Source organism: Microtus oregoni, unplaced genomic scaffold, assembly GCF_018167655.1.
Source record: "Microtus oregoni isolate MIOR12 unplaced genomic scaffold, Mior012 000074F_ref0000038, whole genome shotgun sequence".
NCBI lineage: Eukaryota > Metazoa > Chordata > Mammalia > Rodentia > Cricetidae > Microtus > Microtus oregoni.
This window is the reverse complement of record NW_024544004.1, coordinates 2,284,797-2,345,558: the sequence shown is the minus strand read 5'-3', so window position 1 is coordinate 2,345,558 and position 60,762 is coordinate 2,284,797. Positions and strand designations below refer to the sequence as shown.

The window sequence follows — 60,762 nt, the reverse complement described above, 5'->3', positions numbered from 1 at the left end:
GCACTCAAAAGTTAGAGTCAAAAGATTATAGATACAACCTGGGAGGTGGTGGCACAGACAGTGGCAGAGGCAGGCGGATCTCTGTGAGTTCGAGGCCAGCCTGGTCTACCGAGAGAGTTCCAGGACAGGCTCCAAAGCTAGAGAAACCCTGTCTCAAAAAAAAAAAACAAACAAATAAACAAAAAAGGTTGCAGATTCAGGTGTGTGCGTGTGCTTCTTCCAGTACTGTGAATTGAGCCCAGTATTTCCTGTATGCCAGGCAATCACTCTACCTACTTAGCTGTATCACTAACCCTCAGGTTTTGATTTTTTTTGTTGTTGTTTGTGTGTGTGTGTGTCAAGCAGGTTGTCACTGTGAAGCCCAATCTTGCCTCGGGTACTGAGTGTCTGGATTACAGGTATGTAGCACCATGTCTGGCTAACAGTCACAAGTTTGAGGCCATCCTAGGCACTTTATTAAGACCCAATTTCCCTGGGCATAGTGGTGAACACCTTTAATCCTAGCACCAGGGAGGTAGAGGCAGGGAGATCTCTTTGAGTTAGAGACGAGCCTGGTCTACAGAGTTCCAGGTCAGAGCTATATAGTGAGACCTTGTCTTGAAAAAATCAGATGAAGAAAAAAAAAAACCAAAAATGCCAAATAAAAAGATATAGTTTCAAAAACTATTCTATAGTACTCTTTGACCCCACACCACACTCTTTCATACTCTTAAGTTTGATAAATTGTATATTGAACATAGCTCCCCTTTTATTTCTTTTCTTTCTCTCTCTTTCTGTCTATCTCTTTTTTTCCCGAGGCAGAGTTTCTCTTTGTAACAGTCCTAGCTGTCCTGGAACTAGCTCTTGTAGACCAGGCTGTGCTCGAACTCACAGAGCCTCTGCCTCCCGAGTGCTGGGATTAAAGGTATGAACCACCACCATCTGACTTTTCCTTTGTTTTTTGAGACAGTCTCATTTAGACCGTCTTGACTCCAAATTTGTAATCCTTTTGCCTGTGTCTCTTTAAGTAGTATTAGGGGTATGTGTGCATCACACTTCATTTATATCAGTGGTTCTCAACCTTCCTAAATTCTGTGACCCTTGAATATAGTTCCTCATGTTATAGTGACCACCAATCACAAGATTATTTTTGTTGCTGCTTCATAACTGTAATTTTGCTAAATATCTATGTTTTCTGCTAATCCTAGGTAACCCCTGTGAACTGGCTACTTGACAACCCAAGAGGGGTTGTGACCCACAGGTTGAGAACTACTGATTTATGTGGTTCTGGTGACTGAACCTTAGGGTTTCATGCATGTTAGGCAAGCACTATGCTAACTAAACTTCATCCCAGCCTCTTTTCTTTGCTATTTTAAGTGTTTAATATCTTATAAATGACGCATATTTAGTCTTTAATTTGTACTGATTTTATTATTCATTTGTACTATTTTACTATTTATTTGTAGTATTTATTTGTATTGTGTTTATTACAATGAATTTGTGTGTGTGTATTTATGTCAGTGTTGCATGCATGTTAAGGCCAGAGGTTTGATATCAATTGTCTTCTTTGATAGTTGTCTATCTTATTTTTTAAATTTTTATTTACTGTTAGAGTTCAGGTGTGCACTCACATATATGCTGGGACATATGTGGAGGTCAGATGACAGCGTGGAATCAGTTCTCTTCATCTACCTTTGGTTTGGGGGATCACACTCATTTGCCATGCTTATTTATATACAAAGCATCTTTGTCTGCTGAGCCAGCTCATTGTCCTGTCTTATTTTTGAGACAGAGTCTTTCACTAAACCTGCAATTCATTAATTGTGCTAGATTAGCTGGCGAGCAAATGCCTTTGCAGCCCAGGGATTACAGTTGTGCTTCTGGACCAGCTTTTTATGTAGGTGATAGGGAGATGAACTCAGGTCCTCATGCTTACTTGGCAAACATTTTATTGATGGAGTGTTTATGATGGAGATTCAGTCTCATAATTTTTTAGCTGGTCACTGTTTTTAGTGCATCTCATAGAATTTGATTACTTAGTCTTTGCATTTGTGTACACACACACACACCTCACTTAAGACAGGGTATTACTTTATAATCAAGGCTGACTTTAGACTCTGTGTAGCCCAGGGTGGCCTAAAACTCATAGCTATCTTCCAGTTTCAGCCTCCAAAGTGCTGAGCCACCATGTGAGCCACTATGCTTGCTTCATTGTCAATATTTTTTTTAATTTTAAATAAACAGTTCTTTATGCCTGAAGAAATGAATCACCAATTAAGAGCACTTGTTTCTCTTATAAAGAACTTGGATTTTGTTTGCAGCATCCACATGATTGTTCCCAACTATTGAAATGCCCGTTCCAGTTTATCTGATGACCTTTTCTGACCTTAGTGGGTTCCATGTGCACATATGGTACACAAACATGTATGCAGACCAGCACAATATATATAAAGTAAAAAAAAATTAAAAAAACTCATCATTTTTACACTTAGTATGTATTTGCATGTTCATGCCATGGCATGCATATGGAAGAAAGACTTGTAAGCTTCCCCTCGTTTTTGTTTTTGTTTTTGTTTTTCATGGGTTCTGGGGATCCAACAAGTCCCTGTGCTTGTATGGCAAGAACTTTACCTACTTAGCCATCTCCCCAGTCCCTGGGAACATTAGTATTTTTGTTTTAATGGCCTATGTTTGTATTTAACCTTTTTCTAATATGTTTACTTTTCTGTTTTTCTTTGTGTGAGAAAGATAGGAATTACTTTATCCCATGTAACCAAATTATACGAATGATAAGCAGCAGTGGAGTTCTGTATGCACTTACTGAAGAACTGGTGATAAGGTAACATGCTTTCTGTGACCATCAGAATAATCCACGTGTGATCTCCTCACTTCTGCTTTTCCCTTTCCTCTAAGCACACATATTCCTGTGTTTTCTTGTTGCAAAGGCTTTACTTGAGAATTTTTATTCATTGCATTTGTAAATACTAAATTTTCATTTAGTGTGGAATCTTTTTTGCATAATTCACCCATTTTAAGTGTACAGTTCAGTATTTTTAGTATTTTCATACAGTTGTACACACATTATCATAAATCTAATTCCAGAATAGTTCTTCACCCAAAAAGTTCTTGTTAGGTGTGATGGTGGATGTCTAGAATCCCAGAACTTGGGAGATATAAGAAGGGAGGACTAGGAGTTGAATGTCATCATCCTCACCTACACAGCAGGTGTGAGGCCAGCCTTCCTGACAGGGAGCCCTGTTCCAAAAAAAAAAAAAACCTAAAGAAAAAACATTAGCCATCATTCCGTTTCTTTGAATTTTTTTTTGTTTTGTTTTGTTTTGTTTTTCAATACAGGGTTTCTCTGTAGAAGTAGCCCTGGCTGTCCTGGAACTTGCTTTGTAGACCAGGCTGGCCTTGAACTCACTGAGATCTGCTTGCCTCTATCTCCTGAGTGCTGGGATATTTTAGCTAAATGAAATGTAGTGGGAGCTGAGGGCTGCTTCCTGCCGCCCGGCTCCCGCACGGCTAGCTTTACCCAAAATAATTACACGGAAACTGTATTCATTTAAACACTGCCTGGCCCATTAGTTTCAGCCTCTTATTGGCTAATTCTCACATCTTGACTAACCCATTTCTATTAATGTATGTAGTACCACGAGGTGGTGGCTTACCGGGAAGGATTTTAGCCTACATCCGTCTCGGGTAGGAGAATCATGGAGACTGCTTCACTGCCTTCTTTCTCTCAGCATTCTGTTCTGTCTTCCCCGCCTACCTAATTTTCTGTTCTATCAAAGGGCCAAGGAAGTTTCTTTATTAACCAATGAAAGTAACACATAGACAGATGACCCTCCTCCATCAATGAAATTTATGCTTTGAGGTTCATCTATGTTGTAACATGTATCAATATCTACTCCATATTTTATGCTTAGATATTCCACTGTATATGTATGACATTTTGTTCACTCATGTCTTAATGTACATTTGAGGTTTTTCTACCTTTTGGCTATTATAAATACTCCTATGAACATTGTTGTAAAAAGATGTTGTATGGACATATTTCCAATTATTGTGGTTATGTATGTATACCTGAATGGAATAATAGTTGGGCCATATGGTAACACTATGTTTGACTTTATGAGTAACTGCTAGACTGTTCTAAAGTGGCTGACTGTATCATTTACATTCCCATCAGCAGTAAGTGAACCCAAAGCCATGGATTTCTAAGTTATTAGTTCTTTTGTGCTTGGAACTCTTCATGATTTTATCTTTAAATGAAATAGTATTTAGTAGACTGCATTTCAGAGCTGAATGTTGTATACCTACCCTAGATATCTTGATGAACCCTATTTCAGCTATTTTTCTATTACTGAAAGAAAGGAGATTTTCTTTTTTTTACTCTGAGGTTGGAGGTTAAACCCAGGGTATTGTACATGTTAGGTGAGTGGTCCACTGCGAAAGTATGTCACCTACCTGGTTTCCTCAAATTGTGATTTTTAAAATTTATTCAAGATTTGTGTTTGAATTGTCTCTTTTCTATTTTTGTTTGGAATTATGAGATGGCCTTGCTATGTAGTCCTGGCTGTTCTCAAACCTGGAGCAATTCTCCTACCTCTGCTCCCCGAGTGCTGATATTACACACATACAATACCATGCATGAATCTGTTCTTTATCAGGAGCTATAATCACACAGATACTACTTTTTTTGTATTTCTGTAGCTTTCTAACTTTGTTTCCTTTTTACTCTCCTCCCAATGCCATTTTTATTTTTCCATTGTTTTACTTTAATGTCTTCTTTCGATGTACTTGATTATTACATTTTCACTCGAGTTTATTTTCCTTTGAGTAACTTGGAAGTTCCACTTTTGAAAAACTAAACTTTTGATGCCTCCCTGTACACACCAGAGTTCAGTTAGCTTTTTTATTTCTTATATTTCTGTTTTGTTTTTTTATCGGATTTTGGTTTATTTCTTTTTAGACTGCTTCAAGGTGGAGATTCTCACATAGGTATATGTCACTGACTTTCTAATTCACGGTGATTTTTAAAATAGTCTCTTGTTTTTAATATACAACATTTAATTATCTTTTGAGTGTAGGTTTGTAGTTTTCTTCTGCTTCATGGTTTCTGTAGAGAAATTTTCCTCAGGTGAGAAATTTTCTTTTTCTATTTGTCAACAAATAGATGCTGTCAAGTGTTAATTTTTAAAATAAAACCCATGACTATAAGGTAATATTTTACTTTTATTTCCTGGGTTCTTTTTTTAATTGATATTTATTGAGCTCTACATTTTTCTCTGCTCCCCTCCCTGCCTCTCCCCTCCCCCTTCAATTCTCCCCCAAGGTCCCCATGCTCCCAATTTACTCAGGAGATCTTGTCTTTTTATACTTTCTACTTCCCATGTACATTAGATCTATGTAAGTCTCTCTTACTGTCCGCATTATTCTCTAAGTTCTCTGGGATTGTGGTTTGTAGGATGGCTTTCTTTGTTTTGTGTTAAAAAAACCACCTGTGAGTGAGTAGATGTGATAATTGTCTTTCTGTGTTTGGGTTACCTCATTCAAAATAATGTTTTCTAGCTCCATCCATTTTCCTGCAAAATTCAAGCTGTCGTAATTTTTTTTTTTGCTGTGTAGTACTCCATTGTGTAAATGTACCACATTTTCCTTATCAATTTTTTGATCGATCAGCATTTAGGTTATTTCCAGGTTCTGGCTATGACAAACAACACTGCTATGAACAATGTCCTTGTGGCACGATTGAGCATCCTTTGGATATATGCCCAAAAGTGGTATTACTGGGTCTTGAGGAAGGTTGTTTCCTAATTTTCTGAGAAATCGCCACACTGACATCCAAAGGGGTCGTACCAGCTTGTGTTCCCACCAGCAATGCAGAAGTGTTCTGTTTACCCTGCAACCTCTCCAGCATAAGTTGTCATCAGTGTTTTTGATCCTGGCCATTCTTTCAGATGTAAGATGAAATCTCAGAGTTGTTCTGATTTGCATTTCTCTGATGACTAAGGATGTTGAACATTTCCTTAAGTGTCTTTCAGCCATTTTAGATTCCTCTGTTGAGAGTTCTCTGTTTAGGTCTGTACTCCATTTTTTTTTATTGGATTATGTATTCTTTTGGTGATCAATTTCTTTAGGTTTTACTGGTATTGTGTTGCTCTTTGTGGTGTAGCATGTGATTTTTACCTTTTCTACTCATCTTTTCCTCTAATAGGTGTGGTTGGGGTTGTCTGAGATTCTGTTGAATAATCTAGGTGCCAGTGAATCCAAAGCTCAAATGGTCGTTCATCATGGTACAGTCAGTGTCACAGTTCTAGTTACCCCATTGGTTATTGCTGTTCCTGCAGGTAGCTCAGTGCTCCTTTGCTTTGGTCTGCTTGGTCCCTTGGAGTCTGCTGTCTCAATCCTACTTTGGCCTAGGCTGCGGCATTGATCTGTTTCTGTAAATGCTGGTCTGGATCTCCTCCTGCAGAAGGCCCTGGCTTCGAGTTGGACCTGTTGTGGTGGAGATCACTGACTCTGGATCTGGTCGCTGGCTGGCTCAGTCCTGATCCACCCGTGTCCCAGGACTGGGTTTTCTCCTGGCTTCTGCTCCTAGTGGAGCTTGTTCTCTCTGTGTCTTAGGTAACTGGTTTAGTCCCAATCTTGTTCCGGTGGAGATAGCAGACTCTGAGTCAGGTTGCTGGCTCAGTCCTAATCAGCCAGTGCTCTGGGACTGGGTTGGCTCCCAGGGTTCGATTAGCTCCTGGCTTCTGCTCCTGGTGGAGCTTGTTTCCTCAGGCTCTCTCTGTCCTAGGAGTCTAGTTCTGTTTCACTCCTGTGGAATTTGTTGCCCCAGGTGGAGTTCCTTACCTCAGGGCAACTTTGGCTTAGGTAACTGGCTTTGACCTGTATCTGTAAATCCTGGTCTGGATTCCATTCTGCAGAAGTCCCTAGGTTGGAGTTGGAAGTGGTAAGGTTTCTGGTTCCAGTCTATTGCCTGGAAGGTTCCAGGCTAGGGTGCGCCTGAACCCGCAGGGGACCTGCTTACGTGCTCAGAGGTCTCAGAATTGTGCTCAGACCCGCAGGGGTTCCAGGTTCCTGCCTATTCCCTTTGATGTCACAAACCAGTGCTGGAACCCACAGAGGACCTGGCTCAGGCTATAGAAGGAGCTGCGGGCCTACTTTTCATCCCGCCTGGCTCCCGTATGGCTAGCTTTACACCCGAAATAACACCACACAAATTCTATTCTTTTAAACACTGCTTGGCCCATTATATCTAGCCTCTTCTTGGCTAACTCTCATATCTTGCTTAACCCATATTTAGTAATCTGTGTAGCACCAAGGTCTTACTGGGAAGATTCTTGTGTACGTCCATCTTGGGCTGGAACTTCATCGCGTCTGTCCTGGAGAGGAGAGGCATGGCGTCTGCCTCACTTCCTCTTCCCCCCAGCATTCTGTTCTGTTTACTCCACCCACCTATGTTCTAACCTATCAGGCCAAGTAGTTTCTTTATTGATTAACCAATGAAATCAACAGATTGATATATGACACTCCCACATCATCAGGCCTACACTCTCTGAGGTTCCAGACTCTCGTCTGGCCCTGCTGAGATCTCTGGTCCTGCCTATTCCCTCGGAGGACCCAGGTTCACTCATGCCCAGGGTGACAGAGGTCCTGGTTCCAGCCTAGTTCCTGGGAGGTCCTAGACTCTGGCCCAGATCCACCAGGGTGTTGGCTTAGGTCTACTCCCTTGAAGGTCCTGGATTCACGTCTGGACCCTCAGCAGTCTCTGGCTCACTTGCTCAGGGGTTCCTCCCTTGTACCTGTTCTGGTGGAGATTGTTGACTCTGGATCTGGTTGCTGGGTCAATCCTGATCCATTTGTGTCCCAGGATTGGGTTTGCTCCTGGCTTCTGCTTCTGGTGCAGCTCGTTCTCTCTGTATTTCCTGGATTTTTAATAGGGTATCTTTTCATTTGTTTGTTGGACATTGTAATTTCTATTCATTGAAATGTAAAGCCATTTATTTGTGAGGAAGAGCAAGATGTATAAGGAATAGATGGGGGGAGGTTTCATGAATTTGCTATACTTACAATACCAAATAGGTTACTGCTTATAAAAGATTAGAGAATTGCAGAGGCTGGAGATGGAAATTTTGAGATTGGTGGTTTATAGGAAGTATATAAAACTATGAACCTGAGTGCTGGGGAGAGTATAGATGACGAATAGTCCAAGGATTGATGTCACTGGAAGAAAAATGAGCTCACTGTAAAAGATCAGTTTGCCAAGAGGGGTAAATGAAGTCAAAGTAAAGAAAGAATAGGAAGAGATGCTACTATAGATTTGGCTGATAAGTTTCATTAATGATTTGGCTAGAATAGTTGGGTTCTGTGGCTAGAGGTGGTGGAAAACCAACTTGATAATGTAACTAGCAAGATTGGGAGGAGAAAAACCAGAGATAATGACTATGGCATATATACAGCTTTTTTCCTGATATATTTAATATATATGTCTCAAAAAACCAAATAATAATAATAATAATAAATCCTTCTTTTTGTGGTCCTTTTAACACCAGGATTAGGATCTAGCAATCTCTGTTAACCATCCTTCCAGGTATTCCAGTGCACACCAAAATTTGAGAGTCTCCACTCCAAAGTACATATTTATGTGGTATTTGGATATGGGCATGTTCAACATTTTGCGGTACTTCTAGTCTACTTATACTTATGTATATTCTTGCAGTGCACGAGTGTTCCTCTTGTGCCTCCTCTCCAAAATAAGGACTTCATATTTTTTAATTTAATGGAGGTGAAAAGGCTGGTTATTTCTTTTTTATTTTATGGGGAGTTTTCAATTACTAATTCATCTCATACATTAGTGGTTATTTGAAATTTTTTTAGGGAGATACACTGTTTAGAGACTTTGCCTATTTAAATTACTACTACTATGTAAATAAATAAGATCTGTTGAAGTAATCACTGAACAAACCCAGAATCCCTAAGGAGAAAGAAATTCAAGGAAGAGCCCTGGGGCATCTGGCATGGGGGCATATATGACACTCAAACAATTTAGGAAAGTACAGGAAAATGGAGGCAAGGGCATTGATATAGGAGGACCAGCATGACCTAATTAGGGAAAACAAAGAGTTTGATTTGAACTCAGGCAGGGTAAGTAGAGGAAAACAGACAGGCATTTAAAGTTAAAACAATGTGCATGTTGGATATTATTATTATTATTATTATTTTCGTTTTTTTTTTCAAGACAGGGTTTCTTTGTGTATCTTTGACTCACTAGACCAGACTGGCCTTGAACTCACAGAGATCTACGTGTCTCTGCCTCCTGAGTGCTGGAATTGAAGGCAAGTGCCACCATGCTTGGCTTAATTTAATCTTTTACTAATAGTGAAGCATTAAGATTAATTTGGCTGGACTTTATTTTGCTTTCCTTTCTTGTTATAAATATGCATTATTGTTTTTTCTCATTTAAAACACTTATTTTTTAAGACTTTTGCTTTTTGTTTTTTGAGAGATTCTCTGTGTAGTCCTGGTTTGTCTTGGAACTCACTCTGTAGACCAGGCTGGCCTCAAACTCACAGAGATCCATCTACCTCTGCCTCCTGAGTGCTGGGATTGAAGGCATGAGCCACCATTGCCTGGCAAGACTTATTTTTATTTTATGTGTATGTGTGTCTGGATGCCAGAAGGGGGCGTCTGTTTCCCTGGAACTGGAGTTCTAGCATGGAATTGAGCCAAGGTCTTCAGCAAAAGCAGCTTGTGGCTTTATTTGCTGAGCCATCTTGCCCTTCCCGCCTTAAAATTATTTTCTTGCTGGACTATAGCAAATGCAGACAGGTGGATTCTGGGACCCATGAGCCAGCCTTGTCTAATCCCCAGGCCCCCAAAAGAAACAAAGTAGCAAAAAGAAGCAAAGAAGCAGAAAAGAAAACCCTCATGCATAACTGAGGTTAGAGGTGCCCTTTATCTGTCTATCTATCTCTTCCCTTCTTTATAAATACCAGCTCATACACTGTGGATAGATCATGGTCCTACTACTAGGGTCTCCACAAACAGTCCAAGCTGCACAACTGTCACCCACACGTAGAGTTCTGTCTAGAGTCCCTGGGCTCTCACCAGCTTGGATCGGCTCTATCAGCTCGTTTTATGCTGTGTTTCAAGGACTTTTCTGATCAAAACAATAGACCAAGCACCCTTCATATGCAGTACTGTAGTTCTTAACATCAAATCATTGGTGTTTAGACTGAGGGACTCTGATCTAGGATCACCACCCTAGAAAGCCTTTTCCAACTAAACTTGGACCTTTTGTGATATTCTGTAGTTTTGTGGTTTTGTTTTTCCTTTTCTGTTTGGGAAAAATCAAACTAGTATTTTTTTAAGTCTAGGACAAAATCTTATTTATATTACAAAATTTTTCCTTTTTTTCATTTTTTTTTCTAAGACAGCTCTCACTATGTAGCCCTGACTGTTCTGGAAATTACTATGCTGACCAGGCTGGCCTTGAACTAAATCAGCCTGTGTCTCCAAAGAGCTGAGAATAAAGGTGTACACCACTATGCCCTGCTATAAAATCTTTAACCCAAATGTATGTGCATGTATAGGCCAGAGGACAGCCTGAGTGTCTTTCCTCGGGTGCATCCACTGTGTATATTTGTGTGTACATGTGTTGGGCTTTCAAGGAGAGGCCAAAAGTTGATGTTGGGATGGTTTTCTCAGTCATTTTACCTTATTTTTGTGATAGATTCTCTCATTAAACGTGGAGGTTCTTATTTAGCTACACTGGTTAGCAAGTCCCAGAGATCTTTCTGTCTCTGGTCCCCAGTGCTGAGATTTACACAGCCATACAGGTGCCTGGGATTTGAACCACACATAATCCTGGCTGCTCAATAAGAATTTTAGCTATTTCTCTCCAGCTTCATTTGTTTTTTTAGGTGGTTTCTCATTGGCCTGGACTGTGCTACATAGGTTAGCAATCTGCCTATTTCTACTTCTTGGCACTAGATTACGATGGAGCTAACTTCCCAACCCCTTTCTATGTTTTTATTCTTTTCATTATCAAAAATCCGTGCTCATACTTTTTTTTTGTCTAAATAATCTTTATTCTCCTCTGGCCAATTCAGCCATTGTAAGTCTTGTACGTGTATCTAATTTCCACATTTTTTGTGAATTTTTCAGTTTTCCACTAGTTACAATTTTTAGTTTCATTGGAAAGAGAAAAATAAAGTTGATAGGATTTGTTGATTTGTTGAGACTTCTACAGAAAATGTTCCAATGCACCTGAAAAGACTCTCTACTCTACTGTAGTCAGAAGGAATATTCTAGATGGGTTTATTAGACCCATTTCTTCTAAAACATAGTTCAAATTCAATGCTTCCATGCTGATTTCCTCCCCAAATGGTCTTTCACTGTAGAAGCAGAATACGGAAGTCGCTCCCGTCACTGCTATGCTGGCTACTGCTCCCTCAGAGCTGCTAATATTGGCTGTTATGCTCAGGAGCTTGGACAGTAGTTCGTGTGTATTTTTAATGTCTCATCTTCTAGAGTAGAGGGAGGGGGAAAGGAGTGGGGGGAGGGGGAGAAGGGTGGGAGGAGGGGGCGTAGGGGGGGAGGAGGGGGAGGGAAATGGGAGGCTGGGAGGAGGTGGAAACTTGTTTTTTTTTTCTCCTTTTCTCAATAAAAAAAAGAGGAAAATAAATAAAAACAAGAATCATAAAACCACAAAGGAAGACAGTGAGAAAGGAAGAAAGGAAGTGTAAAATAGGCAGAATCCAATGGAAAATGGGAATAGTGAGTTCTCATCTCTCAGTGACTACTTTAAATATAAATGGGTTAAATTTTTTTGTTATATGACAAATGGTCTTAGTAGATTTAAAATCAAGATGAAATTATATGCTGGCCAACAGATTCATTTTAGTTTTAAAGATGCAAATTCTGACCATGAAGGGATGGAAAAGGATGTTTCTTACAACAATATCCAAAGGAGAACAGTAGTAGCTACACTTACCTTAGACAAAAGGGACCATAAGCAAAAGACTGTCATAACAGTCAGGTGCAGTGGTGTGTGCTCATAGTCCTACCTACGCTGGAAGCTGTCACAGAAGCTTGAGAGCAGTGGGGGAACATACTGATACCCTGTCTCAAAAACAGAAGAACAATGAAAAAGGGACAGTGAATGCCATATGCCGTAACTGAAGGACTCTACTCTAGAAGACGTGCTCATACTTTTATTCAGATGTTTCGGTTTCTCCTTTCTGTAACTTTGATGGGGCCCCTGTAAGAGTCAGACCTTTTGTTATCCTCTGTACTTTGGTGGTCTATGATAAGAGAACCAAGACTGGAATATATTCCCCCAAATTAGGCATCCTATTAATTCTGTACCCCTTTATAATTTTTAAATGAGGGTCCTAAAAATATGGTTGTTTGTGAAGGTGACTACCTTGGGGCAGTTTGAAAGCCATATCTTGAAAACCATGCCTTATACTATAGAGTCTGTCCTTGTTGAACTAAGCTTCAAAGGTTTCCTTCTTGATGTAGTTGATGATTACAAAAAGATACTAGGTATCTGATTAAACATAAAGAAGGGGTAGAAAATACAACTAGATGCCAGGGCCCAGTCCAGGAATGACATAAAGATAGTCTCCTAACAATTCCACGTGCTCATGTAAAATCTCAAAATTTTATGAGAAGCTTTAGCAAGTGACTGAGAGCCAGACAATTCTCTTGTCTCTATTACCAGCCAAAGAAGTGAAATAATGCTGGGCAGTGGTGGAGACATAACAAGGGGTTAGGGTTGTTCTAGATAATGGCAGAAATGGGAGGCAGGGAGACTACAGGCTGTAAGTGAAAAGTTATAAGGCAGTATTTGGGGAAGAAACTTTATGTTTTGGATCTGAAGATCTACTAATTAAGCTTATGTAAAGTGCTTGCTTATTAGGACTTGAGTTCAGATCCTTAACCTCCATATAAAAGCTAGGCATAATGGTACATATTGGGAAACCCAGAAATGTGGGGAAGGGAACCAGGACTGGGACTCCGTTAGCTTGATGGCTAGTCTGTCCAGCTAAACAGGTGTGCTCCAGGGCAGTAAGAGATCTTATTGTAGAAAACGTGAGAGAAAAACACCTGAAATCAGGAAGACAGCCTTGACACCCCCCACCCTAATCATCATGAGTCTACCTCTGCACCCATACACACAAAAAGTGAAATTGATTTTTATTTATTTATTTATTTTTGGATTTTCGAGACAGGGTTTCTCCGTAGCTTTTGGTTCCTGTCCTGGAACTAGCTCTTGTAGACCAGGCTGGCCTCGAACTCACAGAGATCCGCCTGCCTCTGCCTCCCAAGTGCTGGGATTAAAGGCATGCGCCACCACCACCCGGCGTGAAATTGATTTTTAAATCCTGCTGACAATCAAGATTAAATACCCTCCGTGTTAATCTACAATCAGTTTACCTCAGCAGGGTCCTTTTCCTTTATTATGGCTGACTGGGGTGGTGGTGGGAGTAAACTGCCTCAGGACTAAAATGGGGTGCAGATCAGTCTCTTTAGGCAATGTCCTCTTTCACTCAAGAATGGATTTGCACCTAAGTCATACATTAAATATTGTGTAGGCAGACTTTTTTTTTCCTCGCCTGCCAGTTCCCAAAGAACCTACATGGAGACTTTATATAAATTATAAATGCTTGGTCAATAGCTTAGGCTTATTACTAACTAGCTCTTATAATTTAAATTAATCCATTTTTATTAATCTATGTATTGCCACGTGACTCGTGGCTTTACCTGTCCTCCAATATATCTTGCTCCCCCTGTATCTCCTTGTAACCTCACCATGTTTGCCTGACGATGACTCTGACTCCATCTTTCTTCCCAGTGTTCTTATTCTGGTTTTCCCATCTAACCTTATCCTGTTCAGCTATTGGCCAATCAGTTTCTTTATTAAACCAATTACAGTGTAATTTATACAGTATACTGAAGGATTATTCCACAGCAAAACTGGTTGGGCCCCTGACCAGAAAACAAAAGAGTAAGTCAGACAAACCAGAAAAGGTGAGCAGATAAGTAGTGGTAGGAGTAGAGAGTAGAAGCCTCAGAACTTCCACTACTCAGATGCAGTTGCCTTGGAAATATTGCAGAAAGGGAATTGCAGGACAAGTCAGAATAAACAGTACATATGTAGCGGCGTAAACGAATGCAGACAGAGTGTAAAAATATATATATATATAGCTTTAATGTAGAAATAGACTTACAGAACCACCGTTCCTGCGGAGACCAGGAAAGCAGAAGCAAGCGCTAGGAGCTTGCTAGCCAAATTTATAGGCAGACATTAGCCCGAGGCGAACACGCCCCCTAAGGGGCGGGACTTATCCCTACAGTACATACTTTAGATTTAAGCATAAAATGTTAAATATGGGTTGAGTTTTCACGGGTGCTGAGATGTTACCAGGCTAGAGTAGTTTTTTTTTTTCTGTTTTTCTATTTTGTGAGTATACTGTTTTATTTTTCAATGTTGGTATGATAGCAAAGCTAGAGGTGTGTTTTGCCTTCTTTTATTTGGCCAGCCTTTGAAAGCTGATGTGTGTTTTATATTTATAGTACACCTCAAGATGGTCTACCATGTCTTTTACTTTTTTTGAAGCAGGGTCTTGCTATGTAACCCAAGTTGGCCTCAAATTTGGTATATAGCACAGGCTGTCTTCAAACTCATCCTCTTGTCTTAGCTTTCCAAGTTCTAGGATTATGCTACCATGCCTAGCTATGTTTTTACACTGTCCTGGTACTTGCTCTGTAGATCAGGTTGGCCTCAAACTCACAGAGATTGCCTGCCTCTATCTCCTGAGTGCTGGGATTAAAGGCATGTGCCACCACTGCCTGGCTCTGTTTTTACATTTTAATGGATTGTTTGGTTTTATTTTATTTTTGTTGTTTTATTTATTTATTATTTATTTATTTATTTTTGAAATAGTGTTTCTCTGTGTAGCCCTAGCTGTCCTGGAACTCACTTTGTAGACCAGTCAGGCTGGTCTCAAATTTATAGAGATCTGCATGCCTCTACATGCTGAGTGCTGGGATTAAAAGTGTATACTACCACTGCCTGGCTAAAGGGATTATTTTAATAAGACAGAATTAATAGACTTAATTCATATCTTATGTTGTACAACATCTACAACAAATTTCAATGTAGTCCTTTACAGAAAGCACTTGTTGATCTTGTTTGAAGTCTTTTTATCTTGACAGTATTTTACTAAGGAGGGTGCTCTTATTCCTGTTTTGCAGATCAGGAAATAGATGCACAGAAGAATTAAGCAGCTTTCTCTTTGCATTTGCCAGAGCATACTGCACTCTAAAAACAAACAAACAAACAAACTTGCTAATGTTTTATTTCTTTGCAGTGTGAAAAGTGGATCAGGTGACTCATATGCTAAAGGATGGTACGGTCAAGATCCAGATCCCCCAGGTGGAAACAAAGGTGAGGAGTTCCATGTCTTACGCAGTTAACTTGAATTTGGAAATCATCATTTCTGCTCAAGCTTCCATTAAACTTCCAATAATCTCACTGGACCTGGATGTTCACAATAGGCAATTGATCAGTATTTCTAAATCCAGGAAGCTGATGAATTTTTTTTAATTGGGGCTGGTAGCTTGAATATATAATAAAAAGGAATTGAGTGACCACAACCAGAATGAGAAATGACTTTGAGAGGGTTAAATTCCTTTTAGCTAATGAGGTTTACAACTCTTCAATGTATGCTTCATTTAAGTTTTCATAATATGTTTCAAGAAATTTAGTCAGAAAATAAAGTGTTTTCTATCTTGGCAGAATAGTGGATTTAAACAGCTCAATTATATTTCAACTTTCATTTTTTTCTGGTATTTAGTATCAGTACTATAGTACACATAATTAGATTGGAATAGTTCAACCAGTTTATTGTTTATCACCTACAGCCAAGTTCTGGGACTACAAATACAAGTAGGGCCATCTTCATGGCCTCAGCAAGCTCACAGGTTGGCTGTAGGGTAGTAACGCAATAGGCGGTTCTGATCCAGTGGGGAAAGTGCTGTGCTCATGATTGGGCAAAGCATTCTGCACTTGTAGGGAAAGAATAATTCTGCTTTGTAGCCAGTAAGTTTTTGGACTGATGTAAAGGACTACTATTACATACATTAAAAATGAACTATGATTTTTATGTTAATATAGCTTGGCTATTCTTGCTTCAATAATACAGTAAGTCATCAGTCATTTAGTTTTATAAATGCCACAAAATCATGTTGTATTTGGTAGAAATTTCAAAAAGAAAAGAGAATGTTAAAGATAGAAATGACTATAACATGGATGATAGCACAGAGATCATTTTATTTTATTCTTTTAGTGAGGCTCTGGTAATGGGCACAAGGATTCCGTCAAGCATAGTGCCTGATTTTCTAATTCTTTCTCCAGGGTTTTTTTTTATTATTAAGAACTATGAAAGGTTTGACATTTTGGTCCTACTTGCAAGCGACGTACAACTTTGCCACAAGGCACTCCCATGTCAGAAATATTCGCTCTACCTTCTAAAATCTCCTGAGGGCCAGCTCTTCAGAGTGGCTGGTTGGTGGATGATGCAAAACAGTCACAGGTTCTGGGGTTGTGAGACAACTGAGGAACTTGAGTCACTTGTACTTGTAGTTAGTATTATCTTATTAACGTGGGCAACAAACAAATAAACCCTCTAACCCCGAGGGAGACCTTATCTCTGTTTCCAAGACTGTTTCCTGGTGAACCAAAGTTGTCACTACTTGTAAGGCTTGCAGCATTCTAGAGACTGGACAGTTGTCTCTAACAGGCTGTTAGGGTCTCTTTTGTCCCTTTAGGAGAACTAGAAATGTTAACCATTAAAACAACTATTTCTAGAAGAAGTAAGTACTATACAATAAGACACAAAATACGGCGGTAGAGTAGATTTAAATGTGAATTAAGGGCTAAAGTTAAATCTTGAATAATTTCATTCAGTCTGGAAGATGTTTGCCTCTGACTGTCAGGTTCTCTCCTTAGCAGTGAAAAGAGATGAAATATCCCAGTAAGGCCGGGCGGTGGTGGCGCACGCCTTTAATCCCAGCACTCGGGAGGCAGAGGCAGGCAGATCTCTGCGAGTTCGAGACCAGCCTGGTCTACAAGAGCTAGTTCCGGGACAGGCTCCAAAGCTACAGAGAAACCCTGTCTCGAAAAACCAAAAAAAAAAAAAAAAAAAAAAATCCCAGTAAATCCTCAGAGCCGCTAGTTACTTCCTATCCTGTAATGAAGTATAGTCATCTGGATGACAGTTTCTGCTTCTGTCTAGCTTGGTGTCTCTGGAAGGCAGTAGTGCCAGTAAATGTCCTAATAGGTACTGAAGAAAATAGGTATTCCTCCTTTCTTGTGTAACGATCCAGATTTTTCATTGGAAAAAGAAGAATTCATTCATGATTGCTCCAATTACTTAGGAGCTTCTTAGAGCAAGTAAATTTAAAAAAAATGCCAGGGCACACCTTTCTTACTGATTTGAAGACATTAAACCTTAAAGGAGATTATGAGAAATTGGTCAGGTCACATGGCAGAAAGGTTCTCAGGTGTAAAGGTAAGCTTTATTGTGTTCTTTCCTTATCTTTTTTTTGTTTTTTTGTTTGTCTTTTGTTGTTTTGGCTGACTTGTTTTTTGAGACAGGGTCTCACTGGCTGACCTAGTACTTAGTATATAAACCAGACTGGCTTCAAACTCAGAGATCTACCTGCGTGTGCTTCCCAAGTACAGGGATAAAAGGTGTGAGGTACTATGCCCAGCCACCTTCCTTATCTTTAAGGCTGAGTAAACTACAGTGTTTTCCATGAATATGGGAGTCTTTACAAGTCTGCAGACTTGCAGTGTCAAGGTACCAGAAAAGATAGATGCAGAGAAGCTATAATACTGTCCCCTGTATGTAGGGTCCTTAGATCACTCCAAATGACCAGAAGACACCAACCAGGTATGTAATTACAGAAAGCAACTTCATTCTTGAGAGAGAAAAAACCCCCAGCATGCTGGGGCCTGCCCAAAATGGCTTCGACCCTGGGGGAGGGCAAGGCAGCCCCTTTTAAGCCTGTTTAGGGGAATTTCAGCTTTGGCTAAGTGTACTTTGAAGTGATTGGGTATAGACCCTTACTGATACAGGAATCATTTTATGATTGGCTCATGACCTTTGGTCAGCAACTGTGGTTGCAGTGTCAGGGGTCTGTCGGAATGAAAATAGCCAGTTCCTGCTTGTGTACAGGTAGGACCTCATTGACTACCAGACTGGATGTACTTCCTGAGGATCTGGTTGAAGCCAGACATGAGTCAGAATAGGATGGCGGGGTAATATGGGGCATAGGTCTTAGTAAACTGGCCCCTGGAAAAAAACAACTGTTCCTGGTCCCTTCAACAACACACTCTGGCTAGATTTATAAGCTCTTTAAACAACACATCTTTCAATTAATATATAAGGGTCAGAAGATTTTGGAAAGAACAGAAGTTTATGCTAGAAATATTTATGGAGGGATAGGTATAGTAGTCCACTCTTGTATTTCCTGCATACTAGTGGCAGAGACAGAAAGATTGCTTTAAGTATAAGGTTAGCTTTGTTAATAGAAACAATACCGGTCAGGGCTGCTTTTTTTATAGAGTGGGAGTTGATTTTTTTCTTAAAAACAAACAAACAAAAAACTCTAATATATGAAGAAAAAGTAGAGATTGATATCTTATGATTATTTTCTCTTTTCTGCCCCTGCTACCTGTTAAGCTTCTTACTTTGGTATGACCATGAAGGAGAGAACAGTTGGGAAAACTATGGAAACATTTCTCGGTATGAGTTTGGATTGTAGAATGCGGTTTCAGAGGTCATGTTCAGTTTTCTAAACACTCTGATATATTTGTTCTTACTTTGCTCTTGCTTGTTTCTCACTTGGCTATTGAACCTGATGGAAGCTTTTCCTGATTGGCCTTTTGGAGTTGCTATATTTTCTTTAGTTAGAACTTTTCTATCAGTAGTCTCTAAAAAAAGATTGTGCTATATAGCTGATCTGGTCCCCCTCCAATATGATAGATCTGTTTAACCCAGTTGGATGTGCTCTTTGAATACATTAGTTTTGTTGAAGAGAATACAGTTGTCAGGTAGGACAAAACAGTTATTAGACCTCCTCACCCCAATATATAAATTCCAGGTATATATATATATAACAAATTTGTAGATTTACCTCAAGTGAATTAGTAGTGGAATTCTAGGAAAGGTCAGTGTTTTATGTAAGTCACACTATACAAACAGTTAAATGTCTTAAAGTTAACTAAACTTCTCTATGTTTGTTCACATAGGTCATTATCACCACAATCTAGGAATTTTGAATACTATGAGGAAATACATTTCCATGGGCATTATGACCCTGAATATAGAGATGATCCAAAAAGACCCTTTACTTGGAGACTGGACGATGAGAAACGTTTACAGAATAAACTAAGGATTTCCCCTCGTGTGAATCCTTATTATCGGTCTTATGAAAATAGATCACCTTCCCCAAATATAAAGTCTGTAGAAAAATTTGACACATATAATCCTCACCAAGAATATTACCCTGGAAGAGGGGATGATGACAGAAGATCTCAATATATGCCCACATACTCAGAAAGTGCAACAACCTATACAGAGCATGAAAGGGATTGCTATTCCCCCCAAATGCAAGGAAGGTTTATTCCTGAAGAGCACAGAGTTAGAGGAAGTGGGAGAGGAGGGAAGCCATCTCAGATGTCACTGGAAGATTCCTTTGGATTTGAAGAGACATGGCATGAAGATGAATTGAGACACCAGAGGGTCCAAGAAGAAAACTATCCTCAGTCACCCAGAAGAGGCTCAGAAGACTTTGATGCAAGGAACCCTTTTCAGAAGAGGTACAGGAAATCATTAAGCCTGGGCAGTTTGGCATAAGGCCTCAAGTAAAAGAGTCTTACTTTTATGTTGACTGTGATCACCTTTTTTTTTATCTCAAAAGATGAAAATATTTCTTTTTTGCCAGGCGGTGTTGGCACATGTCTTTACTCCCAGGATTTGGGAGGCAGATACAGGCAGATTTCTGTGAGTTCAAGGCCAGCCTGGTCTACAGAACCAGTTCCAGAACCCGCTCCAAAGCAGCGTAGAGAAACCCTGTCAAAAATCAAACAAACATTAATCCCAGCACTCGGGAGGCAGAGGCAGGCGGATCTCTGTGAGTTCGAGACCAGCCTGGTCTACAAGAGCTAGTTCCAGGACAGGCTCCAAAACCACAGAGAAACCCTGTCTCGAAAAACCAAAAAAAAAAAAAATCAAACAAACGAAAAGATTATTTCTTTTGAAGTAATTCATGCTAATAGCTAGAATATGTTTTTCTTTTCTTTTTGGTGTTTGAGACAGTGTTTCTCTGTGTAGCCCCGACTGTCCTGGAACTCACTCTGTAGACCAGACTAGTCTTGAACTCAGAGATATGCCTTTATCTCCAAGGTGGTGGGATTAAAGTTATGTGCCTCCATGCCCAGCTAAAGCGAGAATGTTTTTAAAAGATGTTACTCTTTAACTTCATGTGTTTTTATAAGTTGGCATGAGGTCTTATATCTTGTCATTGCAATGCTGTGTTTTAAGGTCAGATTGCTCAATATTCTACGCATTGAAATTTTTTACTTCAGTATATTGCGAATATAAACTTTTTTATGTCAACACAGGTATCCTGAGGATCATGATTTCAGAAAGTATGACTACACACCAAAAAGACCTACAGATGCAGCAAGGTATGAAACTAGAGAGCCGGCCAGAATCTCAAAGTGGAAGCCTGAGCATTCTTTTGTACCTTTTCAAGAGAAGGATGAAGAGTGGAGCTACGGATCACAAAGCCATAGATACACTGAGAGAGAATACCCAGAGCTGATTTCAGCAACCAGAGTATCTTATGACTACCGTCACAAACATCATAAGCTTTCAGACAGTGAGCAGGACTTTCCTGATGAGAGATTTCAGAAGTACTTGAAGGAAGAAGACAGAAAATACAGTTCTCTGAAAGTTTCTGGAAATAGAGAGTCAGATTGTTTCAGTACTGCAAGAGGAAGAGAGAATGAAAATGATCAGGTCAATGGGCCCTTTCAACTATACAAGAAAGACTGCATTTCCTATACTAATACAAATATAAAGGAAGCTGATTTGGGGCCTTGCAATGACAAATGGAAGGAAAAAATAAATAAAGAAGATTGCAGAAAAGAGAGTGCCTCTTCTAGTAAACAACCTGATGCAAGCCCAAAGCATGAAGAGAAACGATATTCATTTGTCAAGAAGAAATCACTTTCTGTTCAAGTAGATGTGAACAAGAGGAACACATTTAGGTATTAGCATTTTTAAATATTTATTAATAGATTTTTTCCACCTTAATTTTCAGTTTCCAAGATGGGATTTGTATTGTTGGTTAGATTACATTGAGTGTTCAAGAAATTACCAAGATTTTTCCCCAAAGTCCTGTAATGAGGAAAAGTTCTGTAGCTAGTAATAGGTGTGTTTTCTGGTTCCCATAGCTTATCTCCAGATAATTCTTAGGTTTAGGGCATTTCAAGGACTTATTTCTCTTTATGAAGTTAGATGTTTTTATACTGCCAGGTGTTTTTTTTTTTAATCCAGTCATAGGAGAGTTCAGCTTCTATTCTTTTTGTTTGCGTGTTTGTTTTTTGAGACAAGGTCTTACTATGTAGTCCTGGTTCTCCTAGAACACTCTTTGTAGACCAGGCTGACCTCAGACTCAGAGAGATCAGTCTGCTTTTGTCTCCCAAGTACTGGGGATTAAAGGTGTGTGCTACCACCATACCAGGCCAGAATCTATTCTTTATGCAGCTTCTTAGACTGTTCCTTGTTGCTTTTGACGTTCATAGAATCTTTTAGCAAGAAGGAATCTTAGCAGGTCCTTATTTTATAAAGGATAAAAGTTAGATTTTAGAAGTGGAAATGTCTTTTTTTTATGTCTTTTTGGGATCCCAGGAGACAGATAACTTGATGTATGATTCTTACTGTGGTTTCAACATGACTGAATTTAACTGACTAGATTATTATCCAATATGAGGGAATGAGGCTATAATTTTTGTGTGCCTGAGCATGCATGTGTGTGTGTGTGTGCTTGCATGTGCATACGTGAATGTTGGCACATATGTTCCATGGCAGGTGTGGACATAACAGAGAGAGCACAGTTTTAGGGAGTTGTTTCTCTCCTTCCACCATGAGTTCTAGGGATCAAACTCAGGTCATGAGGCTTGCATGGCAGATTCTTTTACTGCTGAGTCATCTTGCTATCAAACAGTTAATTTCTTAATAGATTTAGTTTCAAAACACTATTCTAAGCTTCTCATTGTTTATAGTGAGGGAGAATTTTTATTAAGTCAGGTTTTTAGTTTTAATAATAGCTTTTCATGTATAGAAAGTATAGTAGTGGTTCAGAGTGGCTGATTACAATGTTTTGACAATATTGAAGAATAAAAATAGTGTGATTATTTCTTGTATATTAGGTGACTTAATGCCTTGTATGTTTGAAGGAAAAATTCACTTAGAATTGTGATTTGAAAGAGCTCAGGACCTTTTATCTATATTTATCTTCTACTTGTGGTTTATTAGTTTTATAGCATGTACTTTTATGCCTAAATTATGACAGAATAAATATATTTTTAATGTTTAGCTATCTTAATTTTAGCAAATTCCATCCTTATCTAAACAGTTTCAAATTTAATTAAACATCTCAAATTATTTTAGGTCCACTTCTAGATACTCTGCAGAGAGGCAGCTATCACATGATTTGGTTGCTGTGGGCAGAAAAGCTGACAATTTTCATCCAGTATTTCACCATCTCAACTCACCTCAGAACCCTGAAGACAAACCTGCAGAAGAGTTTGCTCAGGAAATCATCACACTAATCCATGAAGTTAAAGGTTGGTAGATTTTGCCCAAACATTATGTATAGCACAAAAATAATGCACTAACTTTTCACAAGACACAAATACTTTAATAATATTCCATTTTGAGTTAGGAAATCTGTTGGAAAGAGTACCAGACATTCATTCAAGCATAGGTTTTTTTTTTTAGTATTTTCAATAAGTTTCTGCTTCAAATGCTAGTGGACTGCAAATCATTAGTTAGTAAAAGATCAGCCTGCTCCAAACAACAGGCATATTGAGAACCTAACAAAGGAGGAAGAAGCAATAAAAACAGGTATAAATTCCAGATAATCCAGAAGTTAGGTTATTTTATGATATTATCAACCCACCCCCAGGGCCTTCCTAGCACTTTTTACCATAAGCTGGTTCCTGTGTGATCAGTGGAAGATTTCATTTTGTGTGTGTGTGTGACATCAAAGAGTTCATTAGGGCTTTAAAGATTTGCATTAAAGTTTTGTTTCTGATAAATTTCCACTAATTGGAAAAGCAGTGTTATAAAACTACTTTCCCTAGTAGTGCAGCTTAAATTATAGATATTCTAGACAAGAGACTTTTAAGTATGTCAAAATTTTATTTGCTTTCATTTGTACCTTCATGAAACATATTTTTAGAATAATTATTGGTGCTGAAGAGATAGCTCAGCAGTTAAGAGTATTAGCAGCTCTTGAAGAGGCCTCAGGTTCCCAGTACTCGCGTGACTGAAGTATACAGCTTGTTGGGAACAGTTTTTTCTCTCAGCTCAATCTCTTTTTACCCAAAGAAAATATAGTTTTCAGGAAGTATGGTAGTATTTTACAGAAAAAAAATGGAGTGTCCCAGAACAGGACTAGTGAATTAGAGAAGGTTGCTTGCATAGCATTGGGCCGATTAAGTGTATTCTTTTCTATACTATTAAGAACTTGCTGCAGAGCTAATTTTAGAATGTCTTTGTGAATTAAAGTTAATGTAAAAGTGAAGTGGTGTTGGAAGGCACTCTGATATTTAAACAGAACTTCCAGTATTTGTTCAAAGATTATTTTAATTTTATTGCTAATTGATGTAATTTTCACTGCTGTTGAACTATAGAGTGTCTTTCTTACATTCTGGATAGAGTCTCATCTTACTATGGGCCAGAATGATTGTTACTTTGATAATGTCATTCTTGTAGACAAGAAAGTAATCATGGCAGATAGGAAAAAAAATCCTTCAATTTATAAGTCAAGTTTTTAAAAATTCTTTGGTTTTAGAAAACCATGAGCATTCCAACTTAATAAAGCAAATAAAGTTTGGGTCTTGTTTTTATTCCATGAGGAACAATTTGGATACATTTTAATGGCCCCTTCTTGATCTTAAGCTTTCTGTAATCTTTTTAAATGGCAATTAGTTTCATGTTGTCATGGAACTATTTCTTTCCTTTTGCAGCAAGTTGTTTTGCACCATCTAATGTTACTTTAAACGAGCGTTTCTCAAGAATACAAAACAGACATGATGCAGATTTCAATGAAATGAAATTGAATTCAGATCCAGAATTTCACAGGTAATGATTACTTTCTTTCCATTTACCTCATGAGAATAAACCTCAGAATAGATGTCAAGCCATTGGAATCGGTTACTTTAAGTGGTCACAAATGATTGTTGAGGATGAAAGAATGCCTTTTGCTGACACTTGTCCAAGCATATCGTATACCCTGTGTGGATTGCTAAGATGAATCAGTGTTAGAATGTTGTGTGTCACCAAAATACAGTTTGAGGTCACTGTTAATAGTGATTAGAGAACCACCAAAACTTCCCTATAATGTGGTCCATAGGATATGTATAGACTAGTACTTTGCCATATGGTGAAAACCTAGCAGGGCATGGTGGTGGTGCATGACTTTAATCCCAACACTTGGGAGACAGAGGCAGGCAGATATCTGAGTTTAAGGCAGTAAGTTTCAGAACAGCCAGGACTATATTAGAAAGACCCTGTCTTAAACAAACAAAATAAATGAAAACTTACCTGACAGCAGGTTTGTTCTGCTTTTTCCAAGACCCACTGGTTTTATTTCAAATCTATTCTGTAGTAAAACAATCAAGGTATCAGTGCATAACATAATTAGCATAATTATTTAACTATATCTCTTTATTATTTTAGGAGAATAGATATGTCTTTGGCCGATCTTCAGAATAAGCAGACTATGGTATATGAACCAGATGAGGTAAGTGAATACAGTTATTATTGGTATATTAGCAGCAAAAGGTTTGTGACAAGATCCAGAAAGGAGTTAAAGATGTATGAAGAAAGGCTGATATCCATGAATCTAAAATTGAAAAAGTTCTCAAAGTGAATGATTGCAGCCCAGGTAGAGTAAGAATACCAAAACACATTTTTTTTGAGATTATTAAGGATAGCTACTTTGAAAAATTGATTTAAAAATTATATTTAATACTCATCCCCAGTCTCCTCAGTGTAAAGCTTACAGAAAATATGATTGATAGCCATTTTTCTAAATCTGGCACATGGAATATATATTTTTAATTGTATGTGAAAGAAATACAAAGGAACTATGGCATTTGGTGCCGCCCTTCTGTTTGTTGTAGAATTTAAGAACTATTCTGTGGATTATAAACTAGCAAAATAACGAAAATAATTCTAAATTTCTATATTATCATGTATGTGGCTCCTACCCAACACTCTCCTTCTGACCTTCTGTTATACTGATTAGAAAGACTGTTGAGACTAACCAGGTTGTCAAATTCTAAATGAATTGTTAAGCTTTCCTTTGAGAATGTTTCTATAGTGAAGAGATTTTAATGTATTTTTGGTAGACTGTTTAAGTAATTTTTTACTTACAAAGTTTTTGTTAATACAGATAGTTTATTGAATGATATTTTAAGGACATTTCTAATTGTCTTTGTAATCAACTTATAGGAAATTTGAAGACTTAAAAAAATCCATAATTCCTGTAGTTATAATGTGATACATTTTAACAGTCTATCAGATGCAATTCAATATGCTTTTTTCATAATCCATACTATCACTTTTATGTTAAAGTTCTAAATTCCCCCCATGGCCTTTTACAATCATGGTTTTTAAGTTTTAAATTTTTTTCACTAATGTTTTTCATATTGACTTTGATATATCATTTATTGATTTTAGTGACTGTATAGTTTTGTTTTATTTATTTAACCATAATTTAATTCATAGTTCTTTTCTTTAAATTATTTTTACATTTAAGTTGCTCCTTTTTTGTTATTTTAAATATTTTTAAAGAGGCAACCTTTTCTTTGGGATATAATCCCAGAAATAGGATTCCTAGTTCAAAATTAAGAACTTTTCTGACTAATGTCAATTGTGTCTCAAAGCATTTATATCAGTTTATATTACCACTATCAGGATGAGTATAAAATTATTAAGGACTTTTAATTAAGATTCTTATTAGAAATGTAATTGGTTTATATTCTGTCAAAATCCCTCAGACTCTGGTCAAAGTAATAGAGCCAAATGACCTGCGACATGACATTGAAAGAAGGAGAAAAGAGCAATTACAGAATGAAGACGAGAACATTTTTCATATGACTAGTCCTACAGAGAGGTAATCAGTAAATGAAAAATATCCTGTTATCAGGGAGCTTTTGGTTTCAGCAGTTTTTATATTTTTGTATGATTAATGTTAGTCTAGGGATTTAAGTTCTCAGATCTGTTTTATGTTTATTAAAATTATTCTTTGGTTATTCCATGAAGTTTGATTTAAACATCAAAAACAATGGGGAGGGTGAATATTTAAGGTCTTCCTAAGTCTAAAGAAGAGAGTATAATAGTTGTTTGAGTGTTACCAGGAGCCAGGACCAACTTTATATAGACTGTTCAGCTCAAGCGGATTAAAACTAATAGGCTTGGGCCTTTATATTCTGACTTAGTTTGAATAACTACAAAATTTTGAGGTCAATACAGTTCTGTTTGGGAACTCTTCTTGGGTCTATGAAGTAGGCAGGCATAGTAGAACAGGTGGAAAAAGTCGGGAGTGGTGGCGCATACCTTTAGTCCTAGCACTGTGGAGGCAGAGGTGATCATAGTGAGATCCTGTCTCCAAAACTAAACAAAACAAACAATAAAAAGAAACAGCAGAGGAAGACCTCAATTTGAATCTCATTGACTCTGCCCATTTACAAACTGTCAACAAATTTTATGAATCTTTAGGAATCTCTCCATACTATAATGATGAGACCAGCTTATTATGCAGGGAGAGCTATACTATTAAGTCACTGGCATCTTTGAAGTTATGTCATGTACAGCAAAGAGATCATCATCATATCATGTTTTCTTTGCAGGAGTCTTCTATCACACTTCTTTGCAGGAGTCTTTAGTCATCTAAATTGGCCCCAGTCTACCTCTAGTTCTGAGAACTAGTAGAACCTATGGCAACTATGTGACCCCCTTAATGATTATGAGGAATAATTGAATGAGACAATTTCTAGTTTGGTCAAGAGTCCTTAATCAGTTTGAATCTCTCAGAAGCAGGGATTTGAATAGAAAGAAATAATGATAATTCTTTTACATGATCCTTAGTGTCAACTCTTAAAACATTTAAATATTTGACCAGACTTTTAAATCAACTCTAAACCTAAGTAGCCATACTCAAAATACATGAAGTTTGTTTTAACTGGACTTGGTTTTGATAGTAAGTTTGAGACTGATTAAAAGATAGTGAAACTGTGTATTTTGGTATATAAAACAATTGGAATATGGAAAATTTCCTAATATGTTTGCTTAGCACATGGTATTACCTTGTTTTTACTGACAAGCTGTCTGTTGTGTTTTTTCTTGGCTGAGAAAGCATTAGAAACACAGTGTACCAAGAAGTTGATTTTTTAAAAAAACGTTTGCGATGATAACCATATCATAAATGCTCCAAGACTTATCTTTACCCTTTGAGATGATTAGAACTTGAATCTGTTTGGGTTCAGTGCCCAGCTCTAGGAACCCTAGCTATGTGAATGACTTGGGGTAGGTTATCTAGCCTTTGTTTCCTCATCTGTGAAAATAGGAATGGGATTTGTGCTTACCTCATAATGGTGATCAGGATTAGGTAAAACGTAGCTGGTTTTCATTAAGCTTGTTAATGTTAGCTTTGAGGACTGTTGTAGCGTGAAACATGATAATTTTTTTAAAAATTCAGTATTTTTTTGCCATAAAATTCACCCTTTGTAAGTAAGCAATTTGAGTTGTTTTTACTATAGTCACAGAGTTGTATAAGAACCACTTATCTCGGCCAGGTGGTGGTGGCCCACACCTTTAATCCCAGATCTCGGGAGGCAGAGGCAGGTGGATCTTTGTGAGTTCGAGGCCAGCCTGGTCTACAAGAGCTAGTTCCAGGACAGCCAGGGCTACTCAGAGAAACTCTGTCTCAAAAAACCAAAAAAAACAAAAAAAACCACTTATCTCGTAGGGTGGTGGTGGCATACACCTTTAATACACCTTTAATCCAAGCACTTGGGAGGCAGAGGCAGGTGGACCTCTGTGAGTTCCAGGCAAGCCAGCCTGGTCTACAAGAGCTAGTGCCAGGACAGGCTCCAAAGCTACAGAGAAACCCTGTCTCGAAAAACAAAAAACAAACAAACAAACAAAAAAAGAACCACTTATCTCAGAAATATTTTGTCACTCCAGAAGAAAGCAGTGTACCTAACTGTGGAACACCCCCTCCCGATTTTTTCATTTTCCCTTCCCTGGAAAACCACTGTTACACATTCTATGGATTGCCTATTTTTGGCATTTCATATAAATGCAGTAATATGTCTGGCATTTCGTGACTTCTTATTTTATGTAGCATGTATTACAAGTTTATCCATACTATAGCACAAAGATTTCTTTTATTGCTAAATAATGCTACATTGTATGGATGTATCATTTGTTGTTTATCCATTTATCGGTTGATGGTCTTTTGTTTTTACTTTTTGATAATTGTGAATAAATAGTGTTGTGAATATTTTGTGTGCAAGTTTCTGTGTGGTCCTGTCTTCATTTTTATTAAGCATATACCTACATGTAGAATTGAGGAGTTAGATGATTATTACCAAACTGTTTTTCAAAATGACTATATCATTTTACACTCTAATAGCAATGGAGAGGTTCAAGTCGTTCATGTCTTTACCATTACCTGTGAGGTTCTTTTTTTCCTTTTTTCTTTTTCTTTTTAAAATGATACCAGATCTGGTGAGATTGCCCATTGGGTAAACATGCCTGCTGTTAAGCCCAACAATTTGAGTTCAATTTCTGGAACCCATGTGGAAGAAGAGAGCTGAATCCACATGTAGTTCTCTGACCTGATTTTGTAGATTATAGCAGAGGCATACACACACTTACACATGATTATACATGCCTATACAAACACACACAGTGTAAATATACATAAAATTTTAAAGTTTTAAATGATGAACTGTTCATCTTTGACTCAGTTCAGTTTCCTTACTAAAGTAAAATTTATCCTTTTATCTTAGAAATAAAGTTTGCCAATTTCAGTATGTAGTTTGTAGAGAAATTCAGATAAAACATAATGTCATAAATCATAGGTTTTAGGGCTGGAGAAATGGCTCAGAGGTTAAGAGCATTGCCTGCTCTTCCAAAGGTCCTGAGTTCAATTCCCAGCAACCACATGGTGGCTCACAACCATCTGTAATGGGGTCTGGTGCCCTCTTCTGCCTTCAGGCATACACACAGACAGAATATTGTATACATAATAAATAAATATTAAAAAAATCATAGGATTTAGTGATTTCCTCCTATGGTATTCCCATTAAAATGTAAGTTATATGAAGGCTCTCTGTATTTGTTCACCAATATATTCCATTGCCTTGAGCTCAGTCCATATTTGCTAAATGTGTAAAGACTTGACAAAGCAATAGCTGTAAGGCATTTCTATCTGGATTACTATTCCTTAATGTCTTGGGATCTTTTACCAACAAACTTAATTCTTTGACATTCCAAACAATGTATAAGACCTTGCTGTTCTCTCTTGACTTCTCAATAATGAATATCTTACCTTGATGTCTCCAGACCTTATGATGTCTCCAAGTCTTCTGGCACATGATTTCTCCTTCTAACCAGAGTTACTAAATCCTCTGCAATGCAAATTGAGATGTATTATATAGGTATGGGCCATGTGTAAACAAAAAGTTTAAAAATTGTAGCACTGAACTCCAAGAGGCCACGAAGCTACCAAAACCTTATTTTTCAGTAGGGAACTTATGGGGAAAGACGGTGTATACTAAACTAAGTGTGAACTTCATCGAGGGCTTTCCATATACAGGTGATACATAATTCCTTGTTGTAAAGTTACATTTTTATGTTTTGTGGATACCATGAAAACTACACAAAACTCTTGACTTCCTGGCACTTGGAACTTGATGGTAGGAGAAAGAAAATGTCATTGCAATGGTAGGTTAAAAACTAAGGTAGAAGTGGAAATTCACAGGAATTCGTGTAATACAGTTTTGCAATTTTAGTGGACATGTGAATTGATTGAAAGAGTCAGCCAGCTACATCATACCTGGGAGTATAGTACTTCAAAACAGGGAACCAAATGCAAAGATGTTAAGGCAAAAGCATGTTTTTTTTCTTGGCTAAGGACTAGAATTATGTCTAGTCGGGTTGTAGTAGAGTAGAAAGAAGGGAGGGAGAGTGGGGAGATAGCTCAGTGGGCAAAGCACATGCTGAACAAGGCCGACCTAGATTTAGGTCTCCACAATAATCCTCTTGTAATTCTACTGGGAGATGGGAGACAGATACAAAATAAGAACTGGCGGCCTGTGGACTAGCCTGAAAGAGCAACAGTAAATAAGAGACCTGGTCTCCCAAGATGAAAGGTAAAGAATGACTCCTCAGGTCACTAGCTGACTTTCATATACGTGCTGTTACACATGTGTGCCTGCACCTATATAAACTTAGAGATATGTAAAAGTATACAAAAGGTTAAAAGTCACTAGATGAGGCCTAGATGATTTCATAAAGGACTTTGAAGGACATAAAGACTATTTTACAGTGAGTGAAATTAAAAACATTTGGTGTTCTAACTAAAGAAAAGATATGATCTCTAAATTTTAAAAGGATTACTGTGGCTGCAGCTGTAGGAATTATAGACAAAACCATTTCATTTTATGACTGATTTCACTTTCATAGTGCTTTTAAGTTTCATCTATGCTGTGTCATATGTCAATGGTTTTTTTTTTCTTAAAAACTTCATTTTAAGGCTGGTGGATATTCTACGTTGTATTTACCTGATTGTTCGTTTCTTATAGCTATTTGTGGTTTTCCACCTTTTGCCTGTTTGAAGGCATGCTGTTAGGTACACACAAGTAGCAATCTATTTATTGTAACCTTTCTGTTCCAGTGAGTGTAACATAGCATCTCACTGTGTTTTTGATTGACATTTCCCTGATGACTAATGATAAACATTTTTCATATGCTTTTTGGCCATTTATATATCTTATGTAGAGAAATTTTGTCTAAATCCTTTGCCCATTTTATAATCAAAGTCTTTATTGCTGAGGTATAATAGTTAGGAGGGTTGTTTTTGTTTGAAACAGGGTCTCACCATAAAGCCCTGGCTGGTCTAGAACTCACTATTGTAGCTCATGCTGTCCTCAAACTCATAGAGATCTATCTACTCTGCCTCCTGAGTGCTAGGATTAATGGCATGATACTACACCTGGATAAGAGCTCTTTACTATTCTCTAGGCCAGTGAGATGGTTCAGTAGGGAAGGCACTTTTTTTTTACCAAACCTGACAACCTGAGACATACATATTTTTCCCTGACCTCCACATGTGTGTTCTGACTCACATACACACAGTAATAAAATATAGTAGCATGTTAATAGTTCTTTATATATTCTAGATACTACAGTCTGTTACTGGAAATGATTGTGACTAGAAATGATTCAGATTTTAGATTATTTGGAATACTTACATATATATACTCAACTCTTGTGGGTAGGGGGCCCTTAACTAAACATGAAATTTATTTATGTTCTTTCATTCATTTTCAGAAGGAAATTCTATACAGTATTTTAATGTGCCTTTGTTTTGACTATGTTTTGTCTTACATGGTCAGGTGTAGAATTTTTCTTCATGTTGGTGCTCAGAAGGCTTCAGATTTTGTAACATTTCAGATTTTTGTATTAGGGATGTTCAACCAGTATTCCTTCATTGGATATGTTTTGCAATAAGGATTTTTATAGCATAAGGCATTTGTAATTTTGCCAAATAGAAATGAGCACTTCGAATATTTAGTCTATTTTTGACCTTTATCTTTTTTATAGGCAAGTATGTGTGCTTTTTAATGTATTCTCAATGTATAGCTTTGTAGTTACACACTGCTATTTTGACTTAGTACCATATCACATTTTATCAGGATGGCAGGTTTCTGAACATTTCATAGATCCTGAAGTTCTATTTTGTGTCAGGTTCTGGGGTCAGTGATGAGAACACAAATAAACCAGTAGTATTGAAAACTTATTCCATTAAACACAGAGATATAAGCAGTAGCTACAGCAGGAAAGATAGGTGTTAGGACCTCTAATGCTGTATGTGTCACAGTAGGGTTGTCTATTCCTCCTCAGAGGAGTTTAGGAAAATTTTTGGACAAGGCTACAAATGGAGCCAAACTTTGAAGTTAATCTAAATGGAAGGAAGTGATCACAGAAGGAATTGCAGGTACAAAGTTGTGGAAGCAGGAAAGATCATGGTATGTGCTGGGAACTAGCTATACACAGTTAATTATTTAAAGTTCAATATATGTGTTGGGGAGATTGGAGGAAACCAGGTAGTAAGGCCATAAAGAGTCAGGGCAAAACGGACACAGGAAATCATGAAGACTGATTTTTAACCCATACAAAATTCATGGGAGAGGCTAAAGCAGGGCAGTTGGCTCCCTAGGAAATGGGACCTGCCAAAGACATAGGAAAGGTCTTAAAAATGTTGTGGGGAAGGCTGGGCGGTGGTGGCGCACGCCTTTAATCCCAGCACTCGGGAGGCAGAGGCAGGCGGATCTCTGTGAGTTCGAGGCCAGCCTGGTCTACAAGAGCTAGTTTCAGGATAGGAACCAAAAAGCTATGGAGAAACCCTGTCTCGAAACCCCCCCCAAAAAATGTTGTGGGGAGATGTAGGATATGACAAGGAAAGACATTGCCAAGAGCTGTAGAAATGAGGCTTCCAGGATCTTTTTACCAAGCAGACTTGGAAGAGCCTGTTGTGACCTCAAGATCTCTCATGTTGTCAGAAGGTGGGAGCCTGTCCTTTGCAGTATGAGAGCCCATAGCCTTGGCAGTAGGTGACCATGTTCTAGTTTTCTACCTTACCTCTGATAAATGGGCTGGGTCATAAGCCATTGATGCGTCTGCCAAGAATCTCAGTAAGTGGGGGCAGGGGAGTCAGGGATGCTTTTTCCTGAGGGGGAACAATTCTTCCATGTGTCAGCTATAGCCTCCAGGAGTCCTGTTCTTCATTGAGAGTCAGATTGAGACTCCTAGTACAAGGAATGTTGTTTTTGCTCTATTGCTAACTTCCAGCTTAGTAAAACAATGTTTGCTGAAAACATCAGTCTTAATAACTATCATTTATAGTTTTAGTAGTGACAGATCATTGAAATTTTACTATTGTGCTATGTATCTGGAGTATGTATCTTTAACTGGTTAAAGTAACAAGATTCTTTCTTTCCCTTTATTAGGAATCATCAGTGTCCCAGTTTTTCAAAGGTGAAGACAATTCGTGCTGATGGATTTCAAAAACCTTCACATTTTATAAAATCAAATTTTAGAAAATTTATTCAGAAACCTTACATAGTAAGATTGGAGTTTCAAGTTTTTAATTTTTGTACATTATAAATATTTCCATACTTTTCAAAGTGGTTGTAACTTCATTGTGTTATAACAGTGTTGAGGCTTAAAAGATTTTATGATCAAGAAAACTTATCTCTTGTTTTAGTAGAAATTTCTTTTATTATAGTACTAATTTTCTAAAGATCTTTTGGTAACAACTTCATTAAAATATGATTTGCACACTATAAAGTTCATTTCAGGTATATAATTTGGTGATTTTTAGTAATTCTTCAAGATGTGTTGTAGTCCTCACCGTTGTCCAGTTGTTGGGCTTAAGACAGGATTTCACTTTGTTGCTCAGGCTAAGCAGTGCAACTTGTTATACACCCCAGGCTAGTCTCAAATTTACAACCCTCCTGCCTTCACCCACTAAGTGCTTGGTTTCCAGGCTTGTGCCACTATGCCGGAATAGGATATTGTCATTATCCAGTAAGAGCTCTCATGCCTGTTTAATTATTCCATGTTTCTACCCCCACAAAACGACTAATCTCTCTATCTTAAAGATTCGCTTATAGAATAGATGATGAATCTATAATATCTATAATATCCAACAGCTCTTCTGTAGGTGATGACTAAATGATGGAAGTCAGTTAGTTTGTAACCTAGTTTTAGAAGTAATATCCCATTACTTTACTGTATGGTTATTACAAGAAGCAAGCTACTAGATCATGCCCACAAAGACAAGCATCATTGATGGAGATAATTAGGAGCCATGTCAACAGCTGTATAGTACAATCCTCCTCTGGCCAGACTCCACAAAAATGGATTAAGTAGAAGGTAATAAGACTATTATATAGATTTTAGAAATTGGAAACTGGATAATGAATACCATCTTAATTGTTCATGCTAGAGGACTCAAGTTCTCTGTAGTTAGATTGTACTGTAGTTCTTTCTCTTATTTCTGGGTCTTCCCAAGGTATTGCAACCTTTGGTTGATTAGGGTAACTTGCCTACTGGCAGTATGGAGAGTTTGTGTTTTTCTTGGCTAATAGACAACCTTTACCAAGTCCTGCTGGCAATGTTTTTTTCCTTTCCAAGTAGCATACATAAGTAAATGCTAGATTTATAATCCACTTTCTAAAAGTTAACCATTTTGTTATACAAAGTGTTTTTTTTTTTACACTTCTCACAGGCATGAATGAAACTGGCCCCTCACAAACTAGCATGGGTCATATGAGAGAAGAAGTATGTAAGCTCCATGCTCCCTGATTTGGGGTCTTCAAACATATGTCTTAATTGGTGAGACTAGTTTTTAAAGTAACCTTTAAGGTATTATTAACCCATATTAATATTTTTTGTTCAGAACTATACTATGCAGAGAAACGATGGCATTACTCAGAAGATATTTAGAGTTGAAGAAAATCATCAAAACAGAAGAGGCCCTAGAAGGTCTTTCAAGGTATTGGGTATTGCTTTTCATTTATGTCTGACTACGGCTTTGTATATTGGAAATAATGTTGCATTAGTGAATTAGAAACTATTTTGTGGCATTTTAAACAACAATTATAAACTAGTGTTTTGATTTCTATGACTATTGATAGAATTTATACTTAACAATTACCAGTTTAATAATGATGTTTAATCAGGATTTGATTTTGAACTTCATTATTACTAGTGGAACTCTTTTTTTCAAATAGTAATGTAGCTGCTTCTAGAAATTACCAAGGATTTAAGACTTAGGGAAGAGTAGATTCCATGTGTAAGCATGTGGGCTGGGTCACTTCTCAAACTGTTCTAGGAGATTGCTTGGAAATGCAGCTGTCCACAAGGAGTGTATGGGAAGAGTGAGGGAGGGAGGTTTGTAGAATTGTTTGGAACGTTTGTGTATGATGGGTTTGTGTCTGACAAAACTAAAGATGCCTCCTTCCCACCTCCAGCACAAAATGATAAGATCGAAAACAAATATTTTTAGTCTTCTATGTCTACTATACTGGACAATATTTAAGACAGGATTTAGTTTTATCATTCATACAATTAATATTTGCTATTTTATGGCAAAGAAAAGTGATGGTACTGACAAGAATAAATTTTATGTTATTTAAGTGTCTGTGAGTGTATGCACATATGTGCAGTTACCCATAGAGGCCATGTGAAAGCACTAGATGCCCTTGAACTGCCCTTGAAGTTACAGGCAATTGGGAGCTACCCAGTGTGGGTGCCGGGCACTGAACTTGGGTCTTCTGGAAGAATGGCAGTCCCATCTTCCCAGTCCCAGGAATAAAGTTTGAAATTTTTGATTCATAGGTATTTTTACTTAATATCTTTTCTCCCTCATTCATATTTGGCATAGTCATTATACATCAGAAAAATAAGCCTAGCTAATTAGAACTTTGGGAGATTATATTTTTCAGTATGATGAATGCCAAGAATTCATTTCAAGTTTTTTTATCTTTTCTCTTCTTGTATGTATACACATACATGTGTACATGCGTTTGGAGACCAGGAGTAGACATTGGATGACTTTCTTAGGTGTTCTCCACCTTATTTTGCCTTTATTGATAGGTTTTCTTCTTTGACAACTTTATATATGTATATAAAACATTCTGGTTACTTTTGCTTCAGCTATGTCTTGCTTTGCTCCCACTTGTCTGTCCCCTACTTTGTTCTAAATGTCTTTGCCATATTCACGATGTTTTTGTCTTGTGTCCCACAGAGTTTAGGGTTGTATGATGACCTTGGGTTTGAAACTATCCATTAGACCCTGGTGGGTTCATCATTGAAAACATTATTTAACTGGGTACTTTGACTCTCCTTTTCCCAGAATTTGTTAGTTTCAGTAGTGTGTGTTAAGCTTCTGCATTGTGTGATAGGACCTTATGGTCCTCTTTCCCATCTGTAGCTGCCTATTAAATGTGCTAGTTTATGACTGCCTTGGTTGTATCGTGCTTAGAAAATAGCATTCCCCACCCTTCTCATCTTATAGCTCTTGTATTCTTTCTCCCCTATTCTTTTCCATAATGTTCTGTAAGACCTAAGTGGATGGTATAAAAAGTCTTAATTAGGTTTGAGCCCTCAGCCATCCTTTATTCACAATATGTTGTGCTTGCATGAGTCTCTGCATTCACCTCCATTCACTGCAAAGTGAAGCTTCTCTAATTAATCTTAAGATAAGCCTATGGGAATAAGCATAGATATTTAGAAGACAGTTTGACACTATGTTAATTTAGCTAATCAATGGTAGTATGACCTAAGGCCTCATTAGTCATAGTTTTGTCTTATTTTTCTAACCCAATTTACAGTACTCGGCATGGATTTCCTCTTGTGGACTGGGCTTCAGATCCAATGAGGGAGCACTTGGTTATCCTTGTATCAATCACGCCACTATTGTACCAATAGGCACATCTTGCCTGGCAAGTTGGTAGTGTAGTTCAGCGTTCACAGCTGGGTAAGACCACTGTTACCTTATTCTCCCAGCAGCCTGAACAGCACCATCTAGCACTGTAAAAACTATACAGCAGGAAGCATCCAGCTCAATTCAAACTTTCTTTCTCTGTATCTTGTAACCAAGGTACAAGAAGTCTTCAGCAATGAGATTTTATCAACTATTTCTATAGACAACCAAGATGAATGCTAATAGCCTGTTTTGTTTGGGGCCTCTAGAGCACCCTTAGTCAACAACTCTTATGGAAGTATCCCACACCTGGCACTGTTTTTTAAGTTACCCTGACCAAGCTTGCTTTTCTGTTAATATGAAAAAGCATTGACAAAATCATCTTTGGGTAGGTTTATTTGGCTTACGAATTACAGTCATCACCAGGGGAAGCTAAGACAGGAACCTGGAGGTAGGAACTGAAGCAGAGACCATGGAGGAATATTGCCTACTACTGGCTTGCTTTCCATGGATGGCTTAGCTTACTTTTTTATACAGTCCAGGACCACCTGACCAGGGGTGGCACTGCACAGTGAGATCCAAGCATTAATTAAGAAAATTACCCCACAGATGTGCCAAAGTCTCATCTAATGAATATAGTTCTTCAACTGAGGTTCCATCCTTCCAGACAACCTCAATCTGTGTCAGGTTGGCATGAAAAAAACCACCAGTACATCTTTGTCAACTCTACACAAACACATCAATTACTATTAAACTGTGATGTTTCCTTTCTTGCTTATCCTTAAGATCTCATATTAATAGCACAATATGAAACACAGTCAAAGTTTAAAAGTACCTATTTGAACAGCATTGTTCCCAGTATTCCCCCCTCCATTTTCATTTTGCCTATATACTGCTGTCCCACCTCCTTAAAGCAACAGTATCCAATTTCTAGTTTCCTGGATTACATAGGTATTCCAAGTTAAACACATTACATAGGTATTCCAAGTTAAACACACGAGTTGAAGCACTTAATAGAGACCATGCATTGTCTTTCTGGTCTGGGTTTCCTTGAATGCATTTTTGTAGTTTCATCCACTTCCCTGCTCATTCCTTATTTTCCTTTTTCTTCATAGCTGAATACAATGTCACTGTGTGTGCATACAACAGTTTCATTATCCATTCATCAGTTGATGGATATCTAGACTGATTCTGTTTCCTAACTGTTGTGTATAGAGCTACCACGATGATGGACATGCAAATGTCTCTGTAGTAAGATACATTTTTTGAGTGGTATAGCTCATATGGTAGCCTTCTACCATATGAATACTTCTAATTTTTTTGAGGAAACTCTAGACTGATATATAAAGTGGATATACCAGTTTACACTTCCACTAGTGTTGTATAGATGGTTTCCTTGACCCACAACCATGCCAGTGTTTGTCATCCTTTGCATACTGATGACAACCAGTCAGACTGGGGTGAGATAGAATCATAAAATAGCTTTATTATTTTTTTAATTTTATGTGTATGGATGCTTTTCCTCATGTATATCTGTATACCATGTGTATACAGTGCTTTTGGAGGCCAGAACAGGGTGTCAAATTCCCTGGAACTAGAGTTACAGGCAGTTGGGAGCTGTTGCGTGGGTCCTGGGAATCAAACTCTGGTCCTCTGGAAGCTGTAACTGCTAAAGCCATCTTTATTACACTTCAAATAGTTTTAAAATACATTTCCCTGATGACTAAGTATATTGAACACTTTTAAAAGTGTTTTCTAGCCATTTATATTTCTTCTTTTGAGAACTCTCTGTTGAGTCTCTTAGCACATTTGGCTTGTTTGTTTTTTATGGAGTTTAGATGTTTTAGTTTCATGTATATTCTAGTTAATAATTCTTATCAGATATATAGCTGACATATCTTCTCTCATTCTGTGAACTGCTTCTTCATTCAGTCAATGTCTTCTCATGCTGTACAGGAATGTTTTTAGTTTCACAAGAACCCTTTTATCTGTCATTGGCCTTATTGCCTGTGCTATTAGAGTCATATTCAGAAAATCATTACACCTATATATTAGAAAACCTTAGGGTCTATATATTGAAGTATACTCTTTGCTTTTTCATTTATCAGATTCAGGGTACCAGATTTTATATTGAGGATTTGACTTTTGTGCTGGGTGAGACATTGAAAAAATGAACGATCTCAAATAAGGAAATATTTTAAGGCCTTGGGGAAAAAAAACAGAATAAACTGGACAAGGTAGTAGAAGGGAAGAAATAATTAAGAACAGAAACAAACAAAAATGTAAAGAATCAGTAAAATAAAGAATTTGTTCTTAGAGCTGGACAGTGGTGGTTCATGCTTTTAATCCCAGCACTCAGGAGGCAGAAGCAGGCAGATCTCTATGAGTTCAAGGCTAGCCTGGCCTACAGAGCTACTTCCAGGACAACTAGGGCTGTTATACAGAGAAATCCTTTCTCAAACCTCCTCCAAAAAAGAATTTGTTCCTTGAGAAAATAAAGAATATTGATAAAAATTTAGCCAGATCAATTCAAAGGAAGAGAACACTCAGATTAATAAAATTAGTTATGAATAATGAGATATAAAAATAGGTATCAATGAAATGAAAATCATAAGTACATACTTTGAAAACCTATATTCTACTAAAAGGAATGGATGAATTTCTAGATGCATATGACCTACCAAAATTAGACTAAGGTGAAGTAAGTTAAAAAGACAAACCAGTCAGGTCATGGTGGCTCATACCCCCCAACACTTGGGAGGCAGAGGTAGGTGGGTCTCTGAGTTCAACGCCAGGCTGGTCAACAGAGCTAGTTCCAGGACAGCCAGTGGTAAGCGGAGAAACCTGTCTTGGAAAAAAAATGCAATAATAAAAATTCTCACAACTAAAATCCTCCAGTGCTAGATGATTTCACTGAAGAATTTTATTATGTCTTCAAAAAAATTAACACTAGTGCAAATTGTTTTACAAAGTAGAAAAGAAAGGGATGCTTCTAAACTTTTTTACAAAGCCAGTATTGTCCTGATACCAAACTGGACAAAGTGACAACAAAAATAAAAAAATAAAATAAAGCTCACTATATCTGATATACATAAAGTAAAATATATCAAATAGTTGCATATTTTCTGTATTAAAATATATTTATCATAGTCACATTGCTTAATTCCAGAGATACATATGGAAATGAGTAGATGTAGTTCATTACATAAATGAATGCAAAGATAGAAATCACATGATCAATGTAGGAAAGGCCTACATCTCTTTATAATTAAAGTCATGTGGGGGGTTTGTTGCTGCTGAGATAGTTCATAGGAGATTACTCATTACTCTTGCCGAGGACTCAGGTTTGATATTCAGCACCTGGTTTACAGTCATTCAGAACTCCACTTTCAGGGGATTCAGTGCCCTTTTCTGGCCTCTGCCAGCTCTGTATTCATGTAGTGCACATATTCACATGCAGGCAAAACATAAATAAATCTAAAAAAATGTCATGAAGAGGTTAGAGAGAACATGTCTCAACATGATAAAGGCTTTATGTCACAAACTTAGTCAGCATCATCCTAAATGGAGAAAAACACAAAGCTCTAGATCAGGAACAAGGCAAGGATGTCTACTTTCCACTGCCATTTTGTATAATACTTGAAATCTTCACTAGATCAGTAAGACAAAATGAAATGAAAGGGATACAAATAAGAAAAGTCAAAATATTCCTTTTTGCAAATTATATGATTAGAGACTCTAGATACTCCATCAAATCTTTTAGAGCCAAATCTTTGGTGAGGTGACAGAATATAAAATTAATATGCAAAAGTTAGTAGTCTTCTAATATATCAATGACAAACATACTAAAGAAGAAATTAATTAAAATTAATAAAATCTCATTCAGAATACCACACACAGAGAATATCTCAGAATAAATTTAACTAAGGAAACAAGACTTCTACAATGAATATTTTAAGATAATGATGAAAACATTTGAGGAAGACACTAGAAGACGGAAAGAGTTCACATGCTTATGGCTCAGAAGATTCAATATTGTAAAAATCTCTGTTCTTGCTGGGCAGTGGTGGTGCACACCTTTAATCCCAGCACTCAGAAGGCAAGGCAGGTGGATCTCTGCGAGTTCGAGACCAGCCTGGTCTACAGAGTGAGTTCCAGGACAGCCAGAGCTGCTACATAGGAAAACCTTGTCTTGAAAAACAAAACAATTGCTGTCCTTCCAAAGGTAATATATAGAATCTAGGGACATTCTTCATGAATGTAGGAAAAACCCTTAAAATTTATTTAGAAGTACAAAAGACACAGTGATAGGGAAAACAATTCTGAACAAAAAGAATAGTGTAGGAGGTATCAGCATGTGTAATTTCAGGCTAACTACAGAGCCATAGTAATGAAAATCAGCATAATACTTGTGAAAAATAAACACAGATCAGTGGAATAGAGAACCTGAATATAAGTTCATGCTAAAAGATAACAAAAATAGACACTGAAGAAAAACAATTGTCTTTCAATAAATGGTGTTGGGAAGCGTGAGTTTCACCATGTAGAAGAATGAAACTAGATCCACCTTATTTTCTGAGATAGTGTCTCATTGAACCAGGAGCTCAACAATTCAGATAGGCTGGCTTGCCTATAAACTCCAAGGATCTGCCTATCACTACCTCCCTACCCCACTCCCTATCACTGGCGTTTATAGTCAGGTACTGGAGATCTGAACTCAAGTCCCCATGCTTGCTTAACAGGTACTTTACTGACTGAGACATCTTCCTAGGCTCATTACTAACCATTTCTAAAATCTATTTTCTATAGAGCAAAGTTTTTTTTTAAATAATACAAAAAATAAGCTAGTATCTAATTTGAAGAAATACTTTAGAGCCAGTATTGTTGGTGCCTAGAATTAAGGCCTGTTGTAATTATTATTCTCCTGTCTGTTATACTAATAGAATAGATTGGGGAACTGTATTTTTAACATTTAATTCTCTTTGGATCCTTTACAGAACTTTCTGGGTGGCAGATTCCAGCCCCATTTTAAGTCACATCTGGTACGGAAGAGCTTGTATATTCAGGCTAAATACCAGCGTTTACGGTTTGCTGGACCAAGGGGATTTATTACCAATAAATTCAGAAACAGATTTCTGAGGAGAAAAAAGGTTAGTTTGACGATAACCTTTTAAAAATTCTGAGTAACTTTAAATGTTTGTTAGATAATTGGGTTTTTCATCTAGTTTAAGAAACAACCTAGATTTTTTAAATGCTCTCATTGTATGGTAGTTAAATGAAAACTTCAAGATTAATGCTTATGGAACTGTGAAACTATTTCAACTTAAAATGCTTTTAGCCATTCTACCTCAAACAATTTGCATATGCCAGTTTATTGTATGACAAAACTTTTCCTGGGAAGATGTAACATATGTGTCTACCATCCTAGATAGGGAACCTATGACAGACTGAAGTACAGATATCACCAAGGTCCCACAAGGTAACCAGTGAGTTTTACTGGGGTTACTTGCAGGATCAGAAATACTCAAGGACAGCTGCATCACAAAGCCCAGTCCAGCACTGGTGGCAGTTTACAAAGCTGGCAACCTGGAGCACACTGCACAGCTTGCAGGCAGCTCAACAGGTCGGAGAGTACTTTTTTAGGGGCCTCAGTTGGTCTCAAACCTCCAGGTAGCTCTGCTGGTTTTTGCCTCTTCTGGCAGTGGGTCTGGTCTCAATCTTCTTTGCAGCTTTTTTCCTTTGAGAACTCTTCTTAGTATTCTTGGTAGCTTGATTCCCATTTGAGAGTCTTTTCAGCTCAGCTTTCTTCCATCTGAGAAGGACTCTTAGCTTTTATTATTTACTCTGGCTGGAAGGAGCCTCATGAATCTGATCAGTTTCAAGGACTTTCTGAAACTATCTTGAATTGTTTACTTCCTGCTCAAGGAATGTCCCTGCAGGATAGAATATTTCAATCTTGGAGGGAATCATTATACAACACAGCTCTCTGAACGTTGTATTTTAGCATTTCTGTCATTTAGTTAACCTTTAAAATGAACATTTAAGTAAAGACTGGATGACCTATAATATAGCAGTTTACAGTTAGAGGCTAGACCACTATGGGTCAGAGGACAATTTCTCTGTTGCCTTTCACTGCTATTCTGATGCTTTAGATGTCATCCAAGCACACATTGGATTTTTCCAAATTATTATCAAAACTGGGCCTGGTATGTAATTTCAGCACCTAGAGTGCAGAGGTGGGGGGATTACCACAAGTTTAAGGCCAAAAGTTTGGTATTTACTACTTTTCCATTGTCTAATGATACTCTTTCACTTAGGCATATTCTTCTATATTCTTTCTTTCCTTTTAAAATAATATATATATATTTCAAGATAAGGTTTCTCTGTGTAGCCCTGGTTGTGCTGGAACTTGCTTTGTAAACCAGGCTGGCCTTGAACTCACAGAGAGCTACCTGCTTCTGCCTCCCATGTGCTGGAATTAAAGGCATGTCCCACCATGCCTGGCTAAATAGAACACGTTAAATTGATTAATTTTTTGTTTGACAATATTCTACATGTATGTAATATATTTTGTCTACTTTGATTCCTCATTTTCTCATTATCTCCCTCCTCTCCCTGCCATTTTCCCTCCCTTTTCCCACAGGTCCCCTTTCTCACATTCATGCCTTTTGTTTGTTTTTTGCTTTTGGGTTTTTTTTGTTTGTTTGTTTGTGATCATTAATTTAACCAAGATTATCTCTGTGGCCACATCTTTGCAACTGTCCATTAGAGCCTCTAGGGCTCACCATTTAGCCCACAACTGAAGGCAATGATTATCTCTTCCCAGGAATTCATCAGTTACTAAATGTTAAACTGGGAGGGTGTCTTAGTTACTTTTATGATGCTGTGACAGAGCATCATGACCAAGGCGACTGGCAGAAGAAATAGTTATTTTGGGACTTATAGTTTCAGAGGGTTAGAGTCCATAGCCATCATGGCAGGGAACATGACAATGGGCAGGTAAGCATGGCACTGGAGCAATAGCTAAAGTCTCCATAATTCATAAGCACAAGGCAGAGAAAGCTAACTTGGAATGATCTGGGTTCCAACCTCAAAGCCTCTACTTAGTGACATACCTCTTTCAACAAAGCTACACCTCCTAATGCTTCCTATACAGTTCTACCAACTTACAGAGGTAACTTACATGAGCTTTTAGAGGCCGATCTCATTCAAACCACCACAGAGGGTAGGGGCCTGTCAGTCCTCCTCTGATCCATGATTGGCTATTGACATTCCTGTTCTTATGTATGCTAAGTGCAAGCAAGCTGCTGTGAGATCATTTTTTTGACATGGCTTTATCATGTCTTGAAGATAGTGTTTGCAGTCCTCCTCCCTATTATCTTGTTCTTTCCATACTCTAGTTTGTGGTGTTCCCTGTGCCTTAGAGAGGTTGGCATAAATGAAGATCCTGTTTCTGAGTACTCAATCATCACTTATTTGAAGCATCTTTATTGGTATTCACTACAAAGAAAAGCTTCTCTGACCAAAGCTGGGAGTATCATTTGTCTATAAGTTTAAGCATAAATATTTAGACTTCAGTTTGGTACCATGTTAAATTTAGCTAAACAATAGTAAGCCCTACTCCTGGATCCATGACCTTCCCAGCCATAGGTTTTTTGTTTTTTTTTTTTTTTTTTTGACAGGATTTATAGTATTAGACTTGTATTCCCTCCTGTGGAGTTGACTTTAAATCCAGTTCAAGAACACTTGATCCTATAATAGTTGTGCCATTATTGTATCAGTGAGCATATATTGTCTGTGGTTGTCATTGTGGTATGCTGAGTCCACCTCTGGTAAGACCTTTGATGCCTTTACTCCCCTAGCAGCCTGCACAGCAGCATCCAGCAGTGTGAAATCTAGCCAGCAGGGAGGAAGCATTCATCTCAATTACAGCTTGCTTTCTCCTATATCTTGTAACCAAGGTGTGTAGAGTCTTTAGCAATAAGATCTTATCGTCTAGTTTTGGTAGGCAACCAAGAGGAATGGCAATAGGTTGTATTGTTGTGGGAGTCTCTGGGATCTCTCTGGCCAACAATTAGTAAGGAAGTATCCCATACCTGGGATCTTTGTTTTATAAGCAGTGACTTGTAGCAGTATTATACAGCTATGCAGAATATCTCCTTTTTAAAAACATATTTTGACTTACAAAATAATAGATTTTTGTATTATTTTTCATAAGCTAGATTCCTTTATCATAGTATTATATGTGTGTTGATTTGGCCTATTCCAATTTGGCCAATGTCTGTACTTGCAAGCAATCTTCAGATAGGCTTATATAGAGTTTTATTTAAACAAAGCCCTCTGAATATAGCATGAAATTAGGTACCCTGCTGTTAGTATGCTATATAACAGGTGATCTCCATTTTCCTAATCTTTGGAGAAAGGAATGAGACATGGAAGCTATTCTATCTGCCAGGTCTGAACTAAGGAACTTATGACTGACTAGAACTTTAGGCTTTCCCTCTAGCAGGTACTACTGTAAAACTACATCACATGTGAGAAAATTGTTGACTGGTCCCATCAGTCCATTTTACCTCAGTCCTTATGCCCTAAAAAGAATCAAGTCTTAAATTATTGGTTTCTGCTAATGTTGATTCTCATTTTCTTTAAATTAAGAACACTTTTACACAAATGGGTTTACTGAGTGTGAGGTACCTTTTGCATCATTTTGTCTGTGTGTGTGAGTGTGGGTGTGTGTGGTGTTGGAGATAAAACCGTTGGACTTACATATGCTAAGCAAGTATGCTACCTTTGAGTCATACCTGCAGCCTGTAGTTAAATCATTTAATATCCCAAGTTTTGGCATCAGAGGGAACTTTAAAAATTCTACCCTAGAAAGATACCTTAATCTGTGTAGCCTCTTGTGGTGGTTTGAATGAGAATGGCCCCATAGGCTTGTATGTTTGAATGCTTGATCCCCAATTAGTGGAACTGTTTAGGAAGGACTAGGAGGTGTGACTTTGCTGAAGGAGATGTGTGTCACTGCCAGTGGGCTTTGAGGTTTCAAAAACCCCCACACCAAGCCCAGTGTCTCTCTTTCTGCCTGCTGCCTGTTAATCAGGATATAAAGCTCTCAGTTACCGCTCTAGCACTGTGTCTGTCTGCTTCCCGGAATGATGATCATGAACTAATCCTTGAAAATTGTAAGCAGGCTCCCAATTAAAAGCCCCCAAGGCAATTATTTTATAAGACTTGCCATGGTCATGTCTCTTCACAGAAAAAGAGCAGTAGCTAATATGCATTTCATCACATTTTAGGTTTTTGTGGTGTTGGAAAAGCCATTCTTTTAGTAGTTAGACTCCACCTGGATTAATTAATTGAGGCATGATTAATTAAGTAGTCTAGATACCATGAAATTAGATCTGGACCTACTTATTCCCATATACCTGGTCTATCAGAAGTATTTTTAATAAACTATATTATTTTAAAACTTGCAAATAAGTAAAACCATAGCAGTATTAGTCATACCCAAAGTCTATATAAATTAGTGAATTTATATAAAGTTAGAATTGACATTAAAAACAAAAGCTCTGAAGCTTCACATTAAATTTTACATTTTCAGTATTGGATATATTTTGTTCACTAATCTTCCACCAAAACAAAAAAAAAAACTAAGACAGAGTTAGAACTAGGGAAACAAATAGCTTTATATTCTTTTTCATAACTCTTTCATAACTTGTGTCTATTGCCAATATTTACTCCATCCTCGTTCCCTTATCCTAGTCTTTCTTGTTCTCCTTTTCATGCTGTACTGTTCTCACATGTCTGTGTGTTCCTTATATACATCTATCGTTGGCTACATTCTGCATATGAGAGAGAGCTATGGTTTTATTTATTTCTGAGATTGTGTAACCTTGTATTTCTGACAAGGGGCTAGTGTCCAGAATTCACAAAGAATTGCAGAAATAAAATGCCAAGGAGATAAAACTGCGCCAGTCAACAAATGAAATGCAAATGGTCAATAACTTTTATAAAGTGTACAGTGTCTCTAGCCATCAGGAAAACTGCAAACTAAAACTACTTTGAGATAATTTCCTCACCCTTATCAGAATGGTTGTTATCAACAAATCCAAGAGTAGAATTTGGAGAGGGTATAGAAATAAGGAAATCCATATTTACGATTGGTAGGAGTAGAGTAATACAGTCATTGTGTAAATGTAAGAATGGCCAAGATCAAAAACACTGATGACAACTTATGCTGGAGAGGTTGTGGGGTAAAGGGAACACTTCTGCATTCTTAGTGGAAATGCAAGCTGGTACCGCCCATTTGGATGTCAGTGTGGCGATTTCTCAGAAAATTAGGAAACAACCTTCCTCAAGATCCAGCAATACCACTTTTGGATATATACCCAAAGGATGCTAAATCATACTGTAACAAGGACATGTGCTCAATTATGCTCATAGCAACATTGTTTGTTATAGACAAAACCTGGAAACAACCTAAATGCCCCTCGACCGTAGAATGGATAAGGAAAATGTGGTACATTTACACAATGGAGTACTACACAGCAGAAAAAATAATGACAGCTTGAATTTTGCAGGCAAATGGATGGAGCTAGAAAACATCATTTTGAGTGAGGTAACCCCAGACCCACAAAGACAATTATCATATGTACTCACTCATAAGTGGTTTTTAAACATAAAGCAAAGAAAACCAGCCTACAAATTACAATCCCAGAGAACCTAGACAACAATGAGGACCCTAAGAGAGACAAACATGGATCTAATCTACATGGGAAGTAGAAAAAGACAAGATCTCCTGAGTAAATTGGGAGCATGGGGACCTTGAGAGAGGGTTGAAGGGAAGGGGAGACGCAGAGAGGGGAGAAGAGAAAAATGTAGAGCTCAATAAAAATCAATAAAAAAATAATAACTACCATATTACTCAGCTTTTTCACTCCTAGGCATATATACCCAGAGAACTTCATACCCTATCATAAAGATATTTGCACACATACCTATTTTTAATTACTGCTTTATTCACTGTAGCAAAGAATTGGAATCAACCTACTCTTCAGTCAACAGAGGAGTGGATAATGAAAATTTGGTACATATAAAAATGGATTACTACTTATCTCTAAAGAAAAAGGAAGTTAAAAATTTGCAGAATAAGGGGGAGGGAAATGGGAGGTGGTGGTGGAGAGGAGGCAGAAATCTTTAATAAATAAATAAATTTTTAAAAATTGCAGAATAATGGGTGGACTTAGGAATTTTGCAGTTTGTGAATTCTGGATATTAGCCCCTTGTCTCCCATTCTGTGGGCTCTCTTAACTCTGTTTGCCATTTCCCTTTCTGTGCAGAAACTTTTTATTTTCATGTAGTTACACTTGATATTAGTATTAGTTCTGTGCTGTTGGTGTTCTATTAAGTTCTTGTCTACCCCAATATCGTGAAAAGTCACCCCTGTGTTTTTTTCTAAAACTTTCAGTGTTTCGGGCTTTATAGGTCTTTGATGCATTCTAAATTGATTTTTATACAAGGTGAAAGACCAGTCGAATTTCATTTTTCTCTGGCTAGAAATTCAGCTTTGCTGCCACTATTTATTGAGTAGGCTCTTTTTGCATAGCATATTTTTCCACCTTTTCAAAAAATTAAGTGGAAATGGCTTTGCCATTTTATTTCCCGACCCATTATTCTATTCCATTGGTCTTTCTGTCTATTTTTATACAATTATCAAGCTGTGTTTATTATTATAGCTCTATCATACAATTTCCTCCAGCATTGTCCTTACTTTTTAGGATTGCTGTGCTATCTGTGGTCTTTTGTGGTTCCATATGACTTCTTTTATTGTTTTTTCTAAGCCTGCTAAACATGATGGGAATTTTGTGTTTCCCATCTTCAGTGCAGTCTGCTTTCTGTGCTATCAGATGCATACTTCCTGTTCTATTTCTACTATAAAACAGTCTTGGAAAAGTGGTAAGGGTTGATTCTAGACATGTGCTTAGTGCATCCCTTCAATTGCCTAGCATCATAACAATGGCTTCAATAAAACTGCATTTGATTCTCAACTACCCACAAAATAAGATCCCAAGCAGAAATAGAAAAGTAGAAAAGACAAAAATCTCACATATTCATGACAAACCTGTGTTAATTCTATTCTGGCACGCCAGACTCCTTACATCCATTAGCTGTTTACAGCCCTTCAAGTGTATACACACACAAACACACACATGCACACACACACATACACACATGCACGTACACACACACACACACACACAGAGAGAGAGAGAGAGAGAGAGAGAGAGAGAGAGAGAGAGAACCTTCTGTAAGGAGGAGAAGGGTCCAGAATTGGAACACCTTTTGCCCCACAGGGAGTCTGGGTTTTTGTATATACACTTACACACACACACACACACACACACACACACGATTGAGCAAGGGTTGGTCCTCTGCTTCCTTCTTGAATTGGACTGAGCAAGATGCACTTTAAATGACAGCAGGGACCTGATTGGATGAGGTAAGGGTAGGGATTTTAGAAATTTCCACAAAGAAACAAACAAACAAAAAGCCTACCAATGGAAATAATCCTGACAAAAGAGGATTTCTTTTGGTCAAGATCCTGGAAAAGGGCCATCTTGGACCAAAGAGAATATAATCTAAGAACAGTCTGATCTAATCCAGGACCCTGTTCCTTAGTTCCTTAGTTGTCTCCTGTCTTCATTTATAATGTCTGTCTGTCTGTCTTCTTTCTTCCTTCCTTTTTTTGTTTTGTTTTTGTTTTTCTTTTCAAGACAGAATTTTACTGTGTAGCTCTGGATGTCCTGGAACTCACAGATATCCACCTGCCTCTGTCTCCTAAGTGCTGGGATTAAAAACGTGTACTGCCATTGCCTGGCCATAATGGGTCTCTTTATTTTTGAATTTTGTATTTGAACTGGACAATGAGGAATGTATATCCATTACTTCCTGGAACAGGGCTTGTTTTTAATCTACTATCACCAAGAAATATCGCATGTAACAAGCCCCATTCCAGGAGGAAGTTTTTGGAAAACTTGAGGGACAGTGGGCATGGTGGCTCAGGCATGTAATCTCAGGCTAATATAGGAGTGTTACCATGGGTTCAAGGCAAGCTTGGGATATATAGTGAGTTCTAAGAGAATTAGGGATACAGCCTAAGACCCTGTCTCAGAAAACCAAATACTTTTGATGGTCTATTTATATATCAAAATAGAACCAAAACCTAGTTGTTGGTTTTTTTTTTTTTTAAAATAAGCGGTTGAAAGGAGGAAAGGGAAAGGGGAATAATGTAATTATATTTTAGTTTCAAGAAATTAAAAAAAATAAAATGTAAGAGGTAAGAAGATAGACATTAAAAAACCATCAGCACTTGTACATCTGGTCAGGAAGGCACAAAGTTCCTTAGAACTATCCATACTTCAGTATTCCTTCAGTTGCTATACATTAGGTACCATTTAGAAATCCCCGTGGCTAGGAAAGGCATAAAAGATACATGGAAAGGAAGTCTGAGACTGGGATTTATGACCTTGGGAATTGAAAGAAAGCTTGAAAGTCATACAGCACAAAGACAAAGAACTGAGATCAAATGAATCATCAAGAATTTACTGAGTTGCAACATGTCAACATATAAAGAATATGTTACCAGAAGCAATATCACCTTTGAAACTTTGTGATCTGGGAAGTGACTTCTCTAATTCATTTCTCTTTTATATGTTTTTTTAAAAACATTTTTGAGGGCTGGAGAGATGGCTCAGTGGTTAAGAGCATTGCCTGTTCTTCCAAAGGTCCTGTGTTCAATTCCCAGCAACCACATGGTGGCTCACAACCATCTGTAATGAGGTCTGGTGCCCTCTTTCTGGCCTGTAGGCATACACACAGAATATTGTATACGTAATAAATAAATATTTAAAAAAAACATTTTGAGGCAATATTTTACCATATAGCCCAGGTTGGTCTTGATCTCTTGACCCTCTAACCTCAGCTACACAAGTACTGGGATTATGAACAAGTATACCTAGTTTCTTTTTTCTTTTCTTTTTTTCTTTTTTGTTTTGGTTTTTTGAGACAGGGTTTCTCTGTGTAGCCCTAACTGTCCTGGTACTCACTCTGTAGACCAAACTGGCCTCAAACTAACTGAGATCTTCCTGCCCCTGCCTTCTAAGTGCAGGGCTTCAGGGCATGCACCACCGCCCAACTTCTTTTATACATTCTTAAAGAAGATAAGCATTTCTACAATATATGATGGTAGACACCTGTAATTCTAGCACTTGAGAGGAGTGGCCAGCAGTGAAACAGAAAGTTTGTGAGACTGAGGTCAGTCTTGGCTACACAGTAAATTCCAGCCTATCCTGGGCTACATAGTGTCTGTATTAATTAAATCACTGCTTGGTCTATTAGCTCTAACTTCTTACAATACTGTTTGGCCAATAGCTTAAGTGTATTTCTGGCTAACTCCTATATCCTAAACTAACCCATCTCCATTAATCTGAGTATTGCCATGTGGCTGTGATGTACCAGCAAAGTTTCGGCATATCTGTCACTGGAGGTGGCTCCATGGCTTCTCTCTGACTCTGCCTCCTTTCTCCGAGCATTCAGTTTAGTTTTCCCTGCCTAGTTCTACTCTGCCCTATCAACAGGGCAAGGCAGTTTCTTTATTCACCAGTGGTATTACAGCATACATAGGAGAATCCCACATCATTATCTACTTTTGTTTGGTTATTAATAGCGTATCTTATTTATATATCTGCTTCCCTAGAGGGTTTTTTTTCTTCTTTACTTTCTTATTTTAGACAGGTTCTCTTTTTGTACCCCTGGCTGTCCTGAAGTCACTCTATAGATCAGGCTGGCCTTTCTGTGGGTTCTTGACTCACTGAAGCTTTACCCTACCATATATTTTGCTAGTATTTACTTTATGTTTGGCAACTGTTTAGGTTGGCTTCATACATCATTGAACTTTTTCAAGACTGACGTGAGTCTGTCATATTTCTTCAGTATGACTTTGAGGTTTTATATCAAAATTATTCTTAGGAAAATTCTTTACTGTGTCAAGTGGTTTTATAGTTAACATACTTAATCCATTAGATTTTTTATGATATAATATGAAACCAAGATCTGTTTCCTACTAGTAGTTTTATAACATCATTTATTGAATACTTTGTCCTCTCCTTGCCAATTGAAAATGTCCCTCTTCAAGCCAGACATAGTGGCGAACACCTTTAATAGCAGCACTTGGTAGGTAGAGGCAGGTAGATCTCTTGAGTTTGAGAGCAACTTAGTCTACAGAGTGAGTTCCAGGACAGCAGGACTGTTGAGAAACCCTGTCTCAAAAAGAAAAAAAGAAGAAAGAAAGAAGCAAAGGAAGAAAATGCTCCCTTCATTATAAGCTAGATTCCTAGATATCATTGGCCTATATTTAGGAGCATTCCAACCATTGTGTTTTCCTGATCCTGTAATTTGCTTATCTCTTGGTTCCTAGCATAGTTAGTGTTCTATTATAACTTATATACGCAAACACTTTCCAAGTATCTGTTGTTCTCACAAAGAAACCAAACCTGTTACCCAGGTCTAGTCTTAAGATCTCTTTCCAGGCACTTTTCACCATAGTCATCTGCATTTTTAAGTGTGTTTTCATTATTCTTACTATTCTCTGAGCTAGAAATAGCCTTAGTACCGCCACCTACCCTTCTGGAAGCAGGGTCTTGCTATGTAGTTCAGGTTGGCCTCAGACTAATCCTGCTTTACCTCACAAGTGCTGGAATTTCAGGCATATGCCAGCAAACTTGACTTCCATTCTTTACTGTAAAACCCTCCTTTTCTTTGTAGAGCTACTGAAAAACTTTGCCAAGCTTCCCGCCTCACTTCTTTAACTCTTGTTTCATTTAGTCTCTGAGTTATTTCTGTTTGTCTTACTCATTTGTCAACCAGACAATCCACTTCTTAAGGCTAGACCATGTCTCATCAGTCTGTCCTTCTGTTTTACTTTTTGTCATTCTCAGACTTAAAAATGTGTTTTTTTTAATGGAATTGAATTTGGATCATGAATATACACATACATACATGCTCCAAAAGGTTAGTGAACAAAATCTGCCAGATGAGCAAAAATTGTGTTTGATAATCTACAGAGACAACTAAGTATTTAACTATATTGGTATGTGACTGGTTTGTTACAATGAAAGGATACACAGCAAAATTGAGGGGAAACTTCCTACAAATTTGTGAGGGTTATTTCCCAATGGAACTCAGGGCATGAATAATTCCTTTAGCAGTTGGCTATGATAATGTATATGCAGTGTTGCCAGCTGGAGCTCACTAGAGACTTAGTTGGCCCAGTGTTGTTACAAAGAGCTTATCATGTGGGCACCCCTTAGTGGACACACATCCACATTCTAGGCTCTCAAAAGGAAATAGCACAAACCATGTAATTTACACTTTGAGTACTCTCCAGTTAATGGTCAGACTCCCCTGAAATGTCAGCCATAGGCCAGCCTTGAAAGCAGACACTTCCAAGGATAACAGTAACTCCTGTTATGTTAACTCTTTTCTGAGAAGTCATATGTTTGAAGAGCTTACTTTCTCTCAAGGGAAAGATTTCTGTGGCAGGAGTGGTGAGGAGATGTGCACTAAGTCCTTTCCCTGACATTGTCTTCCCAGAGGTTATAAGCTGAAGCTTGAAAAAGACCTAGACACAGAAAGAGCTGAAGCCTCTCTGGTCCATATTCGTCAGTAGTATGTAGTCTTAAGGAGAAAGAAATACACAATATACTGAGGGCTTCAAACTGTGTGTAATTTATTTCTTATTTGAAATGGTAGCAGGAGGATACTTTTGTGTGGAGTAAGAAGGAAAGGTAGTGCTTTAAGACAGCTGCTTGGATAGTAATGGGTAGCAAGGTCCCAGGAAATTAAGATGAGACACAGTAAGACTAGTATAGAAGGAGGAGGCCACTTGTTCGTCCCAGCTGCCCAGAACCAAAGTAACCACACAGAAACTGTATTATTTAAGTCACTGCTTGGCCTATTAGCTCTAGCTAACTCTTAGTTATTGGCTAACTCTTACATATTAATTTAACCCATCTCCATTAATCTGTGTATCTCCACATGGCAGTGGCTTACTGGCAAAGTTTCCACATGTCTGACTCTGACCATGGCTCCATGGCGTCCCTTTGACTCCGCTTTTCTTTTTCCCAGCATTCAGCCTGACTTTCCCTGCCTACTTAAGTTCTGCCTTGCTTTAAGTCCAAAGCAGTTTCTTTATTCATTAATGGTAATCACAGCACACAGAGGGGACTCCCATATAAGACTATCATGGTAGCATTTGCAGTGATCCTGTGTTGTTAAGAAAGCTTAGCTAGGAAGTGGTGGCTCACATCTTTAATCCTATACTGGGGAGGCAGAGACAGGTGGATTTTTGAGTTCAAGTTTAGCCTGTTCTACAGTGAATTAATTCCCTGACGACCAGAACTGTTACACAGAGAAACCCTGTCTTGGAGAAGAAAAGAAAACAAAACCAAACCTAGACAAGCTAGTGGTGATGTACTTCTTTAATCCCAGCACTGGAGAGGCAGAAGCAGGTGGATCTCTGATTTAGAGGCCAGCCTGGCCTACAGAGTGAATTCTAGAACATCTACAGCTACACAGAAAAACCCTGTCTCAGAAAACCAAAAAAGGGGAAAAGCTAGACAAAATCTAGTCCAGTATTACATTTAAAAATAACTTTCAAATCATTGGAGGAGTGGGAGATCAGTTTGAGAGATGATAAGAAACTATGTCAAGATGAAAGTAGTTTCAAAGTATTACATGCTTTTAAAAATAAGATTTTTCAGTTGAAGTTTTCTTTAGAATTATTGTACTTAGAATTTGTTTTCAAAGTTGTTAGTTGGTGACATTTTCTTTGAAGATATATGGTTTTATATTGTATACTTAATAAAGAATTAAATACAATGCCATCTACAACTTTTAGACGAATAATGTTAAAAAATGTATATGCATGTGCTAACATTTCATTAAGCAAGATAGAAGGAATAATAAGATTTTTCTATCAGCATTGTTTTTATTTGGAATTAAACATTTCCATTCTAATATGAATGCTAAAAATAAACACACTTTTGCATTTTTTTCAGTTTTAATGTAAGAGCCTAGTTAAAAGGTAAGGATATATTTGGATAAATTTTTATTTTCAGTGTCTTTGAAATACATATCATTCTGCCATTTTTAGTTTTATTATTTGCTTAGTTTGTATCAAGTTTGTACTTGGCAATTTAATGTTTTTGCATCATACCACAATATAAAACCCACACTTACTACTTTTATCATAATCGTTCTGTTTTTGTGAGTTTTTTTTCTCATATTTATTGAAACCTTATATCTTTATGTTGACAACCATCTGAAAATTTTCTAAAAGCTTTCTTTGCAATTGTCAAGTCATTACAAGAGCCTATGTAGTTTTGGAATAAGAAGTACTATGCAATGGAAAGGATAACATGCTAGTTAGGCACGTCTCTGCCTCTGTTATATCAGGCTGGGGACTAGAAAGGCAACATTTGAATCTTGAGTTTAGGCCAGAGTGCTTTCCCAGAAAAAACTCCCAAGGAGCACTGTGTTTTCTCCACTTGCAAAGACCAGTGCCATCTAATGGGGTTGTTGTCTGATTCAGTTTTGCCTGTTTTGGTTTGTTCCGTGTTTGGATGGCATCTTCTGGGTTCCACATTACTTTGTGTGAATTGTGAGGTGCAAGTTAGCACTATACAGATGAAAGCATTTTGACAACTGCACTATGGGTCAAACTCTAGCTCAAATGTTATAACTGACTCTTCTATTGAAGCTCATATTTCTCTTGTTTTCTCTTGATAGGAATACACTATATTGCCACAGAAAACCAACTGGGAATTGTTGCAATGGAACTGGCCCTACATGAGGACTTAACTGAGGATGTAACTGAGCATCTTGTTTGGTCAGGAATTGGAATTGACACTAAGACACTAATACTGTAACTTTCTTGATAAAATATCTTTATTTTTCAGTAGTGGAATACTGCAACTTTTTTACACTTAACAATCACTGTTAATCACTGTTAATTCAGTTTTAAAGTTGTATTTAACTACAACTCTTTTGCAAAAACGCTCAGCAGGATCATTTGGGGGCATTATTTGTTGATACATCCTTTTCTGAGTAAGGTTTCACCAAGAGAATTTAATCAAATTATATCTAAACATTTATATGTTGAAAGCTTTGTTTATGTTATAAAAACAAACATCAGAATTATATAGTGTCTATACATGAAATAACTTTAAACAGTGGCCTTACAGTAGCAAATTTTATACTGGCTTTTCTTTTTCTGATGACATTTTGACTTATAACTTGAAGTTTTCTGAAGTTTCTGGAGATCAAGGCCTATGTACATCATCCATTTCATAATCAAATATAAAAAGCCTAGAGAAAAGGTGCGCCTTCTCCATCGGGTCATGGCAAGTGCACTGAACTGTTAGTAAATGTGTGTCTTGGGTATTCCCATGACTATTTGCTCTTTTCTAGTTTCAAATGCTATTGTGGAAAATATGTAAGGATTTTGTAATCTCTATTCCATCTTCTTTTCCCTCAGGGCAAGCTTGTGCATATTATATTTTTAAAGGCTTTTAAAATCTGACAGACAAAATTACATATTTGAACATTGTACTTTACTACTGTGGTATTAGACATTTTGCGGACCCATCTTACAGAGGGCATATCTTTGGTTCAGTTGATAGGTGTTATATGCCTACTATATGTAAGATAGGGTCCATGAGATTTTCAATACAGTCTGTAGGTCCTGAAACTTACTTCTTTGTTTTCTTTCCTTCTGTTTAAAAGTACATACACATTCCCAGTCAAATTTTTGTGAAATGTTTATTTGTAAGAAAATAAAATATTGTTGCTCTTTCTGCTTGAAGCTATTACCTGGCAGTTGGTGAGAACATGCTTTTAATTCTTTATGAGACTGACAACTCTGGGTAATCTTTGTTGATGTTGAATACTGGGGAAACACATAATGATGTATATTTTCCTTATTTTCTTTTTTAAATTTTTATTTAAATTCTTTCTCATACAAGGACCACTCTTCTTTAAGTGGGTCAGTGATAAGGGACGTTGGAGCTTTGATTCGGTGGTAACTGGATGATGAATAAACGACCTGATTTTTGTACTGTGTGCCATTCCTAGAAATCAGGTTTTCCAACCCTCCTATACATGAAACTGGGGCTAAGGAGAAAATCATGTATGCAGTAATATGGCAAGTTTGCATTGACTCAGTACATAAAAAAAACTACTTTAATTTTTTTGAGTCAGGGTCTAATGTAGCCCAGGCTAATGCAGAACTCAGTATATAGCTGAGGATGAATGACACTGAGGATCTCTAGAGTGTTGGGATTACAGGCATGTTGCCACCATTTGTGGTTTTTATAAGATGTTTCATGCATGTTATGCAAGAACTCTGCCAGCTGAACTACATCCTCAGTCCATCAAATTCAATTTTTTATTTTATTATTTTATGTGTATAGATGGTTTTTACTGCATGTGTATCATGCCATGCCCACAGAGACCAAAAGACGACGTTGTAGCACCTGGACCTGGAGTTACAGGTGGTTATGAGATGCTGGTACCATTACCATTAGATGCTGGTAATTAATTGAGGCCTCCTGATGCAGCAGCTGGTACTCTTGACTGCTGAGCCATCTGTCCAGGACCTACTTTTAATATAGTTGATTTTATTTGTTCCTATATTTTAGTAGACGGTTCTGAAACTATAGTAATCAATCATTTGATTGACTGATCTGTGTGCATGAGTGCATGCGTGCATGTATGCATGTGTGTGTGTTTCATGTAACAGTGAACAAGAAAAAGAATGAGGCACATGGGCCCTGTATGCCTTAGTGGTTTCTGTAGTCTCGTAAGGAAAATGGCCATGTACATAGAAGTAAAGCCTGATAAACAGCTTGACTATAGATGTTTTATTTATTGTAGCTCCTAAAGATAAGATTATTAATTTAGTATTTCATTTAACAACTGATTCCCAATTTAGGCCTATTTGGATAACCTCTTGGCATTGTCTCAGAATTCAAAGTTTTATATCTGGCAAAATAGTATTCAGAAATTATTATTGGTATAAGAAATATTTGCTTTATAAAGCACACACCAGGTATGGTGGTTCACACTTGTAATCCCAGCACTTGGGAGTCTGAGACAATAGAATTGTCCCAAGTTTGAAATCTGCCTGATTTACATAGTTAGTTCAGGCCAGCCTGAGGTACTGTGTGAGATGCTGTCTTAAAAATTCATAAAATATACAAATAATCCTGGACACATTTAAAATTAAAATAATTTAGAGATATGGTAGAAATAGGGACCATGTCAGTCTTGTTAGCCACAATCCTCAGTATCCAACATCCTAGTTAACAGTAGAAACTCAATAAATGTTAACTGAATGAGAAATCAGTAAGAAGTGAGTAGGATTTACATATCTAAATTTTTATATGGAAATTGAACAAGACCACTTTCACTGGCCTGAAAAAGAATCTGAATTCTTAAATGCTTAACTGCCTAAGACTTGAGGAGTTTCTTTTTATCTTTGTATGTGTGAGCGCAAGTGCTCATATGTCATTAAACACATGGAGGTTAGAGGAGACTCTCAGGTGTTGGCCTTTGCCTTCCACCGTGTTTGAACAGGGTTTCTTGTTTGCTGTGTCATATGTCAGACTAGCTGGCCTGCAAGCTTCCAGGTACTCTCTTTTCTCCATCTCCCATCTTGCTGAAGGAATGTTCAGATTACAAGCATGTGCTATCTTACATGGCTGTGTGTGGGTGCTGGATATCGGAATCGAGATCCTCATGTTTGTGTGGCAAGTGCTTTTACTCACTAAGCCATTGCCACATCCCAGAAAGGTTTTGGCTGAGTCCCCATATTATTGCCTCCTCTCATTTCTCCCATTTGCTAGACTTGTCACTGGTAGTACGGTGAAAATAGTAAGATCACCCCTGCTCTGGAAATTTTCAAACCACTAGAGGGAACAATCCACAAAGATAGAATTTCTAAATAGAGCATTAAATACTGTAACACAGACACAAAAGGTTGAGGAAGAAGTTGATTCCTGGTTGAATAGTTTGTTCAGTTTTTTTTTTCCTATTTACTAGATGAACCTCTGACTATTTGTTTGATGGGTTTTCTGGTTTTAAAAATGGATGTTAGTTAAAAATGAGTAAAATGGGGGCTGGAGAGATGGCTCAGAGGTTCAGAGCACTGGTTCCTCTTCCAGAGGCCCTGAGTTCAATTCCCAGCAACCACATGGTGGCTCACAACCATCTATAATGAGATCTGATGCCTTCTTCTAGTATGCAGGCATGCATGCAGATAGAGCACTGTATATACAATGAATAAATCTTTTTTAAAAAGAAAAAATGAGTAAAATGTACCCGGGTTCTGCTGTATTATTTCTTTTGTTTTGTTTTGGTTTTTGAGGCAGAATCTCATTATATAATATAAGTACTAAAATCACAGGTATGTGCCACTGTACCTGGATTTTTCTGTTATTTTTACAAATAAATGTGAATTTATAATTATCTCAGTATAAATATAGATTTAAAAAAACCTACCCATTGGGGACGGGAGAGATGGCTCAGACGTTAAGAGCACTGGCTGCTCTTCCAGAGGACCTGCCTGAGTTCAATTCCCAGAAACCACATGGTGGCTCACAACCATCCAAAGTGAGATCTGGTGCCCTTGTGGTAGTAGCACACGCTTTAATCCCAGCACTCAGGAGGCAGAGTCAGGTGGATCTCTGTGAGTTCGAGGCCAGCCTAGTCTACAGAGTGAGTTTCAGGCCAGTCTACAAAACTACACAGAGAAACCCTGTCTCGAAAAACCAAAGGGGGAAAAAAGATCTGGTACCCTCTCCTGGCATGTAGGCAGAACACTGTATGCATAAGTAAATCTTAAAAAAAAATAAAAACCTGTCCATTACCATATCACAGAGAGAACTCGTATTTTGGAATATACACTTATTTTTTCTATTGAAAAATATATTTACATTAAAATATTTTATTATTATTTTTTTTCCAATACAGGGTTTCTCTGTGTAGCTCTGGCTATCCTCTAACTAGCTGTAAACCAGGCTGGCTTCCAACTCATAGAGATCTGCCTGCCTCTGCCTCCCAAGTGTTGAGATTAAAGGTTTTTGCCACCACCACCCAGCTCATTTAAATATTTTAAATAGATCCATACCAATTTACCATATTTTAGTTAATGTCTTAGGGCTACTGTTTCTGTGATAAAATGACATGACCCAGTGCAATGTGGGGAAAGGAAAGGGTTAATTTCACTCACAGTTCTATGTAACAGTTCCTCATCAAAAGCAGTGAGGATAGGAACTCAAAGTGAAGGCAGGAGCTGATGCAGAGGCCATGGAGGGATGTTACTTATTAATGGCCTGCTTTTTTCCCAGTTTTTGAGATAGGTTTTCTCTGTGTATCTTTGGCTGTCCTGGAATTTGCTCTGTAGACTAAACTCACAGAGATTTGCCTGCCTCTGCCTCCCGAGTGCTGGTGTTAAAGGTGTGTGCCACTACCGCCTGTCATCAGCCTGCTTTCTTATAGAACCCAGGGTCACCTGACCAGTAATGTTCCCACCCGCAATGGGGTGAGCCCTTCCCC

General features: G+C 37.7%; 1 protein-coding gene across 1 annotated transcript; it reads left to right on the top strand.

Moving 5' to 3' along the window:
- Positions 1-344: 344 nt before the first annotated feature.
- Positions 345-56,183, top strand: LOC121441342 (BCLAF1 and THRAP3 family member 3-like). Its single transcript, XM_041642474.1, has 12 exons — positions 345-398; positions 15,369-15,445; positions 19,316-19,885; positions 20,690-21,340; positions 22,746-22,921; positions 24,329-24,443; positions 25,041-25,104; positions 26,366-26,481; positions 33,608-33,635; positions 35,062-35,157; positions 42,087-42,239; positions 55,936-56,183. The coding sequence occupies exons 2-12, from the start codon at positions 15,405-15,407 to the stop codon at positions 56,005-56,007; spliced, it is 2,082 nt and encodes a 693-aa protein (XP_041498408.1). The 5' UTR covers positions 345-398; positions 15,369-15,404; the 3' UTR covers positions 56,008-56,183.
- The last annotated feature ends 4,579 nt before the right edge of the window (positions 56,184-60,762 follow it).

What these genes read in the sequence shown, in the direction of transcription:
- LOC121441342 (XM_041642474.1), top strand. Translation starts at nt 15,405, where the DNA reads ATGGTACGGTCAAGATCCAGATCCCCCAGGTGGAAACAAAG. An exon ending in ATGACTAGTCCTACAGAGAG is followed by an intron (nt 26,482 to 33,607) that starts GTAATCAGTAAA and finishes TCCCTTTATTAG; the next exon opens with GAATCATCAGTGTCCCAGTT. An exon ending in GCCCTAGAAGGTCTTTCAAG is followed by an intron (nt 35,158 to 42,086) that starts GTATTGGGTATT and finishes GATCCTTTACAG; the next exon opens with AACTTTCTGGGTGGCAGATT.